Source organism: Carcharodon carcharias, chromosome 17 (genome assembly GCF_017639515.1).
Source record: "Carcharodon carcharias isolate sCarCar2 chromosome 17, sCarCar2.pri, whole genome shotgun sequence".
Classification (NCBI taxonomy): Eukaryota; Metazoa; Chordata; class Chondrichthyes; order Lamniformes; family Lamnidae; genus Carcharodon; species Carcharodon carcharias.
Genome location: NC_054483.1, coordinates 31731873 through 31803961, shown reverse-complemented (window position 1 = coordinate 31803961; position 72089 = coordinate 31731873). Strand labels below are relative to the sequence as shown.

At 46.0% G+C, this 72089-nt stretch overlaps 1 protein-coding gene across 5 annotated transcripts; it reads right to left on the bottom strand.

Annotated features, from left to right (window-relative positions):
• Positions 1 to 23700: 23700 nt before the first annotated feature.
• Positions 23701 to 48643, bottom strand: npy8br (neuropeptide Y receptor Y8b). Of its 5 annotated transcripts, none has more exons than XM_041209066.1 (4): positions 48372 to 48643; positions 46801 to 46858; positions 29117 to 29190; positions 23701 to 26692 (listed from the first exon to the last, which is right to left on the bottom strand). In XM_041209066.1, exon 4 carries the CDS (start codon positions 26511 to 26513, stop codon positions 25419 to 25421), a length of 1095 nt encoding a protein of 364 aa, XP_041065000.1. In that variant the 5' UTR covers positions 26514 to 26692; positions 29117 to 29190; positions 46801 to 46858; positions 48372 to 48643; the 3' UTR covers positions 23701 to 25418. The 5 variants fall into 5 exon arrangements, with proteins under 5 accessions (XP_041065000.1, XP_041065001.1, XP_041065002.1 ...); XM_041209067.1 differs by lacking the exon at positions 29117 to 29190 and adding an exon at positions 27297 to 27383; XM_041209068.1 differs by lacking the exon at positions 48372 to 48643 and adding an exon at positions 48030 to 48236.
• Positions 48644 to 72089: the final 23446 nt, after the last annotated feature.

The following is a 72089-nucleotide window of genomic DNA, read 5'->3' as shown; positions in this document are numbered from 1 at the left end:
TAACCCCGTAACCCTAACAATAACCCCCTCACACTAACCCTATCCCTAACACCTTGACCCAAACCCTGACACCCAACCCAAACAATAAACCCCCTCCACTAACACTAACCCTAACACCTAACTGTAAGCCTAACCCTAAACCCTTAAACTAACCCTAAGCCTAACCGCCTAACTCTAACCCCAACCCTAACACTGCCCTAACCCTAACCCGAACACCTAAGCTGAAACCTAACCCTAACCTAATCCCTAACACTAACCCTCAACCCTAACCCCCTAACCATAATCCTAAACCCCTAATCCTAATCCTAACCCTAACAGCATAACCCTAACCCCCTAACCCTAACCCTAAAGCCGTATCCCTAACCCCCTAACCCTAGCCCCTAACCCGAACCCTAACCCACTAACCCTGATCCTAACCATAACCCTCTAACCCTAAACCTATCCCTAACCGCATAATCCTAATGCTAATCCTAAACCCTAGCTCTATCCCTAACCCCCTAACTGTAACCCTAACGCCCTAACCCTAACTCTACCCGCCTAACCCTAACGCTAACCCCTAACCTTAACCTTAACTCTAACCCTAACCACCTGGCCATAACACTAACCCTACCACCCTAACCCTCATCCTAACCCTAACCCTAACCCCCTAACCCTAACCCTAACTGCATAACTGTAACCGCAACCCTAACCCCTTAACCATTACACCATAACACTAACCTTAACCCTAATACTAATGCGCTAACCCTAACCCAAACTCTAACCCTCTAACAATAACCCACTAACCCTAACCGTAACACTAACCCTAATCCAAACCCATGAACCCTAACCCTAGCCCTAACCCCCTAACACTAACCTTATCCCTAAACACAATGCTAACCCTGACCCCCTAACGCTAACCCTAAACCTAACATCATAACTGTAACCCTAACCCAACCCCCTTACCTAACCCAAAACTAACCGCCTATTACTAATCCTAACCCCCGAACCCTCACACTAACCCCGTGACCCTAACCCTAACGCCCTAACCCTAACCCCCGAACCCGGACCCGAACGCACTAACCCTGACCCTGACCCCCTAACCACCTAACGCTAAACTTATCCCTAACCGTCTAATACTAACGCTAACCCTAAACTCTGGGTCTATCCCTAACACCCTAACTGTAACCCTAACCCTACAACCCTAACCCTAACACTAACTGCCTAACCCTAAACCTAACCCTAACCCCTAACCTTAACCCTAACACTAACCCCCTAGCCATAACACTAATCCTAACACCCTAAGCCTAACACCCTAACCCTAACCCCTTCACCACAACCCCAACCCTAACCCCCTAACCCTAACACCATAACACTAAGCCTTACCCTAACACTAATGCCCTAACCCTAACACTAACCCCTTAACACTAACCCACTAACCCTAGCCATAACACTAACCCTAACCCTAGTCCAAACCCACTAACCATAACCCTAACCCCCTAACCCTAACCTTATCCCTAATCCCTAATCCCAATGATTACCCTGACCCCCTAACTCAAACCCTAACCCTAACATGATAACTGTAACCCTAACCCAACCCCATTACCTAACCCAAACCTAACCGCCTAATACTAACACTAACCCACTAACCCTAACCCCGTGACCCGAACCCTAACGCTAACCCCCTAACTCTAACCCCCTAAACCTCTTCCTAACCCTAACCCACTAACACGAACCCTAACCCCCTAACACTAACCCTCATCCTAAAACCCTATCCCTAACACTGAACCTTAAGCCTAAACCCCCACCACTAACACTAACACCGTAACCATAACAATAACTCCCTAACCCTAACCCTATCCCTAACCCCCTAACCCAAACCCTGGCCCTTAACCCAAACAATAACCCCCTTACACTAACCCTATCCCTAACCTCCTAACTGTAAGGCTAACCCTAAACCCTTACACTAACCCTAAGCCCAACGGCCTAACACTAACCCTAAACCAAACACCCTAACCCTAAACTTAACCCTAACCCCCTGACCCTAACCATAACTGCCTAACCGTAAACCGAACACTAACACTACCCTAACCCTAACCCTAACAACTAACCCGAAACCTAACGCTAACCCTAACCCCTAACCATAACCCTAACTCTAAACCCCTAACCCTAACACAAATCCACTAACCCTAACCCCATGAACCTAAACCAAACCCCCTAACACAAAACCTAACCCTAACCCCCTAACCCTAAACCCCTAACCCTAACCCCCTATACCCTAGCGCTAACCCTAACCCCCTAACACTAACCCTAACTCTAAGCACCTAACCCTAACCCTATTCTCCTAACCATAATCCTAACCCCCTAACCATAATCCTATCGCTAACCTCCTAACCCAAACACTGGCCCCTAACACAACAATAACCCCCTAACCCGAACCCAATACCTAACCCTGTAACACTGACTCTAACTCTAAACACTTAACCCTAACCCTAAAGCCCCTAACCCTAATCCTGACTCTAAACCCAAACCCTAACCCTAACCCACTAACCCTAACCACCTAACACTAAACCTAACTCTAACCCTAATGCTATCCCTAACCCTAGAGCCCTAACCCTAACCCCCTAACACTAACCCTAACCCTAAAACCCTAACCCTAACACTAAACCTTAATCTTAACCCCTCACCACTAACACTATCTCCATAACCCTAACAATAACCCCCTAAACCTAAGCCTGACCCTAACCCCCTAACCCAAACCCGGGCCCCTAACCCAAACAATAACTCCCTTACCCAAAACCTATCCCTAACCCCCTAACTGTAAGCCTAACCCTAAACCCTTACACTAACCCTAAACCCAACCGCCTAATCCTAACCCTAACCTTAACCCTAATGCCCTGACCCTAACCATAACTGCCTAACCCTAAACCGAACACTAACACTACCCTAAACCGAAAACCTAACCCGAAACCTAACCCTAACCCTAACCCTAACTCTAACCCCTAACCCTAACTCTAAACTCCTAACCCTAACACTAACCCCCTAACCCTAACCCCCTGAACCTAAACCAAACCCCCTAACCCTAACCTCCTAACCCTAGCGCTAACCCTAACCCCTCACCATACCCCTAGCCCCCTAACACTAACCCTAACCCTAACTCTAAACACCTAACCCTAACCCTATCCTCCTAACCATAATCCTAACCACATAACCATAACACTATCCCTAACCTCCTAACCCAAACCCTGGCCCCTAACACAAACAATAACCCCCTAACCCCAACCCCATACCTAACCCTGTAACACTGACTCTAACTCTAAACCCCTAAGCTTAACCCAAACCCCCTAACCCTAATCCTAACTCGAAACCCAAACCCTAAATCTAACCCACTAACACGAACCCTAACCCTAATCCCCTAACCCTAATCCTAACTCTAAACCCAAACCCTAAATCTAACTCACTAACACATACCCTAACTCTAACCCCCTAAGCCACTAACCCTAACCCCTAATCCTAGCGCTAACCCTAACCCCTAACCATAACCCTAACCGCCTAACACTAACCCCCTAACACTAACCCTACCTCCAAAACATAACCTTAACCCCCTAACCCGAACACTAATCCCCTAACCTAACCCTTAACGTAACCACCTAACCCTAACACCCTTACCCAAATGCAAACACTAACCCCTTAACCCTAAACCAAACCGCCTCACCCTAAACCTAACCCTAGCCCTAACCCCCTCACCCTAACCGCAACCCCCTAACCCTAACACTAACCCTATCCCTCAGCCAAATACTAACCATAACCCTAACCTTAGCCCTGTCCCTAACCCTAAACCTAACCTCCTAACCCTAACACCATAACCCTAACCCTAACACTAACGCGCTAACCCTAACACTAACCCCTTACAACTAGCCCACTAACCCTAACTGTAACACTAACCCTAACCCTAACCCGAAGCCACTAGCTTTAACCCCAGCCCTAACACCCTAACCCTAACCTTATCCGAATCACCTAAACCCAAAGCTAGCCCTGACCCCCTAACTCTAACCCTAACCCTAACACCACAACTGTAACCCTAACCCAACCCCCTAACCCTAACCCAAACCTAACTGCCTAATAATAACCCTAACCCTAACTCCCTAACCCTAACCCTAACGCTAACCTCCTAACCCTAAACCCCTAAAACTCTCCCTAACCCTAACCCACTAACACTAACTCTAACACTAACCCAACCACGTAACACTAAACATAACACTAACCCCCTAACACTGACCCTAACCCTAACACTAACCCTAATCCGAACCCTAATCCCTAACCCTCAAACCTAACCCAAACTCTAACCCCCTAACCGTGACCCTAACCCCCTAACCCTAACCCTAACACTGACCCCCTAACCCTAACCCAAACCCTAAACCCCTATCCCTAACCCCCTAACCCTAGCCTCTAACCCGAACCCTATCCCACTAACACTGACCCTAACCCTAACCCTCTAACCACCTAATCCTAATGCTAATCCTAAACCCTAGCTCTATCCCTAACCCCCTAACTGTAACCCTAATCCTAAACCCCTAACCCTAACTCTAACAGGCTAACCCTAACGCCTAACCTTAAACCTAACTCTAACCCTAACCCCCTAGACATAACACTAATCCCAACACCCTAACCCTAACACCCTAACACTCATCCTAACCCTAACCCCCTATCCCTAACCCTAACCCCTTAACCGTAGTCCCCAACCCTAACCCCCTAACCATAACACCATAACACTAACCCTAACCGTAACACTAATGACCTATCCCTTACCCAAACACTAACCCTCTAACACTAACCCACTAACCCTAACCATAACACTAACCCTAACCGTAATCAAAACCCCCTAACCCTAACCCTAACCTGTTAACCCTAACCCCCAACCACGAAACCTAACCCTAAGCCCCTAGCCGAAACACAAACACCTTAAACCTAACCCCCTAATACTAACCCAACCCTAAAACTATCCCTAACTCTAGCCCCCTAACACTAACCCCTTCACCATAACCCCAACCCTAACTCCCTAACCCTAACATCATAACACTGACCCTAACCCCAACACTAATGCCCTAACCCTAACCCAAACACTAACCCCTTAACACTAACCCACTAACACTAGCCATAACACTAACCCTAACCCTAATCCAAACCCACTAACCATAACCCTAACCCACTAACCCTAACCTTATTCCTAACCCCAATGCTTACCCTGACCCCCTAACTCAAACCCTTACCCTAACACGATAACTGTAACCCTAACCCAACCCCCTTACCTAACCCAAACCTAACCGCCTAATGCTAACCCTAACCCACTAACCATAACCCACTAACCCTAACCCCCTAAACCTCTCCCTAAACCTAACCCACTAACACTAAACCTAACCCCCTAAAACTAAACCTAACAGTAAACCTAACACTATCCCTAACCTAGTGCACTAACACTAACCCCCTAACACTAACCCTAATCTTGAACCCCTAACCCTAACACTGAACCTTAACCTAACACCCTCACCACTAACACTAACCCTGTAACCCTAACAGTAACCCCCTAACCCTCACCCTATCCCTAACCCCCTAACCCAAACCCTGGCCCCTAAACCAAACAATAACCCCCTTACCCTAACCCTATCCCTAACCCCCTAACTGTAAGCCTAACCCTAAACTCTTACACTAACCCTAAGGCCAACTGCATAACCCTAACCTTAAACTTAAGACCCTAATCCTAACCTTAACCCTAAGCCCCTGACCCTAACCATAACCGCCTAACCCTAACCTCCTAACCCTAGCGCTAACCCTAACCCCTCACCATAACCCTAACCCCCAACACTAACCCTAACCCTAACTCTAAACACCTAACCCTAACCTTATCCACCTAACCATAATCCTAACGCCCTAACCATAACCCTATCCCAAACCTCCTAACCCAAACCCTGACACCTAACACAAACAATAACCCCCTAACCCTAACCCGATACCTAACCCTGTAACACTGACTCTAACTCTACACCCCTAACCCTAACCCCCAACCCTAATCCTAACTCTAAACCCAAACCCTAAAGCTAAACCATTAACACAAAGCCTAACCCTCTAAGCCTAATACTAACTCTAAACCCAAACCCTAAATCTAACCCATTAACACGAACCCTAACCCTAACCCCTAACCCTAATCCTAACTCTAAACCCAAACCCTAAATCTAACCCACCAACACAAAACCTAACCCCCTAACCCTAACCCACTAACCCTAACCCCCTAGTCCTAGCGCTAACCCTAACCCCTAACCATAACCCTAACCACCAAAAACTAGCCACCTAACACTAATCCTACCTCCTAAACATAACCTTAACCCCCTAACCCTAACACTAACCCCCCTAACGTAACCCTGAACCTAACCACCTAACCCTAACCCCCTTATCCAAATGGAAACACTAACCCCCTAACCCTAAACCGAACCCCCTCACCCTAACCCTAGCCCTAACCCCATCACGCTAACCGCAACCCCCTAACCCTAGCCCTAGCACTAAGCCTAATACTAACACTAACCCTAACCCTAGCCCTGTCCCTAACCCTAACCCTAACCCCCTAACCCTAACACAATAACCATAACCCTAACCCTAACACTGACGTCCTAACACAAACACTAACCCCTTACAACTAGCCCAGTAACCCTAACTGTAACACAAACCCTAACCCTAATCCAAACCCACTAACATTAACGCTAGCCCTAACCCTAACCTTATCCCAATCCCCTAAACCCAACGCCAGCCCTGACCCCCTAACTCTAACCCTAACATCACAACTGTAACCCTAACCCAACCCCCTTATCCTAACCCAAATCTAACTGCCGAATACTAACCCTAACCCTAGTTCCCTAACCCTAACCCTAACTCCCTAACCGTAACCCTAATCTCCTAACCCTAAAGCCCTCCCTAACCCTAACCCACTAACACTAACCCTAACACTAACACCAACCCCGTAACACTAAACCTAACACTAACCCTAACCCCCTAATGCTAACCCTAATCCTAATCCTAAACCTAATCCCAAACCCTAACCCTCAACCCTAACCCAAACTCTAACCCCCTAACCGTAACCTTAATCCCCTAACCCTAATCCTAACCCTAACACCATAACCCTAACCCTGACCCCCTAACCCTAACCCTAAACCCCTATCCCTAACCCCCTAACCCTAGCCCCTAACCCGAACCCTAAGCCACTAACCCTGACCCTAACCCTCTAATCCTAAACATATCCCTAACCGCATAATCCTAGTGCTAATCCAAAACCCTAGCTCTATCCCTAACCTGCTAACTGTAATCCTAACCCTAACCCCCTATCCCTAACTCTAACCGCCTAACCCTAACTCTAACCCCTAACCTTAACCCTAACCCTAAACCCCTAGCCATAACACTAACCCTAACACCATAACCCTAATACCCTAACCCTCATCCTAACCCTAATCCTAATCCCTTAACCGTAACCCCAACCCTAACCCCCTAACCATAACACCATAACAATAACCCTAACACTAATGCCCTAACCCTAACCCAAACACTAGCCCTCTAACACTAACCCACTAACCCTAACCGTAACACTAACCCTAATCCAAACCCACTAACCCTAACCCTAGCCCTAACCCCCTAACCCTCACACTAACCCTGACTCTAACCCTAACCCTAACCCCCTAACCCGAACCCTAACCACCTAAAGCTAAACCTATCCCTAACCGCCTAATCCTAACGCTAACCTTAAACTCTGGGTCTATCCCTAACACCCTAACTCTAACCCTAACCCTAACTCTAACTGCCTAACCCTAAACCTAACCCTAACCCCTAACCTTACTCCTAACCCTAACCCCCTAGACATAACACTAATCCTAACGCCCTAACCCTAACACCCTAACCCCCAACCCCAACACTCACCGTAACCCTAAGCTCTTCACCATAACCCCAACCCTAACCCTAACACCATAACACTAACCCTAACACTAAACCGAACACTAACAGTACCCTAACTCTAACCCGAACACCCAACCGGAAACCTAAACCTAATCCCTAACCCTAACCCTCAACCGTAACCCAAACTCTAACCCCCTAATAGTAACCCTAACCCCAACCCTAACACCATAACCCTAACCCTAACACTAAACCCCTAACCCTAACCCAAACCTTAAACCACTATCCCTAACCCCTTAAACCTAGCCCCTAACCCTCAACCTAACCCAAAACTCTAAACCCCTATCCCTAACCCCCTAAACTTGGCGCCTAACCCGAACTCTAACCCATTAACCCTGACCCTAACCCTCTAAACCTAAACTTATCCCTAACTGCCTAATCCTAATGCTAATCCTAAACCCTAGCTCTATCCCTAACCCCCTAACCCTAACTCTAACCGCCTAAACCTAACCCCTAACGTTAACCCTAACCCCCTAGCCATAACACTAACCCTAACACCCTAACCCTCATCCTAACCCTGACCCCCTAACCCTAACCCTAACCGCTTAACCATAACCCCAACCCTAACCCCCTAACCATAACACCATTACACTAACCCTAACACTAATGCCCTAACCCTAACCCAAACACTAACCCTCTAACACTAACCCACTAACCCTAACCGTAACACTAACCCTAATCCAAACCCACTAACCCTAAACCTAGCCCTAACCCCTAACACTAACCTTATCCCTAATCCCAATGCTAAACCTGACCCCCTAACGCTAATCCTAAACCTAACACCATAACTGTAACCCTAACCCAACACCCTTACCTAACCCAAACCTAACCGCCTAATATTAACCCTAACCCCCTAACCCTCACACTAACCCCCTGACCCTAACCCTAACGCCCTAACCCTAACCCCCAACCCGAACCCTAACCCACTAACCCTGACCCTAACCGCCTAACCACCTAAAGCTAAACTTATCCCTAACCGTCTAATACTAACGCTAACCCTAAACTCTGGGTCTATCCCTAACACCCTAACTGTAACCCTAACCCTACACCCCTAATCCTAACACAAACCGCCTAACTCCAAACCTAACGCTAACCCAACCCCCTAGACATAACACTAATCCTAAAACCCTAACCCTAACACTAATGCCCTAACCCTAACCCAAACACTAACCCCTTAACATTAACCCACTAACCCTAGCCGTAACACTAACTCTAACCCTAATCCAAACCCACTAACCATAACCCTAAACGCCTGACCCTACCCTTATCCCTAATCACTCAAACCCTAACCCTAACACGATAACTGTAACCCTAACCCAACCCCCTTACCTAACCCAAACCTAACCATCTAATACTAACCCTAAACCTAACACTAACCCCCTAACCCTAATCCCCTAAACCTCTCCCTAACCCTAACCCACTAACATTAACCCTAACACTAACCCCAACCACCTAACACCAAACCTAACACTAACGCTAACCCCCAACACTAACACTACCCCTCAACCCTAACCAAAACCCTAACCCCCTAACCGTAACCCAATCTCCTAACCCTAATCCTAACCCTAACCCTAACCCTAACCCTAACCAAAACCCTAACCCCCTAACCGTAAACCCAATCTCCTAACCCTAATCCTAACCCTAACACTAACCCCCAAACCCTAGCCCAAGCCCTAAACCCCTATCCCTAACCCTAGCTCCTAACCCAAACCCACTAACCCTGACACTAACCCTAACCCTCTAACCCTAAACTTATCCCTAACCACGTAATCCTAAAGCTAATTCTAAACCCTAGCTCTATCTCTAACCCCCTAACTGTAATCCTAACCCGAACCACCTAACCCTAACCCCTAACCTTAACCCGAACCCTAACCCCCTAGCCATAAAACTAACCTTAGCACCCTAACCCACATCCTAACGCTAACCCCCTAACCCCTTAACCGTAATCCCAACCCTAACCCCCTAACCATAACACCATAACACTAACCCTAAACCTAACACTAATGCCCTAACCCTAACCCAAACACTAGCCCTCTAACACTAACCCACTAACCCTAACCGTAACACTAATCCAAATCCAAACGCACTAACCTTAACCCTAGCCCTAACCCCTAATACTAACCATATCCTTAACCCCAATCCCAATGCTAACCCAGACCCCCTAACGCTAACCCTAACGCTAACTGTAACCCTAACCCAACCCCCTTAACTAACCCAAACCTAACCGCCTAATACTAACCCTAACCCCCTAACCCTCACACTAACCCACTAACCCTGATCCTAACCCCCTAACCACCTAACGCTAAACTTATCCCTAACCGCCTAATCCTAACGCTAACCCTAAACTCTGGGTCTATCCCTAACTCCCTAACTCTAACCCTAACCCTAACCCCATAACAATAACTCTAAACCCCTAACCCTAACACTAACCCCCAACCTTAACCCTAACCCTAACCCCCAGCCTAACACAAATCATAACACCCTAACCCTAACACCCTAAGCCCTTCACCATAACCCCAGCTCTAACCCCCTAACCCTAACACCATAACACTAACCCTAACACTAACACTAATGCCCTAACCTTAACTCAAACACTAACCCCTTAACACTAACCCACCCGTCACACTAACCCTAACCCTAATCCAAACCCACTAACCATAACCCTAACCCCTTAACCCTAACTTTATCCCTAATCCCAATGCTTACCCTGACCCACTAACTCAAACCCTAACCCTAACACGATAACTGTAACCCTAACCCAACCCCCTTACCTAACCCAAACCTAACCACCTAACACCAACCCTAACCCCCTAACCTTAACGCCCTGACCCTAATCCTAACGTTAACCCCCAAACCCTAACCCACTAAAAATATCCTTAACCCACTAACACTCAACCTAACCCTAAAACCCTATCCCTAACCCAAACACTGAACCTTAACCCTAACCTCATAACCCTAAGAATAACGCCCTCACCCTAACCCTAACCCTAAAACCCTATCCCTAACCCGAACACTGAACCTTAACCCTAACCTCGTAAACCTAAGAATAACCCCCTCACCCTAACGCTATCCCTAACACCCTGACCCAAACCATGGCCCCTAACCCAAACAATAAACCCCTTACACTAACCCTAACCCTAACCCCCTAACTGTAAGCTTAGCCCTAAACCCTTACACTAACCCTAAGCCTAACTGCCTAACTCTAACCCTAACGCTAACACTACCGTAACCCTAACCCGAATACCTAAACCGAAACCTAAACCTATTCATAATCCCTAACCCTAACTCTCAACCCTAACCCCCTAACCGTAACCTTCAACCCCTAACCCTAATCCTAACCGTAACACCATAACCCTAACCCTAACACTAACCCCTTAACCCTAACCCTAAACCCCTATCCCTAACCCCCTAAACCTAGCCCCTAACCTGAACCCTAACGCACTAACCCTCTCCTAAACCCTAACCCTCTAACCCTAAACCTATCCCTAACCGCCAAATCCTAATGCTAATCCTAAACCCTAGCTCTATCCCTAACTGCCTAACTGTAACCCTAACCCCCTAACCCTAACTCTACCCGCCTAACCCTAACCCTAACCCCTAACCTTAACCCTAACTCTAACCCTAACCCCCTAGCCATAACACTAACCCTAACACCCTAACCCTCATAATAACCCTAAACGCCTAACCCTAACCCTAACCCTAACCGCTTAACCGTAACCCTAATCCTAACCCCCTAACCATAACACCATAACACTAACCCTAACACTAATGACCTAACCCTAACCCAAACACTAACCCTCTAACACTATCCCACTAACCCTAACCGTAACACTAATCCTAATCCAAACCCACTAAACCTAACCCTAGCCCTAACCCCTAACACTAACCTTATTCCTAATCCCAATCCCATACCTGACCCCCTAACGCTAACCCTAAACCTAACACCATAACTGTAACCCTAACCCAACACCCTTACCTAACCCAAACCTAACCGCCTAATACTAACCCTAACTCCCTAACACTCACACTAATCGCCTGACCCTAACCCTAATGCCCTAACCCTAATCCCCTAATCCGAACCCTAACCCACTAACCCTGACCCTAAGCCCCTAAAGCTAAACTTATCCCTAACCGCCTAATCCTAACGCTAACCCTAAACTCTGGGTCTATCCCTAACACCGTAACCGTAACCCTAACCCTACCCCCTAACCCTAACCCTAACCCTAACCCTAACGCTAACCCTAAACTCTGGGTCTATCCCTAACACCGTAACTGTAACCCTAACCCTACCCCCTAACCCTAACTCTAACCGCCTAACCCTAAACCTAACCCTAACCCCTAACCTTAAGCCTAACCCTAACCCCTAGCCATAACACTAATCCTAACACCCTAACCCTAACACCCTAACCCCCACTCCCAACACTCACCGTAACACTAACCCCCTAACCCAACCCCTTTACCTAACCCAAACCTAACTGCCTAATACTAAACCTAACGCTAACCCCCTAAAACTATCCCTAACCCTAACCCACTAACATTAACCCTAACACTAACCCCAACCACCTAACACTAAACCTAACACTAACCCAACCCCCAACACTAACACTAACACTACCCCTCAACCCTAACCCAAACCGTAAACCCCTAACCGTAACCCTAATCCGCTAACCCTAATCCTAACCCTAACACTAACCCCCTAACCATAGCCCAAACCCTAAACCCCTATCCCTAACCCCCTAACCCTAGCCCCTAACCCGAATCCACTAACCTTGACACTAATCCTAACCCTCTAACCCTAAATTTATCCCTAACCGTGTAATCCTAATGCTAATCCTAAATCCTAGCTCTATCCTTAACCCCCTAACTGTAATCCTAACCCTAACCCCCTAACCGTAACTCTAACCGCCTAACCCTAACCCCTAAACTTAACCCTAACCCCCTAGCCATAACACTAACCCTAACACCCTAACCTTAGCACCCTAACCCTCATCCTAACCCTAACCCCCTAATCCTAACCCCTTAACCATAAGCCCAACCCTAACCCCTAACGATAACACCATAACACTAACGCTAACCCTAATACAAATGTCCTAAACCTAACCCAAACACTAGCCCTGTAACAATAACCCACTAACCTTAACCGTAACACGAACCCTAATCCAAACGCACTAACCCTAACCCTAGCCCTAACCCCTAATACTAACCATATCCCTAACCCCAATGCTAACCCTGACCCCCTAACGCTAACCCTAAACCGAACACCATAACTGTAACCCCAACCCTACCCCCTTACCTAACCCAAACCTAACCTAATATTAACCCTAACACCCTAACCCTCACACTAACCCCCTGACCCTAACCCTAAAGCCCTAACCCTAACCCGAACCCTAACCCACTAACCCCGACCCAAACCTTCTAACCACCTAACGCTAAGCTTATCCCTAAGCACCTAATCTTAACGCTAACCCTAAACTCTGGGTCTATTCCTAATTACCTAACTCTAACCCTAATCCTAACCCCATAACACTAACTCTAACCGCCTAACCCTAAACCTAACCCCTAATCTTAACCCTAACCCTAACCCCCTAGCCATAACACTAATCCTAACACCCTAACCCTAACACCCTAAACCCTTCACCATAATCCCAACCCTAACCCCCTAAAACTAACACCATAACACTAACCCTAACACTAACACTAATGCCCAAACCCTAACCCAAACACTAACCCCTTAACACTAACCCACCCGTAACACTAACCCTAACCTTAATCCAAACCCACTAACCATAACCCTAACCTCCTAACCCTAACCTTATCCCTAATCCCTAATCCCAATGCTTACCCTGATCCACTAACTCAAACCCTAACCCTAACATGATATAACCCTAACCCAAACCCCTTACCTAACCCAAACCTAACCACCTAATACTAACCCTAACCCCCTAATAATAACGCCCTGACCCTAACCTTAACGCTAACGCTGTAACGCTAACCCACTAACACTAACCCTAACCCCAACACTAAACCTAACACTAACCCTAACGTTACCCCTAACCCTAGAGCCCTAACCCTAACCCCCTAACACTAACCCTAACCCTAAAAGCCTATCGCTAAACCTAACACTGAACCTTAACCCTAACCCTGTAACCCTAACGCTAACCCTGACACTAACCCCCTAGCCCTAACCCTAACTCCTAATCCTAACCCGAGCACTAGCCCAAACCCTAACCATAACCGCCTAACCCTAACCAGACCACTAACCCTAACCTAAACCTAGCCCTATAACTAACCCTAACCCTAACGCTAAACCCCCTAACCCTAATCCAACACTAAATCTAACTCTAAACCACTAACCCTAACGTTAACACCCTAACCCTAACCATTACCCTAAACCTCACCCTAACTCTAATCCTAACCTTAAGTCTAAACCTAACGCCTAACCCTAACCCTAACGCTCACCCTAACGCCCCAAATCCTAACCTAATCCCTCATCCCGTAACACTAACTCTGAGTCAAAACACCTAACCCTAACCCTAAACCTAACCCCCCACCACGAAACCTAACCCTAAGCCCCTAGCCGAAACACAAACACCCTAAACATAACACTAACCCTAATACTAACCCTAACCCTAACACCATCCATAACTCTAGCCCCATAAAACTAACCCTAAACCTAAACCCCTAACCGTAACCCTCACCTAAACCTTAACCCCTAACCTAACACTAACCCTAACCCTAACTCAAACAATAACCCCCAAACCTAACCCTAACCTCGTTACACTAACTCTAACTCTAAACCCCTAACCCTAACTCTAAACCCCTAACCCTAACACTAACACCCTAACCCTAACCCCGTAAACCTAAAACAAACCCCCTAACACAAAACCTAACCCCTTAACCCTAGCACTAATCCTAATCCCTCACCAAAACCCTAACCCCCCTAACACTAACCCTAACCCTAACTCTAAACACCTAACCCTAACCCTATCCTCCTAACCATAATCCTAACCCCCTAACCTATCCCTAACCTCCTAACCCAAACCCTGGTCCCTAACACAAACAATAACCCCCTAACCCTAACCCTATAAGACTGACTCTAACTCTAAACCCTTAACCCTAACGCTAACCCCCTAACCCTAATTCTAACTCTAAACCCAAACCCTAAATCTAACCCATTAACACAAACCCTAACCCTAATTCCATAACCCTAACCCACTAACCCTAACCCCCTAATCCTAGCACAAATCCTAACCCCTAACCATAATCTTAACCGCCAAACACCAACCACCTAACAGTAACCCTACCTCCTAAACATAACCTTAACCCGCTAACGCTAACACTAACCTAACCCTTAACCTAACCACCTAACCCTAACCCCCTTACCCAAATGCAAACACTAAGCCCCTAACCCTAAAGCGAAACCCCTCACCCTAACCCTAGCCCTAACCCCCTCACCCTAACCGTAACTCCCTAACCCTATCCCTAAGCCTAATACAAACCTTAACCTTAACCCTAGCCCTGTCCCTAACCCTAACCCCCTAACACTAAACTTATCCCAATCCCCTAAACCCAACGCTAGCCCTGACCCCTTAACTCTAACCCTAACACAACTGTAACCCTAACCCAAACCCGTTACCCTAACCCAAACCTAACTCCCTAATACTAACCCTATCCCTAACTCCCTAACCCTAACCCCAACTTCCTAAACCTAAACCCCTAAAACTCTCCCTAACCCACTAACACTAACCCCAACCCATTCACACTAAACCTAACAATAACCCTAACCCCCTAACCCTAACCCCTAACCCTAACACAAACTCTAAACCCCTAACCATAACCCTAACCCCCTAACCCTAACACCATAACCCTAACCCTAACACTAACCCCCTAACCCTAACCCCTATCCCTAACACCCTAACCCTAGCCCCTAAGCCGAACCCTAACCCACTAACCCTGACCCTAAACTTATCCCTAACCGCCTAATCATAATGCTAAACCTAAACCCTAGCTCTATCCCTAACCCCCTAACTGTAACCCTAACCGCATAACCCTAACCTTAACCCTAACTCTAAACCTAACCCCCTAGCCATAACCCTAACCCTAACACCCTAACCCTAACACTCATCCTAACCCTAACCCCCTAACTCTAACATCCTAACCCTAACCCCTACCCTAAACCCCTAACCAAAATACCATAACACTAACCCTAACCCTAACACTAATGCCCTAACCCTAACGCTAACCCTCTAACACTAACTAACTAACCCTAACCGTAACACTAACCCTAACCCTAATCCAAACCCAATAACCCTAACCCTAACCCCCTAACCCTAAACCTAACCCACTACCATGAAACCTAACCCTAAGACGCTAGCCGAAACACAAAAAAAACCTAAACCTAACCCCCAATACTAACCCTAACCATAACACTATCCCTAACTCTAGCCCCCTACACTAACCCTAAACCTAAACCTCTAACCGTAACCCTTACCTAAACCTTAACCCCTAACCCTAACCCCCTACACCTAAACCTAACACTAACCCTAACTCAAACAATAACCCCTAACCCTAACCTCATTACACTAACTCTAACTCTAAACCCCTAACCCTAACACTAAGCCCCTATCCCTAATCCCCTAACCCTAGCCCCAACCCTAATTCACTGACCCTGACCCTAACCCTCTAACCCTAAACTTATCCCTAACCGCGTAATCCTAAACCCTAGCTCTATCCCTAACCCCCTAACTGTAACCCTAACCCTAACCCCCTAACCCTAACTCTAACCGCCTAACCCTAACTCCTAACCTTAACTCTAACCCTAACCCCCTAGCCATAACACAGACCCTGACACCCTAACCCTAACACCCTAACCCTCATCCTAACCCTAACCCCCTAACCCTAACCCCTTAACCGTAAACCCAACCCTAACTCCCTAACCATAACACTAACCCTAACACTAATGCCCTAACCCTAACCCAAACACTAACCCTCTAACACTAACCCGAACACTAACCGACTAACACTGACCCTAACGCTAAACTAATCCCTAACCGCCTAATCCTAATGCTAACCCTAAACCCTAGTTGTCCCTAATCCCTTAATTGTAACCCTAACCCCCCTAACCCTAACTCTAACCGCCTAACCCTAAACCTAACCCCTAACCCCCTAGCCATAACACTAACCCTAACACCCTAACACTAAAACCCATATCCTCATCCTAACCCTAGCCCCCGACACTCACCGTAACCCTAACCCCCTAACCCTAACCCCTTAACCATAACCCTAACCCTAACCCCCTAACCCTATCACCATAACACTAACCCTAATGCCCTAACCCTAACACTAACCCCCTAACACTAACCCACTAACCCTAACCGTAACACTAACCCTAACCCTAACCCACTAACCCTAACACTAGCCCTAACCCCCTAACCCTAACCTTATCCCTAACGCCTAATCCCAATGCTTACACTGACCCCCTAAAGCTAACCCTAACTCTAATGCTTAGCCCCTAATCCTAACCCTAACTCCCTAAACCTCTCCCTAACCCTAACCCACTAACACTAACCCTTGGAGGTCCAGATGCACCACAGAGGCAATATAGGCAACGCCATCATCAAACCCTCTGTTACCTCTTCAAAAAATAAAATCCAGCCAGTTAAACATGATTTTCTCTGGAAAGCCCGCTAAGCCTTTAATTAAGCCACGTTCGTCCTTGTGACTAATAATTTGCTCCCTAATTATTGTTGCTAAAAAATTTCTCGACCAGAATTGTCAGGCCTGCTTTTGCTGGGCTTATCTCTAGAACCTTTCTGAACAAGGGTTTAACTATTGTGAAAGCCATTCATTTCTTCTTGGCGCTCAATCCCAACCTCCAAAACTCAGATGTGGAGAGTTTGTAAACTCATAATTAAGGTGATTGTAGCAGTTAGGTAGAAACTTAAAGATTTCAATCAGACAACCTTTACTTTGCTAATTGGAAAACATAAATATGGTGAGGCCCCGCCCCCCGCCCCTCCGGGCCCGCTGGCCCCTCCCCCAGGCCCCCGGCCCCTCCCCCCGGGCCCGGCTCCGCCACTAGTCCCAAGGCGGTGACTTTATCACACGTGGGTCTCGTCACCTCCCGGGTTTTAACGTTGCGCGGTCTGGCAATTAGCCCCACCCACCGGAAGTAATGGAACCCGCAGGTCCGGGCGACATTGCTCTGATTGGCGGGTCGACAGACGGGAAGGTTCGTACCCCGTCCCCTATTGGACGCTTATATTTGCCATCCACCAATGAAGGTGCTTGAAGCTTCCCGCCTCCCATCGCTGTAGCCGCTTCCCCCCCCCCCCCCCCCCCACGTGAGGAGCTGCTCAACGTATCAGATTCTCAGTGAATTTACTGTGAAATATCTTCACAGATTAAATGTGATGCAATATTTCGCAATGAATTAATGAGATATAATTTTAATCATTCATTTCTTATGATTTAATTTGCTTAATTAATTTAAAATGACATTTCATTTATTAATTTAATGAATTGTAACTTCTTTATTCTGATGTGAATTAATTTTGTTCCTTTCATGCGATGCAACTACTTATTGGTTTAAAGTGATGTGATTGTGTTTATTGTGGCAGCGCCGGTGAAGACACGATGGGCCGAATGGCCTCCTCCTGTGCCGTTGAAATTCCATGTTTCTGTGATTGAGATGGCTTATTACATGTAATAACTTCATGTGAAATTGTTTTTAAAAATCATGCAATGTTGCTTTAATTTAATGTGTAAAATCAATCAAATTGAATTAATGTTGAATAAATTTATTAAATTAATAAATAATACGTCACTTTAAATCAATCTAATCAAATATAGTTTTACTTTCATGTGATTTAATTCATAAAACGATGCAATTTTGTGAGTGATTTTACTTAATTTACTATGGGTTACTAATAATTTGATGAGTAATATTATTAATTTAATGCGATATATTATATTTGTTGGTTTTGGTCTTTTGCCAATTGCTCACTGGGAGGTTTGAACCCCCTCCCACCCCTCCTCCCCCCACAGCAAGAGAAGAAATTAGGGCTGTTTAAATTAATCACCCCTCCTGTCCGCAATAATGATAAAATGTTACTCAACTGTGAATTCACCTTTAGTTACTTTGGGGTCAGGGTAGAATAATAGATTTCATTTTGAATAGGGTTTAAGGATCATGCACGACAGAGGCTTTTTTGGAGTATTTTAACTTTAGGGTCGGGATAAAAGTTCTTCTGCCTTTTTTCTATTTGTTCACAGGATGTGGGCATTGCTGGCTGGGCCAGCATTTATTGTCCATCCTTAGTTGCCCTTGAGAAGGTGGTGATGAGCTACCTTCTTGAGCCGCTGCAGTCCACGTGGTGTAGGTACACCCACAGTGCTGTTAGGAGAGGGTTTCCAGGATTTTGCCCCAGGAACAGTGATGTATTTCCAAGTCAGGATGGAGTGACTTGGAGGGGAACTTCCAGGTGGTGGTGTTCCCATCTATCTGCTGCCCATGTCCTTCATGGATTTGGAAGGTGCTGTCGAAGGAGCCTTGGTAAATTCCTGCAGTGCATCTTGTAGATGGTATGCACTGCTGCTACAGCGCATCGGTGGTGCAGGGAGTCAGTGATTCTGGATGTGGTGACAATCAAGTGGGCTGCTTTGCCCTGGATGGTGTCAAGCTTCTTGAGTGTTGTGGGAGCTGCACTCATCCAGGCAAGTGGGGAGTATCCCATCACACTCCTGACTTGTGCCTTGTAGATGGTGGACAGGCCTTGGGGAGTCAGGAGGTGAGTTACTTGCTGCAGGATTCCTAGCCACTAACCTGCTCTTGCAGTCAAGTATTTATATGGCTAATCCAGTTCAGTTTCTGGTCAATGGTAACCTCCCAGAATATTGATAACAAGGGATTCAGTGATGGCAATGCCGTTGTATGTTAAGGGGCGATGGTTAGATTCTCTCTTGTTGGAGATGGTCATTGCCTGGAACTTGTGTGGCGTGAATGTTATATTTGATTCAGACAATTTGGTGACTGGCTTTCTGATTTTAAAACCCAGTCTCTCTCACTCCTTTTCATTTGTGGTCATGTCTGGTTCATACTGGCTTTAATCCTAATTTTAAGCATAATTTACAGGGATCAGACCCAACCTGCCATGAAATGTCTGGATGATGGTTTTTGTTTTCATTTCTTGTTCCAATGCTACAGAGATGTCCTTTAGGCTATTCCTTAGAGTGCTTCCTGTGTCACCTATATCTAAGGGGTTATAGAAGGTTAACGAGGGTAGATACAGGCTTCCAAAATGCATTCGACTAAATGCAATATAATTACGCACCAAACTTACAGCCGTGGAACAAAATGGACAATGGCAGCATCAATACAAAGCGGTTGAGTTAGAGGAAACAGCGTAATGGTGAAAGGGTGTTTCGCAGAGTGCTGTAACAGTGGGGTTCCCCAGGGGTCAGTCCCAGGGCCATTGCTTTTTGTGACATCCATTAATGACTTAAACTTGGGTGCACAGGACATCATGTCCAAATTTGCAGTTCACACAATATTTGGAAATATAATGAACTATGCAAAAGAGAGCAATAGACTAAAAGATATGCTGGTGGAATGGGAAGATATGCAGTTGATGAAATTTAACAGAGAAATGTGAGGTTAGATATGAAAAATGAGAAGTGATGTAAACCTAAGGGTACATTTTTAAAGAAGGTGATGAAGCAGAGATTGGGCAGGAGGGAAGCAGGGTTGGGGAGAATTTATGCACAAATTGTCAAAGATGGCAGGGCAGATTGAGAAATGTGTTTAAAAAAAGCATTCAGGGTCCTGCACTTCATCAACAGTGCCATAGAGCACAAAAGCAAGAAATTTGCAATGATCGTCTATAATACAGTTTTGTCCTCAACCGTAGTCGACTGTCCAATTCTGATACAGAACAGATTCATGAGAATGGTGCCATGGATGAGGGACCTGTGTGGAGCACATGGATAGATTGAACTGCTATAGTTTTTTTGTCTTTATAGCAGATAAGGTTAGGGTTGACTGAAACGTTCAAATTTATGACATGTCTACTCCACTCCCCTACACAGGCTGTTTCAGTACAGCTACAACACTGGCATCTATCTGGTTATGTGGAAAATCACCCAAGCAGGTCCTGCCCACAAAAGGCAGGAAAAATCCAACCCAGCCAATTATCACCTCATCAGTGTACTCTCGATCATCAGGAAAGTGATGAAAGGTGTGGTGGACAGTGCCATCAAACATCACTTACTCAGCAAAAACTTGCTCACTAACGCTCAGTTTGAGTTCTTCAGGGTCACTCAGCCACTCTCATTAAAGCCTTGGGACAAAAGAGCTGTACTCAAGAGGTGGGGTGAGAGTGACTGCCCTTGACATCAATGCAACATTTGACCGAGTGTAGCACCAAGGAGCCCTAGCAAAAGTGGAGTCTGTCCATTGGTTGCTGTCATATCAACCACAAAGGAAGATGTTATTGATTATTGAAGGTCAATAATTTCAGTCCCAGGACATCGCTTCAGGAGTTCCTCAGGGTTCTGTCCTAGGCCCAACCAACTTCAGCTGCTTTAGCAATAACCTTCCCCCCATCATAAGGTCTGAAGCGGGGATTTACACTGATGATTGCACCATTCATGACTCATCCGATACTCGAATGTTCCATGTTCAAACGTAACAAGACCTGGACAACATTGTGGCCTAGCTGCTAGGTGGCAAGTAAGATTCACGCCACATAAGTGCCAGGCAATGACCATGTCCAACATGAGAGAATCAAATCATCGTCCCTTAACATTCAGTGGCATTATCATCGCTGAGTCTCCCAATATCAACACACTGATGGTTACCATTGACCAGAAACTGAACTGGACTAGCCATATAAATACTGTGGCTACAAGAGCATGTCAGAGGCTAGGAATCCTGCAGCGAGTAACTCACCTCCTGACTCCCCAAAGCCTGTCCACCATCTACAAGGCACAAGTCAGGAATGTGATGGAATAAGACCATAAGACATAGGAGCAGAAATTAGGCCATTCGGCCCATCAAGTCTGCTCTGCCATTCAATCATGCTTGATAAGTTTCTCAACCCCATTCTCCCGCCTTCTCCCTGTAACCTTTGATCCCCTTACCAATCAAGAACCTATCTATCTCAGTCTTAAATACACTCAATTCCTGGCCTCCGCAGCCTTCTGTGGCAATGAATTCTATAGATTCACCACTCTCTGGCTAAAGAAGTTTTTCCTCATCTGTGTTCTAAAGGTCTTCCTTTTACTCTGAAGCTGTGCCCTTGGAATATGAAAATGGAATACTCTCCACTTGCCTGGTATATGGAAGCACAACATCAGAGTCTATATTAAACAATCTCCCACAACACTCAAGAAGCTTGACACCATCCAGGACAAAGCAGCCCACTTGGTGGGTACCCTGTACACTACATTCACTTCCTCCACCACCAACACACAGTGGCAGCAGGGTGTAACATTTACAAGATGCAATGCAGCAGCTCACCAATGCTCCTTCGTCAGCACCTTCCAAAACCCTTTTCCTCTACCACCCAGAATGACAAGGGCAGCAAGTTCCCTTCCAAACTACACGCCATCCTGATTTGGAAAAAAAATTGCCGTTCTTTCACTCACTGGGTCAAAAACATTGAATTTCCTCCCTGGCAGCACTGTGAATGGACCTGCACCACAGGGACTGCAGTGGTTCTAGCCCTCGGCCCAACTCCAAAGACAACCTTAATCCTAGTGACCCTTGATTCCAATTATCCAAACATCAACAACTTTAATGACCCCAACCCTAGTCCATCTTCCTAGACCCAACCCTGATCCTAAATCTAAACCTACTACTCCAGACCAAACCTACAATCCAAATCTGAATGCACCCAGATCCCATCCACATCTTTAATCCTGACTCACCAATCCCAACCTGAAGTTCAACCCCAATCTGAACCAAACGACAATGGAAAACAGGGAACATGGAGATAGATACACCTCTTTCTGCATTAACTTTTAATCTCAACCAGTCCCCTTTGCACCTTGTGTCTCCTTTCCTGAGTTTAAAGCCACCTTCAGAACTGTCCCCAATGTCCCAAGAAACTGAAGCTCTCTGTCCTGCATGATTGCTCCCGTAAGGTTTTGATTTATCTTGACTTACTGTTCTTACTACCTCTGAGATCCTGCTTTTTAAATTCCACCCTAATCATGTTACTGACTGCAGCATATTAACCCCAATCCTACCAATGTTGGTTGTTTGTTCCCACGTAGAGCACTCTCCTCCCTTTGGTGGGATAGTGTGGAGGAAGCAAAGAAAAAGAAGCAAATCCTCCACTCCAGGTCCTACTACCTCATAGGATGCCCTAAGATCTGCAGCTGTAGAATCATCCTGTTCAGTCATATTAGACCCATGGCAGGAACTCACAATCCTGAATAGACATCATCCTCAAATCAAGGGACAGCCCCTGATGATGTAGAGGGAACTTTACTTTGTATGTCACTCATGCTGTGCCTGTCCTCAGAGGTTTTTATGCTGACAGAGGACATGAAAAAGTGCAAAGAAAATAATGTTTCCTTACAATGATATCCTTCACCTGAACGAAAACAAAAGGCTCGAAAAATCTGATGCATAAATACTTGAAATATTTTCTCTGCTGAAGTGCAACAGTCCTTGAAGAAATGAGAGAAGTCTTAAAATGGTGAATAACAAAACAATTAAAATGACCCAATCTTATAAATTTTATTAGGGAAGTTGATGGTAATATCTCGCCCCCAACAATACATTCAATGAGATACATCAAAACATCATTTTTCTGGAGGTAAAACAGAAAGCAATTTGAAATATTTACAAAGCGACTGGAACAGAGAGTGAAGAAGTTCAGATGAGGCTGGCCCATGGGGATAAACCCACCCTTACAAATTGACACCCCCGCCCATTCTCTTTTACATTCAATTTAGCAGAAACAAAATCAGGGCAGTTTATATCATGGGCAGTATATCGACATGGGTAGATTTACAGCTGAGGAGTGTGTCCCCACAAAACATTATTCTCCCAGCCTTATTCACTGACCTGCAGAAGCAAAAGACCTCAGATTGCTGGTGCCAGATCCTGCCCCCTCCTCCCTAACCCCTGCTTCTCTGCTGAAGATTTATGGCCCCTAAAGTTTGGCAGAAGAATATGGAAGCACAACATCAGAGTCTATATTAAACAATCTCATGCATTTTTATGCAAATACATAATAAAAATACAGAATTCCTTTTTCAGTTTCCCCAGCCCTCAGTAGCTTTGTCTTGTCCTCAGGCTACTTTTAGAGCCAGCCTTTGGATGCTATTTGTTCTTTTACAGTTATCCAATTTTTTAATTTATATGTTCAGAGTTCCCCTTGTGGCTCAGTTACATAGGCAGTGAGTAATTGAGTCTTGCTGCCAGGCTTCTCTGACTGTGCAGCGCCTGCACACATTACCATGGAGCATGGATTTAAAACCCTCTTCCCTCAGTTCCCCTGGTCCACGTTTCAGCCCACATGACAGGAGAAGACTCCCTTGCATGGTCAGTGACAAAGAAATAGGCTTGGAAATCAACTGAACCCCAAGTGTGCTTATTTAAATGAAACTGGCAAGCCGAAGAGCAAGAAACTAGGCCAATCAAGCTCAATGAAATGTTCCATTTGCTGATAAAATGCTACTTGCAAGAAGCAACTCCAATGTTGCAAAGTGCATCCAATTCATTTACGTGGCAGTTTTGTGAAATAATCCAAAACAATTACTAACAATCGGAAAACGGTGCAAGGTTCTATTCATAAATACTACATCCATTGTCCAAATCCTGCATTCTCACCCTGAAACTGAGCATTACCCAACCTGAAGATCTGCTCTGCCTGCAAAGATGCTTCAGGCATTATTTTGGCATCGTCATGAGATGCCAGGAACATGACCCCTAAGGCCCCCACCCCTCCCACCCGCATCTTCAATCCGAGCAGAGGCATTGCTTTGGCTCAGTAGTGCAATCATTGTTGAGGACCATCAGATATCAGCAGACTGGATAGCCAGGACCCAAATAAGCCACACAGGCAACCCAAACCACAGAGCAACCTCAGCCCCAAGCCAGCCACGAGTCCACAACCGTGGTAACACAAATGGGAACCAAACTCATTGTCAATGTCACATTAGGCTCAGGTCAACTGCACTGTATCTCACTACCCTCCCTCACTTCTGCCTCACTATGAAGGTGCATTTCGGGAGACGCAGATTTTCAAGACATTGGCTATCGACCAAGGTAATCCATGACTGCATCAGGCAGCCATTAAGAGATATACCACATTAACACAGATCTACATAAATATCAATAGCAAAATCAGGCATGAGGGGAGAATTGGGGGGTAGAAACAGCAAGAGAGACAAGTGTCAGATGATCCTCAAAGGCACAACGCAGCTGAGGTTAGACATTATTAATGGCGCACAGAAGCTTTTGACAGCTCGGTGTTGACCGTGGAAAGAGGGAAACTCTCATAACTGTCTGAGGCCCCACCACAGCGACACCTGTACAGCATGGCCTTCACTTCCTTCTGGAAATTGCTGTTGAGGAAGCCATAGATGACGGGGTTGACGCAAGTGGACAGCATAGCTGTCAGGTGACAGAGGGAGAAAATCAGGTTGTGGTGACAGATGGAGATGGCCTCATGGTTCCAATCAAAGACTGTGTTGAAGACGGTGAGCGGCAGCCAGCAAAGGCCAAAGGCAGCGACGATGGATGCCAACATGACATTGATCTTCCGACTGTGGCTGACCCTGTGGTTGCCATCTCTTGCCCGGTCCACCATCTCCCGGCGCCTTCGGAGTCGCAGAAAGATACGGAAGTAGCAGGTCAGCATCAGGAGTAGTGGCAAACCATACTGGAAGATCAAGAGGCAGGTGGTGTAGGCCAGCTTCAGTCGCTCTGAAGACCAGCGCTCAATACAAGCTGCGTGGTCCTCGAACATGTCCAGGAGAAAGGAGACATTTGCGTAGGGCTCACTGGTCAAAATGTTGAAGGACACAAAGGGCAAGGAGATGAAGCATCCCACCAGCCAACTGACAGCTACTGCCAAGTATGCATGTCCCACCGTTGGCTTCCAGCCAGTTGGGTTGATGATTAGTTGGTGTCTCTCCAAAGCAATCAGGACCAAGGACAGAATGGACACTGTGACAGACATGCACTGAACAAATGGGGTCAACTTGCAAAGTGCAGCCCCAAGAATCCAACGGTCCATCATGGTGTAGATCACTGTCACCGGTAGGCATATGGTGGAGATGAGGATGTCAGAACACGACAGATTGGCAATCAGAATGTTGGTCACGTTGCGCATCTCCTTCTGCCTGATGATGACCAGAACCAGACACATGTTGCCGATCACACCTACTGCCATCACTGCACTGTACGCCACGATGAGGAAGGTGGTGCTACTCACTGACTCGGAGCAGAACTGGAACTGCTCTGCCAGCAGTGAAATGTTGGGCCAGGAGGCGGGATGAAATTTCATGGAACGGGTGAAGTTCGGATCCATTCTTTAGCGGACTGGCCAGTCTTTGCCTCACTATTACCCAAGATTCAAGTTCTGAGCGAGCTTTAGTCGGACAAAGATGGTATCTCCTTCAACCCATCTCATGATCTTTCTCCATCGTGATTTGAACTGGGTAGAAGCGCTCAGTATTCCCTTGGCTTTCTGCACACCATCTGGTTCCCCTGCATGGAAAATAAAGAATGCAAGTCAATTCAGAACTTACACATCTGCAACTGCATATTTCATGATTCACACACATTGTATTAGCTGCCACATTACATTCCAACAATGACTGCACTGCAAAAAAAACCACATCGCCAAGAACACATTTTATAATGTTACGCGATCGTGAAAGGCATTGTATGAATAAAAGTCTTCCTTTATATTAAAAGTCTAGCCTCTTTGTGCACCTACAATCAACTTTTCCTATTACAAATTCATCCGTTCTTGTTTTTAATGGACATTTCCTCCCTTAACCTGTCACACTATATTTTAACCACTACCACCGGTAGACAGGTCTAATTATTGTGAAGAACCTATTGTTTACTTTTCTTGGGCAGCGGCTTTAAAAAAAACATTTTACTGGAGCAGGATTAGGAATATCTACAATGTTGCTATCCTGAAACATAGGGTGCCATAAGAGAACAGGCGTTCTGGACTAAGGGGAACTGCCTGACAACAGCATTTTAATTGGCTCCTGACTAGGTGACCAGGGTTTTATGTGGTAACAGTGCAGGCAAAACAGCTCCTAGCCTGCAAAGAGGGAACATCTGAAACCTCTCTCACCTGTGTTTGTAAGATTTCCAGCAATTCCGCCTTAATGGCTAGCTGGCTATCTCTTGCATCTCTGTAACCTTCATTCTCTGAAAACCCCTGTCAAGAGGAAAAGGGGGAAAATCACCAGTAGAGACATTGAAAAGCAAGTTTTTCAACCAGTCAACCACAGACTGAAAGTGCTAGAACTGTCATCAACAACAAACTGCAAGGAATTTGGAAGACATCAATCAAAATCAATCCGTCTAATCCTGTATCCTGGATTGGTGTTATTGAACTGTTTTACCTCATCCTTAAAATCCATGTCTTGTGTGTCTTACGTATATGTGTGGAAGTGTTTGTGTATAGAGGTTTAAGAAGGGGTAGAGTTTAATTTATTGAGTTAGAAGTTGGCAGTTTATACTTATTTCTTTTGCCACTAGTTAAAGACAAAATCTGTTCAATAAACAGTTATTTACTTATTAAGTTTACAAACCTGGTGCTTATATTCTATTAGCCTAAATTAAACAATTGGGTAGATTTGGGGCAATCTGGTGGTTCACTCAAACTTCTCACATTTGTCACGGCTTGAGAAACAGTGAGGCTTGATATTACAGCGCACTATCCCTAGTGATATCGCAGCACACTATCCCCGGTGATATCGCAGCGCACTATCCCCGGTGATATCGCAGCGCACTATCCCCGGTGATATCGCAGCGCACTATCCCCGGTGATATCGCAGCGCACTATCCCCGGTGATATCACAGCGCACTATCCCCAGTGATATCGCAGCGCACTATCCCCAGTGATATCGCAGCGCACTATCCCCAGTGATATCGCAGCGCACTATCCCCGGTGATATCGCAGCGCACTATCCCCGGTGATATCGCAGCACACTATCCCCGGTGATATCGCAGCGCACTATCCCCAGTGATATCGCAGCGCACTATCCCCAGTGATTACTGAACACAGGAAATAACAACGCAGATATAAAAATAATGCAGGAAAGTGGCATTGAATTACACTGTAGAGTGTGTTTATAAAGCCCTTCTACAACTCGTGCAACTGGCCTGTCCCAATGCATTAATGCTAATGGGGTTGGGTTAAAACTGTTGGTTCCTCATCAAAACTATTAGGTTCATTATAGGAATCTAAGGTCAAGAACACAAATGCAGTCCACAAGTTGCTCAGCAGCAACTGCTGAATATTTTCAATGAGTTGGGAAAGCAGAAAAAACAATGCATTACAGTTATGTTGAAGCCTATAAATTGGAACTGTGATGTGTTAAAACTTTATAAATTATGCTTTCATATGGCATTAGCCGTTTGCTTCATGCATACATAAGAGCTAGGAGCAGGGGTAGGCAATTCAGCCCCTCAAGCCTGTCCCGCCATTCATTACAATCATGGCTGATCTCATTTCGGCCTCAACTCCAATTTCCTGCCCTCTCCTCATAACCTTTCAACCCATTACTAATTAAAAATCTGTCTATCTCTTCCTTAAACTTATTCAGCGTCCCGGCATCCACTGCACTCTGAGGTAGTGAATTCCACAGATTCACGTCCTTTTGAGAAAAGTATTCCTCCTCATCTCTGATTTAAATCTACCACTCTGATGGATTGCATTTTGACTTTCCAAATGCCCCATTACTGCTTCCTTAACAAAGGACACCTAAGTTGCTGAAGTTGAAAGTTGCGCAAGGACTTGATGAAAACCTTGTCCAACCATCCTTGTCAGCTCAAGTCTCCACTTGATCTGGACACCCTGTGGCAGATTTCACATATTGGAAATTTCAGCTTAACAGTAGGGGGTGGGGTAGGGGAGTGGTGAAGATTAACAATGGGATGGCTCACCTTAGGCGATTTCATGAGCCCCGAACATGAGCAGACTCACACTTTCCCAGAAGTCGATCTTCGGGCAGCCAGACCTAAGAACATAAGAAATAGGACACCATACAGCCACGTTGAGCCAGCTCTGCCATTCATTACAATAATGGCCAGCCTTGAGCTTCAACTCCACTTTCCCGCCCACTCCCAGCATCTCTTGATTCCCTGAGAGATCAAAAATCTGTCTTACTCAGCCTCAAGTATATTCAATGTTGGAGCATCCGCAACTCTCTGGGGTAGAGAATTCCAAAGACTCACAACACTTAAAGTATAGAAATTCCTCCTCATCTTAGAATAAATGATCAGACCCTATTCTGATACTGTGCTCTTGGATCCCCAGCCAGAGGAAAAAATCTCTCAGTGTCAAGCCTGCCAAGCCCCTTCATAATCTTTTATGCTTCCATGAGGTGACCTCTCATGGAGCTTCTTCAATGCAAGAATATCCTTCCTTAAATATGGAGACCAAAACTGAGCATAGTACTCCAGATGTGGTCTGACCAAAAAGCTCTGTACAACTGTAGCAGGGACAAATATATTGAAAATATATTCTGCTTTTCCATTTTGTTAGGAAACCCAAAAATACTTAGCTAAATCAGGAGCTCGGTGTTCAGGAACTACAGCTCCCTGTGGGCCTCGGGACTTGTGCGCCTGTGCCAGCAGGAGAATGGGCACATATGTGCAGTTCGCTGATTTCACCATCTTTAGGCTGGGAACCAGCTCGACACACATGCACAGAAGAAGAAGAAAAAAAGCAAAATAGCACAAAACTGGAAGTCAGGTGACCTGAACAGGAGGAGTGCCATTCAAGAGAAGGTGTCTCAGGGAGCAGGGGACAGGGTGAAGGTCCCAAACCAAAAAGAAGGGAGTGGGACAGAAGGAGGTCCCAGAGAAAGTCCCAGGCACGGATAAAGACAGGGAATGAGCCATAAATACCTTGGAGTCAAGATAAACAAGAGAAGCAGAGAAAAATGCTACAAGCTAAAGAAAGAGCTGCGGAGAGTAGACTTGAAGCAAAGTGGGCTTGACAGAAGGCCTGCAGATCTGAGAGGGCAGCTGAAGGTTGGTGACTCAGTGTTACCAAAAGGTACCTTTTGGAGCAATGTTGTTCTGCTTGCCACAGCGAGGATCTGAAAATGTGCTTGCAAGGTGAAACGTGAGTCTACTCGGAGATCCAAGGGAAAGGAATCTTGGAAGGCGAGATTGAAACCCTGAAGGTGGATCCTTGTTGAAGCTGTCTAAGTGGAGGCGACGTTTGAAGAGAATTCAAAGGTGAAATCTTCAAATGCGGAGATTAGAAACCCTTGCGAGAAAGACAGAATCTCTGTGAAATTGATTGGCTCAGCGTATGGGTGAGCTTTGGTCGCATCTGTCATTTACTTTGGAGTTGAACTGACCACAGTTCGCGAGTTGGTTCACATCTACCACATACTTACCCTTAATATGAGAGTATAAGATAGACATGGTAGATTGTTCTCTCTTTCCAAATTTGTATGTGTTTGTACAGATACAGCTGTGCTGGAGGAATAATTAATATTTGAATTATTTTATAGACTCATAGACGTTTACAGCACAGAAGGAGGCCATTCTGCCCATCATGTCCACGCCAGTCATCAAAGATCTGACTACACTAATCCCATTTGCCGGCGTTTGACCCATAGCCCTGGAGGCTATGGCAACGCAAGTGAATATCTAAATATTTCTTAAATGTTACGAGGGTTTCTGACTCAACCACCCTTTCAAGCAGTGAGTTCCAGACTCCCACCACCCTCTGGGTGGAAAACTTTCTCTTCAACTCCCCTCTTAGCCTTCTACCTCTTATCTTAAATCTATGCCCTCTGGTTATTCAGCCCTCTACTAATGGAAAAAGTGCTTTCCTATTCACCCTATCTATGTCCCTCATAATCTTATACATCTCTATCAGGACCGTTCTCAACCTTTGCTGCTCCAAGGAAAACAACCCCAGCCTATCCAATCTTTCCTCGTAGCTCAGACCCTCCAGCCCAGGCAGTATCTGGGTAAAACTCCTCTGCACCGTTTCCAGTGCAATCCTTCCTATAATGTGGTGACCACAACTGCACACAATACTCCAGTTGTGGCCTAACCAGCGTTTTATACAGTTCCAGTATAAACTCCCTGCTCTTGTACTCTATGCCTCAGCTAATAAATGCAAGTAACACATATGCCTTCTTAACCACTTTATCTACCTGCCCTGCTACCTTCAGGTTTCTGTGTATATGCACACCAAGGTCCCTTTGATCTTCAGTACGTTCCAGGGTTCTACCATTCATAGTGTAATCCCTTGCCTTGTTGGCCCTCCCCAAGCGTATTACCTCACACCTTTCCAGGTTGAATTCCATTTGCCACTACTCTGCCCGCCTGACCAGTCCATTGATATCCTCCTGCAGTTTATGGCTATCCTACTCACTATTTACCACCCTATCAATTTTCGTGTCATCCGCAAACTTCTTAATCATACCCCCTACATTTCAGTCCACCACAAACAGTAAGGGCCCCAGCACCGAGCCCTGCAGAACCCCATTGGAAACAGACTTCCAGTCACAGAAACATCCCTCTACCATCACACTCTGCTTCCTGCCTCTCAGCCAATTTTGGATCCAATGTGCCATTTTGCTTTGGATCTCCTGGCCCCTTACTTTCTTGACCAGTCTGCCATGAGGGACCTTATCAAAAGCCTTGCACCCTGTGGCCTCATTTGATGATCCTTCCAAGATACCATCCACATCAAATGTATTACCCTCATCAACACTCCTGATTACCTCATCAAAAAATTTGATCAAATTTGTTAAACACAACATTCACTTAACAAATCCATGCTGGTTAATCCATGTCTCTCCAAGTGCAGTTATATTCTGTCCCTCAGAATTCTTTCCATTAACTTCCCCACCGCCAAAGTTAGACTGACTGGCCTGTAATTTCCTGGTCTATCCCTTCCTCCCTTTTTTAATATTGGGACAACATTAGCAGTCCTCCAGTCCTCTGGTACCTCACCTGTGGCCAGAGAGGATTTGAAAATTACTGCCAGGGCCCTAACATCTCTTCCCTTGCCTCCCTCAGCAGCCTGGGATACATCTCATCCGGGCCTGCAGATTTATTCACTTTTAAGGCTGCTAAACCCGCTGGTACCTCCTCTCTCTCTGTGTTAATTTCCTCTAATATTTCACAGTCCTCCACCCTGATGTCTATACCTGTGTCGTCCTTTTCCAGTGTGAAGGCTGATGTGAAGTATTCATTGAGGACTGTGCCCATGTCTTCCGGACCACACACAGGTTACCTCTATGGTCCTTAATTGGCCCTACTCTTTTCCTAGTTATTCTCTTGCTCTTTATATATTTAATTAACCCCTTTGGGTTTTCCTTTATTGGCTTTCTCATGCATTCTCTTAGCTTTCCTAAGTTACCCCCTGCACATTTTATACTCCTCTAGGGAGTTTGCATAATTGAGCATTCTAACCTTTATGTCCCTTGACATCCAGGGTTCTCCTGACTTGGTCACCCCTCCACCCTTTGTCTTTCCAGGAACATATTTGCTCTCGCTATTTCCTCCTTGAATGCCTCCCACTGCTCTGACACAGTTTTATCTGCAAGTAGCTGCTCCCAGTCCACTTGGGTCAAATTGTATCTCATCCTAGTAAAATTAGCCTTTCCCCAGTTTAGAACTTTTATTCCCGGCCCAACCTTATCCTTTTCCAAAACTATCCTATTTCCAACTGAGTTATGGTCACTATCTCCATAATACTCCCCTACCGATAAGCCTCCCACCTGCCTGGGCTCATTTCCAAATATTAGATCCAGAACTGCCCCCTCCCTTGTTGGGCTTTCTATGTACTGGTTGAAGAGGTTCTCCTGGATGCAACTTAAGAATTTTGCTCCCTCCCTACCTTACACACTAAAGCTATCCAAGTTAATATTCGGGTAGTTAAAATCCCCTATCATTACTGCTTTATTATTCCTACACTTCTCTGAAATTTGATTACATATTTGATCCTCTATCTCTCCCTGACTGTTTGGGGATCTATATTCCACACCCAACAGTGTGTTTTCCCCTTTTGTTTTTTACTTCCACCCTATGGCTTCATTTGATGATCCTTCCAAGATACCATCCTTCCTCACTGCTATAATTGATTCCTTGATCAATATTGTGACCACCCCACTCCTCTTCTATCCCCCTCTCTATCTCGTCTGAATACCTTATAACCAGGAATTTGAGCTGCCAACCTTGCCCTTCTTTTAGCCAAGTCTCGGTCATAGCTATGATTTCATACTCCCACATGTCTATCTGCGCCCTCAGCTCATTTGTCTTACTCCTTAGGTTCCTTACATTAAAATATATTCCATTTAGCCTTGCTAAACTCACTTCTTTCTCATCGAGCCTATGTTTCCTCTGCCTTCCAGACTCACTTACTAGTGTTTTAACTTCTAATTCCATCTCAGCTTCTCTCCCCTCTGAACTACCTTTCAGGATCCCATGCCCCTGCCAATTTGATTTAAACCCGCCCCAACAGCATTAGCAAACCTCCCTGCAAGGATGTTAGTCCCTTTCCTGTTCAGATGTAACCTGTCCCACCTCCCCCAGAAATGGACCCAATGCCCCAGGAGTTTAAAGCCCTCCCTCCTGCACCATCTCTCCAGCCATGCATTCATCTGCTCTATCCTTCTGTTCCTATACTTACTATTGCGTGACACCAGGAGTAATTCGGAGATTATCTTTGAAGTCCTGCTTTTCAATTTCCTACTTAGCTCCCTAAAGTCTGCTTACAGGACCTCATTTCTCTTTCTTCCTATGTCATTGGTCCAACATGGACCACGACCTCTGGCTGTCCACCCTCCCCCTTCACAATGTCCTGCAGCTGTTCCGTAACATCCTTGACCCTGGCACCCGGGAGGCAACACACTATCCTGGAATCATATTTATGGCCACAGAAGCATCTGCCTACTCCCCTTATTAACAAATCCTCTACCACTGTTGCCCTTCCACACTTCTTCCTCCCTCCCCGAGCAGCTGGACCCCCCACAGTGCCATGGCCTTGGCTCTGGTTGGCCACCACAGAGGAACCGTCACTCTCACTGTTTTCCAAGGCCGAAAAGCGGTTTGCGTGTGAGATGCACTGGGGGGATTCCCTCACTACCTGCCTGGGCCCCTTCTTCTGTCTGGCGGTCACCCATTCCCTCTCTGCTTGCACTTCCTTAAGCTGTGGGGTGACCACGTGCTGAAATGTGCTATCCGCGAACCTCTGAGCCTCGTGAATGACCGTGGTGCCCCCAGCAGCTGCTCAAGCACCAAAACCCAGAGCTCGAGTTGCTCCAATCAAAAAAAAATGTTCTGGCCCTGGGGAGGGTCCAGAGGAGGTTCACGAGAACGATCCCAGGAATGAAAGGCTTAACATATGAGGAACGTTTGAGGACTCTGGGTCTATACTCGATGGAGTTTAGAAGGATGAGGGGGGATCTGATTGAAACTTACAGAATACTGAAAGGCCTGGATAGAGTGGACGTGGGGAAGGTGTTTCCATTAGTAGGAGAGACTAGGACCCGAGGGCACAGCCTCAGAGTAAAGGGAAGACCTTTTAGAACAGAGATGAGGAGAAACTTCTTTAGCCAGAGAATGGTGAATCTATGGAATTCATTGCCACAGAAGGCTGTGGAGGCCAGGTCATTGAGTGCATTTAAGACAGAGATAGTTAGGTTCTTGATTGGTAAGGGGATCAAAGTTTACGGGGAGAAGGCGGGAAAATGAGGTTGAGAAACTTATCAGCCATGATTGATGGCGGAGCAGACTCGATGGGCCGAACGGTCTAATTTCTGCTCCTATGTCTTATGGTCTTAATCATAGGCACCTCCTGCACACATGGTCATCCAGACTGCGAGGAGCGTCTAGGATCTCCCATACAGTGTAGGATGTTCAAATCACAGGCCTGAGCTCTCCAGACGTATCTCAACAAAATAGAATATCAGCCTTTGCTTTTATTTTACCCTTACTCCTACTTGAGTCACGCTTTTTTAACCTCTCTGCCCCAAAGTCTCACTGTTTAAACCTCTCTGTGCTGAAGTCTCGCTGTTTTAACTTCTCTGTCCTGAGGTCTCACTGTTTGAATTTCTCTGTCCCAAAGTCTCACTGTTTAAACCTCTCTGTGCTGAAGTCTCGCTGTTTTAACTTCTCTGTCCTGAGGTCTCACTGTTTGAATTTCTCTGTCCCAAAGTCTCACTGTTTTAACCTCTCTGTCCTGAAGTCTCGCTGTTTTAACCTCTCTGTCACGAATAATCTCTCTGTCCCGAAATCTCGCTGTTTAAATCTCTGTCCCGAAGTCTCATTGTTTTAACCTCTGTCCCGAAGTCTCGCTGTTTTAATCTCTCTGTCCCGAAGTCTTGCTGTTTTAATCTCTCTGTCCCAAAGTCTCACTGTTTTAATCTCTGTCCCGAAGTCTCGCTGTTTTAATCTCTGTCCCGAAGTCTCACTGTTTTAACCTCTGTCCCAAAGTTTCGCTGTTTTAATCTCTCTGTCCTGAAGTCTTGCTGTTTTCTTGTATTTGTATTGAGATCTTTGCTATCTTTTTGCCTGGTGTAATACAGTTCACTTTTCTTGTTTAATAAATGTTTTATTCTTCATGTTAAAAGTTCATCAGCAGACTCTTGTGAATTTGTTCAGTAACTTACCTCCACGGTTTCTAAAAGAAAAGTTACGATCTATCAAGCCAGGTTTCACTCCGGGATCTGACTTGTCCAATCGTAACATGAGCTGAGATTGTAATAATTCTTATGACAAAAGTGAAGAACCTCACATTTCCCCACATTATAATGAATCTGCCATCTTGCTACCTGCTCAGTTCACCAGTATATATCTCTTTGCAGCCTCTTCATGTCCTCCTCACAGATTGCATTCCCACCTAGCTTTGTAACATCAGCAAACTTAGGTACACTCTCTGTCTAAGTCATTAATATAGATTTTAAATAGCTGAGGTACCAGCGCTGATCCTTGCAGCACTCTACTAGTTACAGCTTGCCAACCTGAAAGTGCTCCGTTTATCACCACGCTATGCTTCCCGTCTGTTAATCAATACACTGCCCATGATAATGTATCACTCCCAAATCCATGAGCTCTTATCTTGCATTTTAGCCTTCTGTGTGGCACCTTTGCGAATGTCTTTTGGAAATCCAAGTATACTGCATCTACTGGTTCGCTTTTATCCAAACTAGAAGTTACATCCTCAAAACACTCTCATACTTTGTCAAAAATGATTTTTCTTTCATAAAAAAATAAGTTGACTCTGTCTGATCACACTATGATTTTCAATGTGTATTGGTAAGGCTTTGTTAACAAGACATTCCATTACTCTCCTGACTAACTGGTTGACTGGCCGTAGTTGCTTGCTTTCACTCTTCTTTCTCTAAGAAGAGCTGCTAGCTCGCCAGTGTAAACCCAGGACCCAAATGACCAATTTCCCATTGTTTCATGTGGCCGAGCTCAAGGCATAAGCACTTCACGGACATAGTCCTCCCCCGCCTCGGCACATCCACCATCTCCTCTGTCCACTACCACTGTCTCAGCCAGCTGCCATCCTCCAGGCTGCAGAGTGGCGAAAGCCAGAAGGGTGGCTCGTTCAGTCACCTGAGAGCAGGAGAGCATCAAAAGTGACACTAGCTCTCTCTCCCGTTAAGCGGCAAAAGTCAACATCAACCACTGACAGCTCCCAATTGGAACTGAGAGCTGGGACCAAAGATCGAAGACTGATGTTTAAGAAAGTGAATTGCCCAATAGAAAAAATCCAAAATTCATCTCAATCTCTGGTCAGGCCTCAGGTAGATTGCTGTGTTCAATTCTAGGCAGTGGACTTTAGTAAGTGTTATGACCGGGATTGGAGGAGTGCACAAATTATCAAACTCCAGTACTCTGCAGGCCTTAATATTAATTTAAATGTTTAATTTTCTCACCGAAATGGCCAATTGTGTATCCATACCTCTATAGCCCCGAAGAAAAGAGACCAGGCTTCTTTCAAATACTCAGAATGATTAATCTATCTTTTCCCCAGCACAAATGTAGACAGACACACAAACAGATAACAGATGGACTCTCTCTGCAGAGATGGGCTTTGGAGGATGGGCATTAAAAAGGATAAAGTCTACACGATCTTGACACTATCGACCTGGAGTTCTCTTGTGTGCAGATGGGCTGTTGGTCCCAGTGGATGCCTGGAAGGTCTCGCCAGCTTGGCTCAGCTTTGCAGGTCCAAGTGCAGGCTAGTTGCACTCAGCTGAGGGTTCTGTGGCTACAGGTTGATAGCCACAGACAATTTTAAAGCAAGGTAGAGAGAGGGAACCAGTCAAGGTAGCCTTCATTTCTCAGCTTGTTCTCTAACAAGACTGCCTTCAAAACAAGCAGGTTCACAACTTAAGTTTTTCTTCTCTCCCATGTGATTGCCTTTTTGTCTCCCAGCTTCAGTAATTGAAGTGCTTTGCACCAACAAACAACTCCCTCTCAAATACCATGTAGGTCAGGTGATTTCTTGGAAAAGGCTTGCTTGTTGACAGTTTCAAGGTGAGCATACGACCTTATAAAAATCCCAGGTTAGTATCCACATGTCCAGATCATGCCAAATTCTTCCATTTCGTAAAAGAAAACCTCACCCTAACCCTAATCTTAACCCTGAGATATATGATTCTAACATAAGGTATTAAAGAGGGTCCAGAACAGGTTCACTGGAAGGGTCAGAGGAATGAGAGACTTCAGAGACAAGGAAACACTGCAGAAACTGGCACTGTTCTCCTTACAGCAGAAAAAGATAAGAGGAAATTTGATTTTTTTATACATGAATTATACGATGTAAAAGCAGGATTAGGTGACCTGGCCCCCCCTCGAGCCTGCTCCACCATTTAATAAGATCATGGCTGATATGACTGGAACCTCAAATCCACATTCCCGCCTACCCTTGATAACCCTTTACCCCCTTGCTTATCCAGAATTTAACTACATCTGCCTTAAAAAAATTAAGACTCTACTGCCACCATCCTTCGGAGAAGAGAGTTCCAAAGACTCACGACCCTCAGAGAAAATATTCTCCTCATCTCTGTCTTCAATGGGTGACCCCTTATTTTAAACAGTGACCCCCTAGTTTCAGATTCTCCCACATGAGGAAACATTCTCTTCACATTCACCATGTCAATACTCTCAGGATCTTATATGTTTCAGTCAAGGTGCATTTTACTCTTCTAAACTAGATAAAGGTGTTCAAAATCATGAGGAGATTTAATAGACTAAATAAAGAGAACTGGTTCCACTGCCAGAAGAGCCATTAACCAGTGGACACAGATTTGAGAAAACCAGTGAAAGAACAAGAGGGAGAGGGGGGATTAGGAGAATCCTCTTTCGCATAGTGACCGAGAATGCTGGGATTCTATGATTCAATTCAACAAAGATAATGGGAGTTGTTGGCCAATGGCAGTGATCAATCTCTATCAATTAGATGTGTCAGCCCCATGACATGAGGTCAGTGGTGGTCAGCTTTGAGAATCTTAAGTCGAGAGTCAATTATTCCTCCCAAACACTGTACAGTCACCACACACCATGTCTCAAAATTCTCATATATTAGATCAAATTCAAAAAGGAATTATACAAAGGCTATTTACATTTCCTAAGTCAGGCCTGGCCAATAGAGACTACTAGCCTGCTAGGACAAAGGACCCTACAACCCCCTTTCAAATTCTTAATGGTTGAAATATTTACAATCTCAAGTATCCAGTCAAAGGAATATACATCCTTTGTCAAAGCCAAAGTGGACAGATGGAAGACTGTGACATGACTCCCTAGCTGGAGGAACCTGTAACACTGTACTGCTAATCAGTCTGACATCCTCCATCTGGCAAGCAGCAGCTCAGAACAAGGGCTCAGTCCAACTGAATGCCTGGCACCGATCAACACTGTTTCTACTACAACTCCTGAACTTCTGTACCAATGCCTACAAGACTAATTCATCTCTACATGCTTATTCCAACTTAAAGTCATCTCTACTGGAAAAGTGAATTATCCAGCATCCATCTTCAACCTGCCAACCTCTGTGAAAGAGTACACCATTGCTTTCTAGACTCAGGTGAAACAATAATTCTTTATTCTGTGATCTTTGCCCGTAAATCTTTCCTTCTCTATCCCTCCTTTTTTATTGTATGAGTGAAAAAGGAGGCTACATTGCACCCCTCCTCTCGTGTTTGACTGTGAGAATAAACTACCCCTCTCACTTTACACTAGCTTGACTTTGCTGTGGGGTTATTAATAGAAGTTGGATCACGGGTTGGGAAATACGCCACCATGTAAAATAGGGGGAAATCCAAACAATTCTGTTTACGGACGGGTGGAGACCGGAGAAATCAGGACTGTTTAAATTAAACCCCCTCCTATTGTCCGTAACACCTGAGTCAGAAAGTTAAGTGTTTCAGCCCAACTCCACAAAATCCAGGATTACCTGAGACAGTACTGCACTATCAAAGGATCCATCTTGTAATGAGACATTAAACCGATGCCTCGTCTGCCTGTTTACATGAATGCTGAAGAGCCCATAAGCACTATTTTGAATCAGTGCATGTAAGTTCTCCTCAATGTCCTGGTTAACATTTGTTGCTTAATCAACATCACAAAAAGAAAAAGTAACTCGCCATTTGCTGTGGAAAGCTGCAATGCACAAATTAACTGTCTTGTATTGTTAATAACAAAAGCAAGCAGAAATGAGCCTTCTAAAATAAATAACTTGCTGTAAGATCCTTCTGGATATCTTGAGAGCTCGAGAACCTGTTGTTTGTTCTCATTTTGCTTCTATTCTCAGTGACTTTTGTGTAGTTCTACATCAGTCTGATACACAGGACAGGTCGTGCCCCAGGATTCAAAGACAATTGACTCACTATTACCAATAATGCTGGATATCATTGGTCGAATGGGTTGGGAATTCCTAACCTGATGAACTGTGGTCACAACTTATCAAGCTCTTCCTGTGGACCCTTTCATTGCCAACATGACATGCACTTCAGATGGGCTTTGTAAAACTGTGCCTTAGCTATCTGGGTACGCGCAAGTCTGAGGCCAGAGTCCACATCCAAATCAGCCAAAAGGATGACCAAAGGTACATATATTTTTCAGCACCTTGCTTTGAACTTGCTATGGACTTAGCATCAGCAAAGTAATGGAAGGGATCCTTGACAATGCTATCGAGCAGCACTTACTCACAAATAACCTGCTCACTGACGCTCAGTTTGGGTTCCGCTAGGGCCGCTCAGCTCCTGACCTCATTACAGCCTTGGTCCAAACATGCACAAAAAAGCTAAACTCCAGAGGTGAGATGAGAGTAAGTAATTACAGCAAGTAATTAAGGCTAATGGAATGTTATCCTTTATTATGAGAGGGATTGAACATAAAAGTAGGGATGTTATGCTTCAGTTATACAGGCCATTGGTGAGGCTGTACCTCGAATTCTGTGGGCAGTTTTGGTCTCCCTATTTAAGGAAGAATGTAAATGCATTGGAGGCGGTTCAGAGGAGGTTTACTAAGTTGATACCTAGAATGAGTGGGTTGTCTTATCAGGGAAGGCTGGACAGACTGAGCTTGTTTTCACTGGAGTTTAGAAGAGTGAGGGTTGATTTAATTGAATTATACAAGATCCTGAATGGCCTTGACAAGGTGGGCATCGAAAGGATATTTTCTCTTGTGGGTGAATCCAGAACTAAGGAGCACTGTTTTAAAATTAGGGGTCGCCCCTTTAGGACAGAGATGAGGAGAATTTTATTCTCTCAGAGGGTTGTGCGACTTTGGAATTCTCTGCCTCAGAATATTTTTAAGGCAGAGGTAGATAGATTCTTGTTAGGCAAGGGAATCAAAGGTTATCAGAGTTAGATGGGAATGTGGAAATCGAAACACAAGAAGATCAGCCATGATCTTACTGAATGGTGAAGCAGGCTTGAGGGGCCAAATGGCCTACTCCTTTTCCTATTCTTATGTACTTATGTTCATATGAGAGTGACTGCCCTTGACATCAAAGCAGCATGTGGCAGAGTGGCATCAGGGAGGGTATCAATGGGAATCAGGGGGAAAACTCTCCACTGGTTGGAGTCATACCTAACACAAAGGAAGATGCTCATGGTTGTTGGAGGTCAGTCATTTCAGTTCCAGCGCATCACTGCAGAATTTCCTCAATTAGTTTCCTAGGCCTAACCATCTTCAGCTGCTTCATCAATGACCTTCATTAGATCAGAAGTGGGGGTGTTTGCTGATGATTGCACAATGTTCAGTACCATTCACAACTCCTCAGATACTGAAGCAGTCCATGTCCAAATGCAGCAAGATCTGGACAACGTTCAAGCTTTGGGTGATAAGTGGCAAGTAACATTCACACCACACAATTGCTAGGTAATGGTCATTGCCAATCAGAGAGCATCTAACCATGTTTCCTTGACTTTCAATTGCATTACCATTGCTGAATCATCCACTATCAAAAGTTACAATTGGCCAGAAACTGAAATGCACCCACCCCATGGCCATACTGTGGCTACAAAAGCAGGTCAGAGGCTGGGAATTCTGAGGCAACTAACTCACCTCTGGACTCCCTAAAACCTGTCCACCATCTGCAAGGCACAAGTCTGAAGTGTGATTAAATCCTCTCCACTTGCCTGGATGAGTGCTGCCCCAACTTCATTCAAGAAACTAGACACCATCCAGGACAAAGAAGCCCACTTGATCGGAAGCCATCCACCAACTTAAATATTCACTCACTCTACCACTGACGCACAGTGACAGTAATATGTCCCACCTTCAAGATGCACTGCAGGAACTGCAGGTCAAAATCCTGGAACTCATTTCCTAACAGCACTGTGGGTGTACCTACACTACATGGATTGCAGCGGTTCAAGAAGGCAGCTCACCACCACCTCAAGGGCAACTAGGGATGGGCAATAAATGCTGGCCCGGCCAGCAAAGCCTACATCCCATGAACAAATAAAAAAAACTCACCAAGCCTTCTTAGACAGCACCTTCCAAACCCATGACCATTACCATCTAGAAGGAGAAGGGCAGCAGACACATGGGAACACTACCACCTGCAAGTTCTCCTCCAAGACACTCACCATCCTGACTTGGAAATGTGTCGCAATTCCTTCACTGTTGCTGGTTTAAAATCTTAGAACTCCCTCCAGAACAACATTGAAGGAGCTCCCGCACCAGATGGACTGCAGTGGTTCAAGAATGCAGCTCACCGCCACCTTCTCAAGGGCAATTCAGGATGTGAAAAAAATGCTGGCCTTGTCAGTGATGCCCACATTTCATAAAAGTTTCTTTTTAAAATAACAAAACTCAAATAGGATAAAACCCCTTGACTGGATGCAGTGCATCAATGCATTTTAAAATAATCTGGGGAAGAGATAGTGGAAGGATTACAATACATGTTTAATAATTCATTAGAAAAAAGTGTTCTGTCAGAGGATTAGTGGATAGCTAACACAAATCCTATATTTAAGAAGGGGATAGAACATGCCCAGGAAATTATACGCTGATCAGTGGTGGGAAAAAGAATGAAAACTCTACTAAAGGAAAGAACACTAGAAAAGAAAAATATAACAATGAATAGACAGCATGAATGTCAAAAATAAAAACATTGCTTAACCAACCTTACTGAACCTTTTGAATAGGGAACAAAGAGAATAAACAATGGTATTGCAGCAGATATGACTTTCAAAAGGCCTTCGATAAGGTGCCCCATAATAGGGGAGACAGTGGCATCAAGGTCATGTCACTGAACTAGTAATCCTGGGGACATGAGGTCAGATCCCCATGACAGCTGATAGAATTTAAATTCAATTAATAAAATCTGAAATTGAAAACTAGTCTCAGTAATAGTGATTGTTAATTGTTATAAAAGCTCATCTGGTTCACTAATGTCCTTTAGGATCAGAAATCTGCCATCCCGGTCTGACCTACATGTGACACCATCAATTGGGGAGATGGTTAATATTGAGAAGGACTTCCACAATTACGGGAGGGCGTGAATACACATGAAGAGTGAGTAAATAATTGGCAAATTAAGTTTAACAAAGTTAAGTGTGAGGAAGTAGAATTTGGTAGGAAGAATAGGGAAGTGTCTGTACATGAAGATGTCAGTCTAGATGGGGGAGAGGAACAATGGGATTTCGGAGTGCAAATATAATAATCACTAAAGTTACATCACAGGTGAGTGAGGCCTTAAGAAAAATAAAACCAGACACTAGGCTTTATTTTTAAAGAGATAAAATTGAATAGTAAGCAAATAATGCTAAACCTATATCGAACCTTGATTAGATCACACTAAGAATACAGAGGTAAAATTCAAATAAAAACAGAGATTGCTTCAAATACTCAGAAGCTCAGGCAGCGTCGGTGGAGAGAGAAATAGAGTAAATGCTTCAGGTTGATGACCTTTCATCAGAACCTGATCATCGACCTGAAAGGTAAACTCTACTTTCCTCTCCACGGATGCAACCAGACCTGCTAAGTGTTCAGCATTTCCTGTTTGTGTTTCAGATTTCCAGCATCTGCAGTTTTTACTGTTCTTCTTAGAGCACTGCATGCAATTCTGCTTGCCATATTGTGAAATGGATATAGAGGCACAGGAGAGGGTACAGAAAATATTTACAAGGATAAGACCAGAAATGCAAGAAATTGCTGGGTCTATTTTCTCTTGAAAAAATATTAAGGGGTGACCTAACAGAGGTGTTCAAAATTACCAAAGGTTTTGACATAATGGATGCAAAGAGTAGGGAAGAGCAGAACTGGAAGCTATCAAGGTAAGGTAGCCACTGAGAAAACCAATCAGCAAGGAGAAACTTCTTTCTCCCAAGAATGGTGAGAATGTGGAGCTTGCAACTACAATGAGTGGTTGTAGCAAATAGTACAGTTGCATTTAAGGGAAAATTAGACAAGCATGTGAGGGAGAGGGGTATAAAGGATTAGAATGATAGATTTAGAAGATGAAATATGGGAGGAGGTTCAATGGGAGCATAAAAGCTGACATTGACTGGTTGGGCTTTAAGGCTTGTTTCTGAGCTGTATATCTTTTTTTATTCATTCATGGGATGAGGACTTCACTGGCTGGGCCAACATTTATTGCACATCCCTAGTTGCCCTTCATGTGAGCTGCCTTCTTGAACTCCTGCAGTCCATGTGATATATGTACACCAACGGTGCTGTTAGGAAGGGGGTTCCAGGATTTTGACCCAGCGACAGTGAAGGAACGACGATATATTTCCAAGTCAGGATGGTGAGTGACTTGGAGGGGAACTTCCAGGTGGTGGTGTTCCCCATGTGTCTGCTGCCCTTGTCCTTCTAGATGGTAGTGGTCATGGGATTGGAAGGTGTTGTTGAAGGAGCCTTGGTGAATTCCTGCAGTGCATCTTGTACTCATCGTATCCGATGTAATGGCTGTTTGAGGAATTCTCCTTAGCAGACTTATACAAAGAAAAAGTGGAAATGGCTACTATTTGAATCAACAGCCACCCACAAAGCAACCAATACTGAACTGATGCTGATTCACAGTCTCTCTCTCCATCTTATAAAATATGATTTAACCCCAACAATAAACACTTGCATTTATATAGCCTCTTCAGCTTACAAAAGAGGTCATAGCATTTGACATAGGCTTAAGACATTGTCACAGAAGCCAAGGAACTATTAGAGCAAAAGCAAAATTAAGCAGATACTGAAAATGTGACATATAGTCAGAAAATGCTGGAAATACTCAGGTCAGGCAGCATCTTAGGAGTGAAAAAAAGACAGAGCTGGCTATATTTTGCTATATCTAAAACTGCAGCTGCATGTCATAATTTCCTGACATGTCTTAATGGGCTCCATCCTGCACTCAAATTCACCTTTGAAATGGAGCAGTCAAATTAATTCACTTTCCTTGATGTGCTAGTTGAGAAATCTGCCAGGGGATTCTCTACCATGGTCTACCGCAAGTCAACCTTCGCTGGTCAATATACGCATTGGGATTCTTACAGTTCTATGCTGTATAAGATTGGCCATATCAGCAACCATGTAAACAGGGCCCGATCCATTTCACCATGCAAACTTGATGCTGAAAGAAGGCGTTATCAAAGGCATCCTGCAGGATAATCGCTACGCTGATCAGATCATTTTACGCTCTATACCACGGAAACTCATGAAAGGGCATAAGGCGTCACTTTCAGCCCTGAAAAGTGCCCAGTACACCTCAGCTTACCTTGGAAGGGCAAGATAGCTATCTCAAAAATTTGAGCCACAGGTGAAGCTAGCTGTATCATGCTGCTACAATGCAGTAGCAACACGAGTGGTGTTCATCACTAACGATGCTGCTGTCAAGCCAAAAATACATTCTGCCTTTCACACAAATGAGTAATGTGGTTTATGAATTTCAGAGCAGTGTGATGCTAGGTATGTAGGCTGTACGCCCCAAAGACTGCAGATAGTATCAACAGCACGTCCCTTTCGCTGTTCACAATGGGCAAGGTACGAGCCATACCTAACCAGCCCATGCTTGCAAAACTAAAAACACAGTGTCCCAACATTAGAGGTGATTCCACGATTGGACAACATTTGCTAAATAATCCTCAGTGTGCTAAGAATTACGCTGACAACCAACTTAAGTTTGTCAGTCGTGCTCACAGTGTGGCTCATTGTGTCTACTGGAAGATACACTTATTAATACACGGGACCTTGCTCTTTTCAGACAGAAAGAACATGTCCACACATTGCGCCTGTTTCAGCTAAACAAAATAAGTGACAGCCATTCACTGGTTCATTCCTCAGGGCAATGCTTTGACCAGTCAGAGTCAAGCTGCCTGGCTTAAATGTCATACAATGCTTGGCAGTTAACTATCAATCATTATCAACTGCTGCATTCTCCATGGCAATGCCTCTACCAATCAGAAGCACCCTCTTCTCATATGGTATAAATTGTTGTTCCCTTTACATCTGGTATTCTTGTAAATTGTCCTGATGAGTGCAAGATGAAAAGCTTCGACAAAAATGTCTACTTTTTCCAGCAATACTCAAGTTTTGTACCACCAAACGACTAAAAACATAACATAGCATAACATAGCAGGTCTGTGACCTTTCATCAGAATTCTTATAATAGACAACCAAAAATTTGATCGAACAGTTGGTTTTAAGGAGGATCTTAAAAGGAGGCAGAGAGGTAGGAAGGTGGACATGTTATGCGAAGAAAGTCCACTAGCTACCAACTAGATGGCTGAAGACTGAGGCTCAGCTGCTAATAGTGAGACAAAGTGACAGAATTAGAGCAATCCAGAGTTCTCAACTGGCAGTATGATCAAAGGGTGTCACAGAGGTGGGCACGGCCTTTCAGGCAGTTACACGGGGACAGAAGTTCAATACCTTGAGCCAGCTTTGTAGGAACAAGAAGGGACCAGCCAGTCCCTCGAACCTGTTCTCCCATTCAATCAGATGACATAGGATTGGTTGCTAAACTTTGTTTACCCACCGTTTCTCAACATCCCTTGATACAATTATCCAATAATAATCTATCAGTCTTAGTCTCGAAAATTTCAGTTGACCACCAGCATCCACGATTTGTTGGAGACAAGAGTCTCTTTAGATTTTAAAGTTCTTTGCAATTTCATTCCTGAATGACATACCTGTATTTTAAAGATGATGCCTCCTTCTTCTGCTCTTTTCCCACCAGGGAGCTATTTTCTAAAATCAGAGAAACATAGAGGACAGAAAAAGGTCATTCAGCCCACTGAACCTGTGACAGCTTCTTAATTATCCAATAATTCCCATTCCCCTGCTCTTTTCCCCATTGCCCTGCAATTTATTCCCCTTCAGGGAAGAAGCAGGGGAACTATACAGCATATTCTGCCTAATATTTATCCCTCAATCAACGTTGTGAAAACAGATTATCTCATTATATCAGGTTCATAAATTACATTACTGTTTGTGGAAGTTTGCTGTGCACAGTTTGACTGTCTTATTTCCTACCTTACAGTAGCGACTACACTTCAAAACGTACTTCATTGACTGTAAAGCATTTAAAAGTGATCTGTGCTCATGACAGGTGTATGTAAATGCAAGCTTTTTTTCTTCAAGTATTTATCCCATGCCCATTTGAAAGTGACGATTGTATCTACTACCGTAACCTTTTCAGGCAGTGAGTTCCATGCAACAATTTGCTGTGTGAAAAAAAATCTTTCTCACCAACCTTCACTAAATAGTTTTTTCTCTGTCGTTCCAACTGAAACCCCTGATCATTTTAAGCACTTCAATCAGCCATAGGCTGACTCGCTTGAACAGTTCTGTAGGTGCTCAGGGCTATTGGAAAACAGCAGGTGAAACTGAATTCACGGTATCACTCTTTCAAAGAGCCAGCAAAGCCATGGGCCCACAGTGACTACCTTCTGTGCTGTAAGATTCTGTGATGCTATTAAATCACTCAAATCATCATCTGCACAAAACACCTCCAAATTCTCAACTACCTTGTGCACAAAGCCGAGATTTGTTCCTGCTACACCTGAGTTTCACAATCTGTTCTTTCTGTGGTAAAGTTTACAGGGGAAAAAAAATCATCAGAATCACTGCAAGAAACCAAAACAAAATCACACACAGGCAAGCCCTGGGCTTTTTAAACTGCTCAAAAGATGAGAGTGCGCTGTTTAATTTCTCTCATTAGCATACACACTTTTCTTCCTTGTCCTCATCGCCAGGACCTGACAAATCAGAGGCATGCAGAGCGCTAAACAAGATCCACATGCAGTCACCGGCCAGAGAAGAAATCATTCAATGAATAGGAAACAGCCACTGGTCGACGACCACTACATTCAGAAGCTGCCAAGCGCAGAGTGTCCATGTACTGAAGCTTGGCCCTTACCTGAAGTCACTCAGAGCAACAGCTGCGATTCTCACCGTCTTGTTTGGACAGATCTGTTGATTTAATTGCCCGGCTGTCTCAGCCTCTGGCACTCATGGCGGGAGGGAAGATACTGCTGTGGCTTTTTTTCTTTGGATTTCCAGTTGTAGAACTGCCAAGAGCTGACGTCTATTCAGATGCAGGGAGGAGGCGACTGGTCCGAAAGGCCTCAGCCCATCTTCGCGAAGCAATCTCCAGTCTCTCTCTCTCACACATACACACACACACACAAAGCGACGGCAAGTGTCAGCAGAAAGCAGCAGCCTGGCTTATTTCTGTCGAGAGCTGTTTTTTATGACCTACCTCTCCTCCAGTTCATGCTGATCGCAGCCAGTGGAAAGTTCCTTCAGCTGCTGCCGAGATTTTTCTCCTGCATGGATTTCATTCTCATTGCAATATACTGCAGTCCCTAGCCTCCGTCTGAGTGCAACTCCGCAATGTGCTGTGATAGGTTAGAAAAGCAGCCCAGACTCTGGGCTCTAAAGGGATTTCGCTCGCAGGTAATTAAAGCAAAATCAATGTGCAGCAACAGTTTTTTTTCCAGCGCTGAGATGCAGGATGCCACTGGGCTGTGATGGACATCGTGTACTGCGTTTAAATAATGACACTGGGGTCCAAAACAAGCCCATCCCCTGCTCCCACCTCCCGGGAGCAGCAGTTCTCCAATCCCCTGTTCAGTGGCCTTTCTGGGCGCTGTGATGCAGACTCAAAGGAACAACTTGCATTTATGTAGCGCCTTGCACAACCTCAGGACGCCGCAAAGCATTTTACAACCAGGACATGATTTTAAATGTGGAATCACTGTAGCAATCAAAGCAGCCAATTTGCTCACGGGAAGATCTCACAAACAGCAATGTGATGATGCTACAGATACCAGCGAGCACTCCTCCGTTTTGAACAGTGCCACAGTTGCCACGAAAATTTTGACATCCACCCAAGGCAGCCTCTATTTAGTATCTCAAATCGGAGCATAGGAACAAGAGTAGGCCATTCAGATCCTTAAGCCTATTCTACTGTCCCAGAAGACATAGGTGATCGGTGACCTTCCTCTATATGTCTGCAGAAAGTGCTGGACAAACGCAGCAGGTCTGGCAGCATTTGTAGCAGGAGAAACAGAGTCAATGTTTCCACTCCAATCTGACTTCTTTGGAACGATTCATACAGGGTCATATTAAAAGTCTGTTGAAGAATTATAGTGCACTTGAAACGTTAACTCTTTTTTTCTCTCCACAGATGCTGCCAGAGCTGCTGAGTTTTGCCAGCACTTTGTTTTTATTTCAGATCTCCAGCATATTTTGCTTGTATTTACACCTATATCTGCCATTGTCTCATATCCTTTCACAACTTTTGCTAACAAAATATATATCTCAGACTGAAAAGTAACAATTGATCTAACCATTGGTGGAAGAGGGTTCCAAACTTCTAACACACTTTGTTTGTAGAAGTGTTTCTTCAGTTCCCTCCTGAAACCTCTGCCCTCAGTCCTGGATTCCCCAGCCAGTGAAACAGTTTCTCTCCGTTGACCCTATATGTTCTCCTCAATATCTTAAAACATTGGTCATATCGTCCCTCAACCTTCTAAATTCCAGGAAATACAAACCAACTTGTTGTAACCTTTCTCAAAGTTTAAACCTTGGAATCATTTGGTGGAATCTTTGTCGCAGTCCCTCCAAGGCTAACATATCCTTCCAAGGATGTTCACGGTGCTCCAAATGTGGTTTCACCAGGCTTTGTGTGATCAAGCATGACTTCTACTCACATGCATTCTATTCCTCTTGACATAAAGTCCAGAATTCCATTAGCCTTTCTGATTATTTTCAATACCAGTTCATGACATTTTAATAATCTATGTACCAAGACCCATCAATGTTATAACTTTTCATTATTAGAAAATATGAAATAGGAATAGACCAGGTGGCCCATCAAGCCTGAGCTGCTATTCAATACAATCATGGCTGATCTTCAGCTTCAACTTCACTTTCCTACCCACTCCCATGTCCCTTGATTCCCTGACAGACCAAAAATCTGACAATCTCAGCTTTATATATATTCAACAATGCAGCATCCACAAACCTCAGGCTAGGGAATTGCTAAGATTCACAACCTTTTGAGTGAATACATTTCTTCTCATCTCAGCCCGAAATGATCAGCCCCTTATCATAAGGCTGTGTCTCTGTGTTCTAGAACCCCAGCCAGTGGAAGCAACCTTTCAGTGTCTACCCTGGCAAACCCCTTCAGAAACTTCTATGTTTCAATCTCAGAGAATGTAGACACAATTTACTCAGCGATAAAAACAAAAAACTGCGGATGCTGGAAATCCAAAACAAAAACAGAATTACCTGGAAAAACTCAGCAGGTCTGGCAGCATCGGCGGAGAAGAAAAGAGTTGACGTTTTGAGTCCTCATGACCCTTCAACAGAACCTGTTCTGTTGAAGGGTCATGAGGACTCGAAACGTCAACTCTTTTCTTCTCCGCCGATGCTGCCAGACCTGCTGAGTTTTTCCAGGTAACTCTGTTTTTGTTTTACAATTTACTCAGCCTTTGATCAGAGGTCAATCCTCTCATTCCAGGAACCAATCTAGTGAATCTTCACTGTACTGCCTCCAAGGCAAGTAGATCCTTCTTTAAATATGTAGACCAAAACTATGCAGAGTGTTCCAGGTGAGGCCTCACCAAAGCCCTGTACAATTGTAGCAAGATTTCCTTGATCTTGCAATAAAGGCCACATGCCATTTCCTTCCCAATTGCTTTTTGCGCCTGCATGCTAACTTGCTGCGCTCCTTGTACATGTGCACTCAAGTCCTTCTGAAGATCAGTATATGTAAGTTTCACGCCTTTTTCAAAAAACTGGTCTATTCTTACTGCCAAAATGAATAACCTCACACTTCCTCACAGTATATTCCATTTGCCACCTTGTTGCCCACTCACTGACCTGTCTATATCTCTTTGCACCCTCTCTGTGGCCTCCTCACAACTAGCATTCCCACCTACTTTTGAATCATCAGAAAACTTAGATAAAATACTCTCTGTCTCATTGTTTAAGTCATTAATATAGATTGTAAACCTGATGGTAAAGCAATCCCTCAGCAAGAAACTGGAGCATCAGCCTGAATTATGCACTCCAGCCTCTGGAGTGCGATTTGAATTCTCAACCTGCTGACTTAAGACTCTACTCACTGAGCCAAGCTGAAACACAGCTTCAAGGCTGTGGCATTCCTCCTGCCTGTAGCAAGGACAGTGTGTGTGGTAAAAGAATGACAATGGTACTGACCTACCTCCTTGCTGTGTAGTGTACCACATAATTAAGAGGAAAAAAAATCATCATTTACCAGCTATTAGGACTGACAGGCTATTCCATGAGTTCTGGTGCTGAGCTGAGACAGATGTCTCTATTCAACTCTTCGTCAAATGAACATCTTATTATCTTAAAATTATGCTCATGATTTGATGGCAGCTGTCAAAATCTTGATCGTAAGCACTGATCCTTTCCTGCAGTTCCATCCTCTTCCATTTCCAAGAGCTATTCACACAGACGCATTTATCTCCATTTCTTCCAGTTATCTCCTCTCATAATTTTATTTACAAAGGCCAAATGTAGATTGTGTGGGATGTTCTAATTTTTGTGTTAGCTCTGTATCTGACTGTTGACAGTTTCTCGTTTCAGAAACAGTCTCCAGAGATAAACATCTAGATAAACATTCAATTTCTGTATAGCCAATAATGTTTGAAATACAAGTGACTGAAGGCAGACAACACTAATGAGATTCAGAGTCTTTACTCTGTGCTGGACTGAAATTTGCTCAATGGCCACTTGAGTGAGAGAAAAATTGAAACATGGCCCCGCATGTGAAAATGTTGGACAAGCCTGGTGTAGAGGGAGCTTTATTCTGTGTCCAAGTTAGATACAGAGTAAAGCTCCCTCTACACCTGGCTTGTCTAACTTTTTCCCATGGGAGGCAACATTTCAATTTTTTTCTCCCTCAAGAGGGCGATAAGCAACTTTTGCTAAGGTAAGATCAGGCACAACACTAAACATGAATTTTTTTTAAAAAGCTGCCCTATAAATAAAAACAACTTACTGAGCAAAAAAAAAAGTCAAAACAATAAATTGCTAATTTATAAAGAATGAGTGATAAATAAAGATGACCATTAGAGTGTGAAATGGGGTACGTGTGTGTGTGTGTGTGTGTGTGTGTGTGTGTGTCTGGTTCACTCTTCAGTCTTGGGTACTCACTCACTCATCCACTCTCACTGTGGGTGAGTGTGAGAGTGCCTTTCGGTGTATCGTGGTGAGGGTGAATGAGAACACTGAGACTGGAGCCAGGCACTCACACTCCTCTCTCCCACACTCACATACACACACTCACCCCTCCCTCACACACACACAGACACACACGTTCACCCCTCTCTCACACACAAATACACTCACCCCTCTCCCACCCACACACACTCACCCCTCTCTCTCTCTCTCACAAACACACACTCACCCCTCTCAAACACACACACACTCACCCCTCTCAGGCACACACACACTCACCCCTGTCAAACACACACACACACACACACCCCTCTCAAACACACACACACACACTCACCCCTCTCAAGCACACACAAACACTCGCCCCTCTCAAACACACACAACACACTCCTCTCAAACACACACACACTCAACCCCTCTCAAACACATGCACACACACTCATTCCTCTCAAACACATGCACACACATTCAGCCATTTCAAACACACTCACCCCTCTCAAACGCATATGTGGTGGCCTAGACAAATAGGGAACTCACTGAGTACTGAAAGGGTTAATGGAGAAATTGAATTAAATGCTTAGGCCTAAGAGAAAAATACTGCAACCTTGAAGAAAAATATCATCCTGTCTGACTACTGTAGGATGAGCCCTGAGACATTCCATGTGTCTCTCTCTCTCGGGCCAAATGTAATGTAAATGTTGTGATAACAAAGTGTGTCGGCACCGCACCTGTTGTGTAGGAATGGAAATTAACTAAAACATGGATTGGTCAGTTAAAGTATGTAAATAAGTGGATTGAGATGTGCAAAATTTACTGATTGGTTGTAAAATGCTTTTAAGCAAGTGTTTGTGGATTCTGCTTTGAGACAGTACAATAGCTCTCATTGTATTGTTCTCCCTTGTGCACAAGTAATAAATGTGGTTTCTTATGTATTAATGATGCCTCGGTGTGATTAATCTCCGACAGTTTCTGGAGGTTCCACTGAGATGACTAACCCCTGGGGTTGAGTCACGGAGAGTCAGCGTTAGGACCTCGCGGTTCAAGGACTCCTCAGTCAGTGGCAGCCTCACTTGGGCTTCTGGGGTTCGTTGATGTGCGATCTGCCTTCGCCTGCCTGTGGCTGACTCTCAGGGTAAGTCATCTATTTAAAAATTTGGGAGATTAATTTGGCCAGTAATTTAATGTAAGTTAGTAGTAGTCAACCCAGGGGTTTGAGTCCCCTGGAGGTGAAAAGTAGTAGTAGTATTCCCAGGTGTTCGGGTCCCCTGGAGGTGAAAAGTAGTAGTAGTATTCCCAGGTGTTCGGGTCCCCTGGAGGTGAAAAGTAGTAGTAGTATTCCCAGGTGTTCGGGTCCCCTGGAGGTGAAAAGTAAGTAATTTCTGTGTTTTTTGTGTATATTATTAAGTAAAAATGGGAAATATAGCATCAAAGAAACCCCAGGTTCTCCCTTTGAAGGGAACCCCAAATACTTATATGTATGTCCATTACAGTCCTGAAATTGTCCAATATGTTTCTGATTGAGTTAAATGGACTCAAAGTAAAGGAGAGAGCTTTCCACCAGCTGGAACTTTTAATCGGGACAGAATTGAGCGCTTATAACATGTTTTAAGGGAGGTAGATAGTCCGCTACTGAATTTTCTGTAACTTAAAAATAATGAATTGATCTAAGTTACAAGAGCTGTTTGTGCTGAAGAGAGAGAGAGGGTACCCCTAGGGGGTTAATGAGCAATTGACAAGCAGCAGCAGAGAAAATGTGAGCTTTCGTCAGTTTGAAGGTCCCCATAGGTGGAGCCTTCAAGATCCCTTTATTCCCCCCACTGCTACTCGAAACTTCATCTAGAGTTAAGTTCGATATTAAAGGAGTATCAATAACATACCTTTATCTATGTGTTTGTTTGTGTGCAATGAAGCATTTGGGTGTGAGCTTTAACGTGTTTTCTTCCCTGAATTGTCTTGTGTGTGTGTAGTTGTTCTTCCCTGAATTGTCTTGTGTGTGTGTAGTTGTTCTTCCCTGAATTGTCTTGTGTGTGTGTAGTTGTTCTTCCCTGAATTATCTTGTGTGTGTGTAGTTGAGCACTTTAGAGTCGAAAGCCCCATATTAGATTAAAGGAAAAGTTTATTCAAATATTCCAAAGTTTTGAATATAACGTTTGAGTTGAGATTTCTGGCAAAAATCGTAATTTGAAGGTAGTGTAAAGATAAAACTGGGCTTGCCTTTGTTTGAGATGAACCAACCCTTCTCCCACCCCCTTGCAGACTAGTAGGGAATAACCCTCATCATCAGCTTCCAAGCTGATAGTGATTAATACATACGAGTTCGTATTCTAAAATTCTGAGGAAAAAAATTACTTGAAATTCAGAAAGATTCTAGGAAAACCAAAAGACATAAACACAAGGTCTAGGTGGTTCCATTGGGTAAAAGGGGGTTTCTTAAGAAGAGATTAATTAAATATTAAAGGAAATCTGCTTTCCAAAAGCACTGGAATTTGAATTTGGGACAATCTTGAGATGTAAAGTGCAGTGTAATTTAACAGGTTGCTTTTGAATCACTACGATGCTATCTAAGATAAAGAATGTGTCAATAAACATACGGGAATTATAACTTGGATACAAATCATTACACATGAAAAAGAGGTTGTTTTAATATTGATAGTGTAAATTACAGTCCTTACAAGGTTTAAAAAAATTGAGGTTTGGTTCTTGATAATTTCTCAAAAGGGAATTTTCATTTTAAAAGGTTTGACAACAATTGGCACTAATTCAAATGCTGAAAGCTTTTGTATTTGTAAAGTCTGTTCCCAAAATATGAAGTTAAGCTCAAGACCTTGACAAAGTTTGGCAGAAATCCATTTTTTGGCCGAGTTAATGAATCTGGGATAATGCAAAAAAAAGTCAGACATAATTTAGTGGGACAATAAGATGTTGTTTGAGAAGATAAGGAAGCAAAACATGTCAATGCTTGATTTCTGTTTTAAAACTGTTATGAGAATACTTTATTGGACTGTAAAGTCTCTCCAGACAACCTGAACAAGATAAGATAGTAGCTGTTGCATGTGTAAACTGGTATGAGGAAAGTAGGAGAAAGAGTTAGGGAAAGAGAACATAATGTACAAAATGTTTTAAGGGAAATGAATTTGATAATCTGGCCATCATTGGAACTGCACAGGGGGAGATAAGCAAAGATCTAGAGACAGAGATCCCCGTTGAAATGGAATAGTTAATATGGCTAAAGAGTAAGGAAACATTTTAAACAATCAAGACAATAGAGAAACTGAACTCAAAAGAATCTTAGGATGATCATGGTCAGGGAAAAAATTTAGAGGTAAAACTATGTGCAATCTGTAGTTCAGGAATTAAATGTAAGGAGAAATAATACTTAACAACAATTTACCACAAGATGGATACAGGTAAAGGGAAAGCTGGAAAAAAGGCTAAATAGATGTATTACTGATTATATTAATGTGCCTGCGAGCTACAAAAAGTAGGACCACAGGATTAACACCTTGATGACAGGCAGAGTTAAGCGGTTCCCAGAGAGAACCATCACAGGAAGTGAAGATACTGAGCCATTGAAAGATAGGATAAGGTGGTGCACTGTAGAGTTGTTTAAGGAATTGAGGTCTGACATGAGACAGCAGCAGGAGAGAGTAAACTGGAAGGAGTGGGGGTGCCTACCCAGATGGATTCAGATCAGGGAACTCATTTCACTGGGAGAGTCATTAAAGAAGTGTGTAATCTTATGGAGATTAAACAGAAATTCCATATTCCTTACCACCCCCAGAGTCCCGGCATGGTGGAAAGGATGACCTGAACTTTAAAAAAAACATCAACCAAGAGACGGGGAACAGCCCAATATTCTAATGTGCTGTTGGCAACCCCAAGCAGGATCACCGGGTTCACCCCATTTGAAATGATAACAGGAAGGGCCATGCAATTACCTGAAGGCATTATAGTAGGAGGTGTAGGGCCACTGAAAGGAAAAATACAGGACAATGTAAGGGAATTAAGTAGGCAATTACATGAATTGAGAGAGGAAGTTAGAGACTGACAGATGATTAAGGATATGGAAACAGGCAAATCCAAAGAGCAACAACAGGCTCTCCCCCCCCCCCCCCCCCCCCCCCCGCCCCCCCCCCCAAGTGGGGAATAAGGTGATGGTCAAGTTGAGCTCGGAGCGAACAGGCATGGACCATACGAGGTAACTATGAAAGATGATACATGTGCACTTGTAGATATGAGAACGAGAGCTGATGTTAATGTCTCCACAGATCTATGATCCTAGTCGTGGGCGTATCAGTACTGGCAACAAGGTTGGGGATCATCACTGCTCATCCTGCACCGCAGGAGGAACTTTGGTACAGCACGGACAGTGCTGAATGCGACATGCAACTGGTAATGATAAATGTAACAGTAGGAGAACAAATGCTTTCAAATTGTAGTAAGGGTTTGCTTCAGATCGGGCATGGGATGTCTGCCACTATCCAGCCACCTCCCATCTCTACTTTCACAGTCCAAGTAGAAATAATTGAAAACAAAAACAGAACCACCTGGAAAAACTCAGCAGGTCTGGCAGCATCTCCGCCGATGCTGCCAGTCCTGCTGAGTTTTTCCAGGTGGTTCTGTTTTTGTTTTGGATTTCCAGCATCCGCAGTTTTTTTGTTTTTATCTCTTTTTTATATTTTTATAGAAATAATTGAAGACCCTCAAACCACACCGACTGACCCATCTTGTCCGACTATGCATCCAGGACCGACAAATGGTTTGGTACTGGTTAATCAGAAGTTTTGTATGATAATGTACACCAAGAGCTGGTACCCGTAGTCTTGAACATATCTGGAATTGTCCTACCCCAGTGCTCAACCCAAACCCAAGCACTCTATACAGCTCTGACGCGCCAATTGATGACTGAAGCAGTTCAGTTCAATGGCGAGATGCGATCAGGCTTGGGAGCGCAGCCTGATAAATGATGCCGCTACAATATTCAATATAGGGACATCATTGGTTATTTCAAAGCCTGGCTACCATGCTCAAAAGTCCTGCGGAGACTATCAATAAATTAATTGAAATAGGGAAAAATATTTCAGATGAAGTGAGCAGAAATGATGTATGCAGCACTTATGGATCTTGGGCACTGGAATAAGCCCGAGAAAATTTAAGACAGATTAAAGAAGGGGTAGTCCCTTTATGTGTAACTAATGAGCATTTATTGAATCTCTCACAAGAATCATGAATTGACCGGTTGCCAGCTCACATGTTTAACACGTGTATATAGAATGAATGTTGAATGTATAGTGAATAGTAATATGCTAACAGGCATTGTATTAGTAATACCTGTCATACCTATGTCAATGACATAACCCAGGCAAGACACCCACAGTGACTGCTGGTATGGGACCCCAGCCATGGGCCCGTTTGTACACCTACAAATGGACTTTATACAAATGCCTAAATGTATGGGATATAATTATGTTTTAGTTCTAGTATGTTTGTTCTCACAACGGGTGGAGGCATATCCCACCCGACGAAATGATGTTGTTATTGTTGTAAAATTGTTGTTGCGTGAATACATACCCAGATTTGGGATACCAGAGATTTTATCGAGTGATAATGGGCCTCATTTTACTGCTAAAGTGATAAAGGAACTGTTAAGGGCCTTACAATGCAACCATCACCTTTCCTGCCCATACCACCCCCAGTCTACTGGGTGGTGGAAAGACAAAATGGTATTCTGAAAAACAAACTAGCTAAATTATGTGAAGAAACCAGTTTGAAATGGCCTGAAGCTCTACCCTTGGCACTCATGACTATGCGCTCTCACCCTAACTGTACCACCTCCCTCTCTCCTTATGAAGTTGTAATGGGACGTCCTATGTGCCTCCCAGTGGCCCCACCTTTGTCTGCTAGGGAAATGGACATCCACGCTATGGATGAGGGAATGATTCCATACTGCATAGCACTCACTAATTCTCTCAGGAGCTTGCATATACAGATAGTAGAAGCTCAGAAAAAGCCCACCATTGAAGATTGCCATCAATACCAGCCCGGGGACCTAGTCCTGGTAAAGACCTTCAGGAGAAAGAACTGTTTGGAACCTCAATGGGAAGGGCCTTTCCAAGTCCTGCTCACCACCCAAATGGCCATGAAGGTTGAAGGACAACCCTTGTGGATCCACGCATCACATGTCAAGCGGACGTTGACCTCGGACGGAAGCTCTTGTGCAGGAACTTTAACTGAGCCGTCAGAATGTTGACTCTGATTTGGATCCTGTCCTGCATGGTCCTTGAGGGGGCATGGACTACCAATTCTGCGGTTCAATGAATGCAGGCCATAGCCTCGCAAGTTAATCAGACTAAATGTTGGATTTGTATTCATTTTCCTGTTAACCCCTCCTCCGCTGAGATGCATTTTCTGGCTTTCCCCTCAGATTCCACATGGTCCCTAGGTAATACAGGTGCCCTCATTTAGCAAACGCCCATTTGGAGATGGGAGCCCACTTTTGTGGTTGTTAAGGGGAGGCCTGGTTATGCGTCATGAGAAATTATACCAAGGGTAGTACTTGGGTGGGTGAGTTGCCATTGGGTTCCTGTGCCTACCTTGCTGATTCAAGCCAGCTATCTATTCCCTCCCTATCCTCTGGAATCAGGATTCCACTGAGGAAGAAGCCCAGCGACTAGGACAGATAGAACTTGGTTAAGGGTGGTGGATTGTCCTTTTAGAACAAAAGGGGGGAGTGTGGTGGCTTAGACAAATAGGGAACAAACTTAGTACTGAAAGGGTTAATGGAGAAATTGAATTAAATGCTTAGGCCTAAGAAAAAAATACTGCAACCTTGAAGAACAATATCACCTTGTCTGACGACTGTAGCATGAGACCTGAGATATTCCATGTGTCTCTCTCTCGGGCCGAATGTAATCAAAGTCGTGATAACCAAATGTGTCGGCACCACACCTGATGTGTAGGAATGGAAATTAACTAAAACATGGATTGGACAGTTAATGTACGCAAATAAGTGGATTGAGATGTGCAACATTTACTGATTGGTTATAAATGCTTTTAAGCTAGTGCTTGTGGATACTGCTTTGAGACGGTACAATAGCTCTCATTGTATTGTTCTCCCTTGTGCACAAGTAATAAATGGGGTTTCTATGTATTAATGATGCCTCGGTGTGATTGATCTCCGACACACACACACTCAGCCCTCCCAAACACACACACACACTCAGCCCTCCCAAACACACACACATATACTCAGCCTTCCCAAACACACACACACACTCAGCTCTCCCAAATACCCAGACACACACTCCCCCCTCAAACACACACACCCCTCTCAAACATACACACACACTCACTCCTCCCAAACACACGCAACTCAAACACACACTCACACCTCTCAAACACATGGACACACTAACCCCTCTCAAACACACACACACACACCTCAAACACACATACACAACTCTCAAACACACATACACACACTCACCCTTCCAAAACAGACATACAATCTTACCACTAACACACACACACACCCCTCTCAAACACACACACAGCCCAGTCAAAAACACACACACACAAACCGCTCTCAATCACACACACACACACCCCTCTCAAACACACACACACACACAAACGGCTCTCAATCACACATACACCCCTCTCAAACACACACACACGCACCCGTCTGAAACACACATACACAGACACACCTCTCAAACACACAACCCTCTCAAACACACACCCATCTCAAACACGCAACCTGCTCAAACACACACACACACACACCTGCTAAAGACACACAAATCAAACACACACACACCACTCTCAAACACACACGCGCACTAAACCCTCTCAAACACACACGCGCACTTACCCCTCTCAAACACACATGCGCACTCACCCCTCTCAAACACACATGTGCACTCACCCATCTCAAACACACACAAGCACTCACCCCTCTCAAACACACACACACACTCACCCTCTCAAACACACAACCCTCTCAAACACACACCCCTCTCAAACACACAACCCGCTCAAACACACACACACACACCCCTCCCAAAGACACACAAATCAAACACACACACACCCCTCTCAAACACACACGCACACTCACCACTCTCAAACACACACGTGCACTCAGCACTCTCAAACACACACACGCACTCACCGCTCTCAAACACACACACGCACTAACCCATCTCAAACACACACATGTACTCACCCCTCTCAAACAGACACACGCACTCACACCTCGCAAACACACACGCGCACTCACCCCTCTGAAACACACACCCGCACTCATCCCTTTCAAACACACAACTGCACTCACCCCTCTCAAACACACACGTGCACTCACCCCTCTCAAACACACACGTGCACTCACCCCTCTCAAACACACACGCGCACTCACCCATCTCAAACAAACAGACGCACTCAACCCCTCAAACACACACCCGCACTCAACCCTCTCAAACACACACACGCACTCACCCCTCTCAAACACACACGCGCAGTCACCCATCTCAAACAAACAGACGCACTCAACCCCTCAAACACACACCCGCACTCAACCCTCTCAAACACACACACGCACTCACCCCTCTCAAACACACACACGCACTCACCCCTCTCAAACACACACACACGTACTCACCCTTCTCAAACACACACACACACTCACCACTCTCAAACACTCACACACCCCTCTCAAACACACACACAGCCCTCTAAAGCACACACACGCACTCACCCCTCTCAAACACACACGCACTCACCCCTCTCAAACACACACGCACTCACACCTCTCAAACACATACACACACTCACCACTCTCAATCACACACACACTCACCCCTCTCAAACACACACCCACACTCACCCCTCTCAAACACACAAACCCGCACTCACCCCTATCAAACACACACACACGCACTCACACTTCTCAAACACACACACACACTCACCACTCTCAAACACACACACACACCTCTCAAACACACACACGCACTCACCCCTCTCAAACACACACGCACTCACCCCTCTCAAACACACACCCACTCACCCTTCTCAATCACACACACACTCACCCCTCTCAAACAAACACACGCAGTCACCCCTCTCAAACACACACACGCACTCACCACTCTCAAACACACACATGCATTCACCCCGCTCAAACACACACACGCACTTGCCCATCTCAAACACACACACAACCCTCTCAAACACACAGACGCACTCACCCCTCTCAAACACACACACGCACTGACCCTTCTCATACACACACACGCACTCACCCCTCTCAACCACTCAGACGCACTCACCACTCTCAATCACACACACACTCACCCCCCTCAAACACACACACACACTCACCCCTCTCAAACACAAACACACACACACCCCTCTCAAACACACACACGCACTCACCCCTCTCAAACACACACGCACTCACCCCTCTCAAACACACACCCACTCACCCTTCTCAATCACACACACACTCACCCCTCTCAAACAAACACACGCAGTCACCCCTCTCAAACACACACACGCACTCACCCCTCTCAAACACACACATGCATTCACCACTCTCAAACACACACACGCACTCACCCATCTCAAACACACACACAACCCTCTCAAACACACAGACGCACTCACCCCTCTCAAACACACATACGCACTGACCCTTCTCATACACACACACGCACTCACCCCTCTCAACCAATCAGACGCACTCACCACTCTCAATCACACACACACTCACCCCCCTCAAACACACACACACACACACACCCCTGACAAACACAAACACACACACAGTCCTCTCAAACACACACATGCACTCACCTCTCTCAAACACATACACGCACTCACCCCTCTCAAACACACACATGCAGTCACCCCTCTCAAACACACACTCACACACTCACCCCTCTCAATCACACACACACTCACCCCTCTCAAACACACACACCCAATCACCCCTCTAAAACATAAACACACCACTCTCAAACACGCACACACTCAACCCTCTCAAACACACACACACACACACACACACTCACCCCTCTCAAACACACACCCACACTCACCCCTCTCAAACACTCACACGCACTCACCCCTCTCAAACACATACCCGCACTCACTCCTCTCGTACACACACTCGCACTCACTGCTCTCAAACACAGACCCGCACTCACCCCTCTCAAACACACACACGCACACACCCCTCTCAAACACAAACACGCACACAACCCTCTCAAACACATACTCACCCTTCTCAAACACACACTCACCGCTCTCAAATACACACTCACCCTTCTCAAACACAGACACGCACTCACCCCTCTCAATCACACACACACTAACCCCTCTCAAACACACACACGCACTCACCCCTCCCAAACAAACACACGCACTCATCCCTCTCAAACACACACAGGCACACACAACTCTCAAACACACACGCGCACTCACCCCTCTCAAACACGCACGCGCACTGAACCTTCTCAAACACACACATGCACTCACGCCTCTCAAACACACACACGCACTCACCCCTCTCAAACACACACACTCTCACCCCTCTCAAACACACACACACCCCTCTCAAACACACACGCGCACTCACCCCGCTCAAACACACACCCGCACTCACCCCTCTCAAACACACACGCGCACTCACCCTTCTCAAACACACACATGTACTCACCCGCTCAAACACACATATGCACTCACCCGTCACAAACACACACACACCCCTCACAAACACACACGCGCACTCACACCTCTCAAACACACACCCGCAATCACGCCTTTCAAACACACACCCGCACTCACCCCTCTCAAACACACAGCCACACTCACCCATCTCAAACACACAGCCGCACTCACCCCTCGCAAACACACACGCACTCAGCCCTCTCAAACACACACCCGCGCTCACCCCTCTCAAAAACACAGCCGCACTCACCCCCTCAAACACACACACGCACTCACCACTCTCAAACACACACGCGCACTCACCCCTCTCAAACACACATACACACTCACCCCTCTCAAACACACACACACCCCTCTCAAACAAGCACCCGCACTCACCCCTCTCAAACACACACCCGCACTCATCCCTTACAAACACACAACCGCACTCACCCCTCTCAAACACACACCCACACTCACCCATCTCAAACACACAGCCGCACTCACCCATCTCAAACACACAGCCGCACTCACCATTCTAAAACACACACGTGCACTCACCCATCTCAAACACACAGCCGCACTCACCCCCTCAAACACACACACGCACTCACCCCTCTCAAACACACACATGTACTCACCCCTCTCAAAAACGCATACGCACTCACCCCTCTCAAACGCACACACACACACCCCTCTAAATCACACACACACTCACCCCTCTCAAACACTCACACACACTCACCCATCTCAAAGAAACACACGCACTCACCCCTCTCAAAAACACACATGCACTCACCTCTCTCAAACACACACACGCACTCACCCCTCTCAACCACACACACACTCACCCCTCTCAAACACACACATGCACTCACCCCTCTCAAATATACACACACACTCACCCCTCTCAAACACACACACACACTCAACCCTCTCAAACACATACACACACTCACCCCTCTCAAACGCACACCCGCACTCACCCCTCTCAAACACACAACCGCACTCACCCCTCTCAAAGACACAGGCGCACTCACCCCTCTCAAACACACAGGCGCACTCGCCCATCTCAAACACACACCCACAATCACCCCTCTCAAACACACACACGCACACACCACTCTCAAACAAACACACACACTCACCCCTCTCAAACACACAAGCGCACTCACCCCTCCCGAACAAGCACGCACACTCACCCCTCTCAAACACACACACACACTCACCCCTCTCAACCACACACACACTCACCCCTCTCAAACACACACACGCACTCACCCCTCTCAAACAAACACACACACTCACCACTCTCAAACACACACACACTCAACGCTCTCAAACACACACACGCACTCACCCCTCTCAAACGCACACCCACACTCACTGCTCTCAAACACACAACCGCACTCACCGCTCTCAAACACACAGGCGCACTCACCCCTCTCAAACACACAGGCGCACTCACCCATCTCAAACACACACCCACACTCACCCCTCTCAAACACACACACGCACACACCACTCTCAAACAAACACACACACTCACCACTCTCAAACACACACGCGCACTCACCCCTCCCGAACAAGCACGCGCACTCACCCCTCTCAAACACACACACGCACTCACCCCTCTCAAACACACACACGCACTCACACCTCCCACAAACACACGCCCGCACACACCCCTCTCAAACACACACACACACTCACCCCCTCAAACACACACACGCACTCACCCCTCTAAAACGCACACACGCACTCACCCTTCTCAAACACACACCCGCACTCACCCCCTCAAACACACACATGCACTCACCCCTCCCAAACATACACACGCACACACCACTCTCAAACAAACACACACACTCACCCCTCTGAAACACACATGCGCACTCACCCCTCCCGAACACGCACGCGCACTCACCCCTCTCAAACACACACACACACTCACCCCTCTCAAACACACACGCGCACTCACCCCTCTCAAACACACACATGCACACACCCCTCCCACACACACACCCGCACACCCGTCTCAAACAAACACACACACACACCCCTCTGAAACACATACTCACCCGTCTCAAACTCACACTCACCCTTCTCAAACACACACTCACCCCTCTCAAACACACACATGCACTCACCCCTCTCAAACACACACACGCACACAACACTCTCAAACACGCACGCGCACTCACCCCTCTCAAACCCGCACGTGAGCTGAACCTTCTCAAACACACACATGCCCTCGCCCCTCTCAAACACACACACGCACTCACCCCTCTCAAACACACACACGCACTGACCCTTCTCAAACACACACGCGCACTCACCCCTCCCAAACACAAACGCGCACTCACCCTTCCCAAACACACACGCGCACTCACCGCTCTCAAACACACACCCGCACTCACCCCTCTGAAACACACACACGCACTCACCCCTCTCAAAGACACACACACGCACTCATCCCTCTCAAACACACACACGCACTCACCCCACTCAAACACACACACGCACTCACCCCTCTCAAAAACACACACGCGTTCACCCGTCTCAAACTCATACACGGAACTCACCCTTCTCAAACACACACTCATCCCGGTCAAAGACACACTCACCCCTCTCAAACACATACACGCACTCATCCCTCTCAAAAACAAACACGCACTCACCCCTCTCAAAAACACACATGCACTCACCTCTCTCAAACACAAACACACACTCACCCCTCTCAACCACACACACACTCACCACTCTCAAACACACACATGCACTCACCCCTCTCAAACACACACACGGACTCACCCCTCTCAAACACACACGGACTCACCCCTCTCAAACACACACACGCACTCACCCAACTCAAACACACACGCACACTCACTCCTCCCAAACACACACGCGCACTCACCCCTCCCAAACACACACGCGCACTCACCCCTCTCAAGCACACACCCGCATTCACCCCTCTCAAACACACACACGCACTCACCCCTCTCAAAGACACACACACGCACTCACCCCTCTTAAACACACACACACACTCATCCCTCTCAAACACACACAAGCACACACCCCTCTCAAACACGCACACGCACTCACCCCTCTCAATCAAACACACTCACCACTCTCAAACACACACACGCACTCACTCCTCTCAAATACACACTCAACCTTCTCAAACACGCACTCACCCCTCTCAAACACACACACGCACTCACCGCTCACAATCACACACACACTCACCCCTCTCAAGCACACACATGCACTCACCCCTCTCAAACACACACACACACTCACCACTCTCAAACACACACACGCACTCACCCCTCTCAAACACATACGCACTCACCCCTCTCAAATACAAACATGTACTCACCCCTCTAAAACACACACACACACTCAACCCTCTCAACCACACACACACGCACCCCTCTCAAACACACACATGCACTCACCCCTCTCAAACACACACCCACACTCACCCCTCTCAAACACACACACGCACACACCCCTCTCAAACAAACACACACACTCACCCCTCTCAAACACACACGCGCACTCACCCCTCCCGAACAAGCACGCGCACTCACCCCTCTCAAACACACACACGCACTCACCCCTCTCAAACACACACACGCACTCACACCTCCCACAAACACACACCCGCACACACCCCTCTCAAACACACACACACACTCACCCCCTCAAACACACACACGCACTCACCCCTCTCAAAAACACAACCGCACTGACCCCACTCAAACACACACCCGCACTTACCCCTCTCAAACACACAGGCACACTCACCCATCTCAAACACACACCCACACTCACCCCTCTCAAACACACACCCGCAAACACCCCTCTCAAATACACACACGCACTCACCCTTCTCAAACACACACCCGCACTCACCCCCTCAAACACACACATGCACTCACCCCTCCCAAACATACACGCACACACCACTCTCAAACAAACACACACACTCACCCCTCTGAAACACACATGCGCACTCACCCCTCCCGAACACGCACGCGCACTCACCCCTCTCAAACACACACACACACACTCACCCCTCTCAAACACACACGCACTCACCCCTCTCAAACACACACCCACTCACCCTTCTCAATCACACACACACTCACCCCTCTCAAACAAACACACGCAGTCACCCCTCTCAAACACACACACGCACTCACCCCTCTCAAACACACACACGCACTCACCCCTCTCAAACACACACGCACTCACCCATCTCAAACACACAAACACCCCTCTCAAACAAACACGCGCACTCACCCCTCTCAAACACACATACGCACTGACCCTTCTCATACACACACACGCACTCACCCCTCTCAACCAATCAGACGCACTCACCACTCTCAATCACACACACACTCACCCCCCTCAAACACACACACACACACACACCCCTGACAAACACAAACACACACACAGTCCTCTCAAACACACACATGCACTCACCTCTCTCAAACACATACACGCACTCACCCCTCTCAAACACACACATGCAGTCACCCCTCTCAAACACACACTCACACACTCACCCCTCTCAATCACACACACACTCACCCCTCTCAAACACACACACCCAATCACCCCTCTAAAACATAAACACACCACTCTCAAACACGCACACACTCAACCCTCTCAAACACACACACACACACACACACACTCACCCCTCTCAAACACACACCCACACTCACCCCTCTCAAACACTCACACGCACTCACCCCTCTCAAACACATACCCGCACTCACTCCTCTCGTACACACACTCGCACTCACTGCTCTCAAACACAGACCCGCACTCACCCCTCTCAAACACACACACGCACACACCCCTCTCAAACACAAACACGCACACAACCCTCTCAAACACATACTCACCCTTCTCAAACACACACTCACCGCTCTCAAATACACACTCACCCTTCTCAAACACAGACACGCACTCACCCCTCTCAATCACACACACACTAACCCCTCTCAAACACACACACGCACTCACCCCTCCCAAACAAACACACGCACTCATCCCTCTCAAACACACACAGGCACACACAACTCTCAAACACACACGCGCACTCACCCCTCTCAAACACGCACGCGCACTGAACCTTCTCAAACACACACATGCACTCACGCCTCTCAAACACACACACGCACTCACCCCTCTCAAACACACACGCACTCACCCCTCTCAAACACACACACACCCCTCTCAAACACACACGCGCACTCACCCCGCTCAAACACACACGCGCACACACCCCTCTCAAACACACACGCGCATTCACCCCTCTCAAACACACACATGTACTCACCCGCTCAAACACACATATGCACTCACCCGTCACAAACACACACACACCCCTCACAAACACACACGCGCACTCACACCTCTCAAACACACACCCGCAATCACGCCTTTCAAACACACACCCGCACTCACCCCTCTCAAACACACAGCCACACTCACCCATCTCAAACACACAGCCGCACTCACCCCTCGCAAACACACACGCACTCAGCCCTCTCAAACACACACCCGCGCTCACCCCTCTCAAAAACACAGCCGCACTCACCCCCTCAAACACACACACGCACTCACCACTCTCAAACACACACGCGCACTCACCCATCTCAACACACACGCACTCACCCCTCTCAAACACACACACAACCCTCTCAAACACACACGCGCACTCACCCCTCTCAAACACACACCCGCACTCATGCCTTTCAAACACACACCCGCACTCACCCCTCTCAAACACATACGCGCACTCACCCATCACAAACACACAGCCGCACTCACCCCTCTCAAACACACAGCCGCACTCACCCATCTAAAACACACACGTGCACTCACCCATCTCAAACACACAGCCGCACTCACCCCCTCAAACACACACACGCACTCACCCCTCTCAAACACACACATGTACTCACCCCTCTCAAACACACACATGCACTCAACCCTCTCAAACACACACACACTCACCCCTCTCAATCACACACACACTCACCCCTCTCAAACACACACACGCACTCACCCCTCTCAAAAACAAACACGCACTCACCCCTCTCAAAAACACACATGCACTCACCTCTCTCAAACACAAACACACACTCACCCCTCTCAACCACACACACACTCACCCCTCTCAAACACACACATGCACTCACCCCTCTCAAACAAACACACACACTCACCACTCTCAAACACACACACACACTCAACCCTCTCAACCACACACACACACTCACCCCTCTCAAACGCACACCCGCACTCACCCCTCTCAAACACACAACCGCACTCACCCCTCTCAAAGACACAGGCGCACTCACCCCTCTCAAACACACAGGCGCACTCGCCCATCTCAAACACACACCCACAATCACCCCTCTCAAACACACACACGCACACACCACTCTCAAACAAACACACACACTCACCCCTCTCAAACACACATGCGCACTCACCCCTCCCGAACAAGCACGCACACTCACCCCTCTCAAACACACACACACACTCACCCCTCTCAACCACACACACACTCACCCCTCTCAAACACACACACGCACTCACCCCTCTCAAACAAACACACACACTCACCACTCTCAAACACACACACACTCAACCCTCTCAAACACACACACGCACTCACCCCTCTCAAACGCACACCCACACTCACTGCTCTCAAACACACAACCGCACTCACCGCTCTCAAACACACAGGCGCACTCACCCCTCTCAAACACACAGGCGCACTCACCCATCTCAAACACACACCCACACTCACCCCTCTCAAACACACACACGCACACACCACTCTCAAACAAACACACACACTCACCACTCTCAAACACACACGCGCACTCACCCCTCCCGAACAAGCACGCGCACTCACCCCTCTCAAACACACACACGCACTCACCCCTCTCAAACACACACACGCACTCACACCTCCCACAAACACACGCCCGCACACACCCCTCTCAAACACACACACACACTCACCCCCTCAAACACACACACGCACTCACCCCTCTAAAACGCACACACGCACTCACCCTTCTCAAACACACACCCGCACTCACCCCCTCAAACACACACATGCACTCACCCCTCCCAAACATACACACGCACACACCACTCTCAAACAAACACACACACTCACCCCTCTGAAACACACATGCGCACTCACCCCTCCCGAACACGCACGCGCACTCACCCCTCTCAAACACACACACACACTCACCCCTCTCAAACACACACGCGCACTCACCCCTCTCAAACACACACATGCACACACCCCTCCCACACACACACCCGCACACCCGTCTCAAACAAACACACACACACACCCCTCTGAAACACATACTCACCCGTCTCAAACTCACACTCACCCTTCTCAAACACACACTCACCCCTCTCAAACACACACATGCACTCACCCCTCTCAAACACACACACGCACACAACACTCTCAAACACGCACGCGCACTCACCCCTCTCAAACCCGCACGTGAGCTGAACCTTCTCAAACACACACATGCCCTCGCCCCTCTCAAACACACACACGCACTCACCCCTCTCAAACACACACACGCACTGACCCTTCTCAAACACACACGCGCACTCACTCCTCTCGTACACACACTCGCACTCACTGCTCTCAAACACAGACCCGCACTCACCCCTCTCAAACACACACACGCACACACCCCTCTCAAACACAAACACGCACACAACCCTCTCAAACACATACTCACCCTTCTCAAACACACACTCACCGCTCTCAAATACACACTCACCCTTCTCAAACACAGACACGCACTCACCCCTCTCAATCACACACACACTAACCCCTCTCAAACACACACACGCACTCACCCCTCCCAAACAAACACACGCACTCATCCCTCTCAAACACACACAGGCACACACAACTCTCAAACACACACGCGCACTCACCCCTCTCAAACACGCACGCGCACTGAACCTTCTCAAACACACACATGCACTCACGCCTCTCAAACACACACACGCACTCACCCCTCTCAAACACACACACTCTCACCCCTCTCAAACACACACACACCCCTCTCAAACACACACACGCACTCACCCCGCTCAAACACACACCCGCACACACCCCTCTCAAACACACACGCGCACTCACCCTTCTCAAACACACACGTGTACTCACCCGCTCAAACACACATATGCACTCACCCGTCACAAACACACACACACCCCTCACAAACACACACGCGCACTCACACCTCTCAAACACACACCCGCAATCACGCCTTTCAAACACACACCCGCACTCACCCCTCTCAAACACACAGCCACACTCACCCATCTCAAACACACAGCCGCACTCACCCCTCGCAAACACACACGCACTCAGCCCTCTCAAACACACACCCGCGCTCACCCCTCTCAAAAACACAGCCGCACTCACCCCCTCAAACACACACACGCACTCACCACTCTCAAACACACACGCGCACTCACCCATCTCAACACACACGCACTCACCCCTCTCAAACACACACACACCCCTCTCAAACACACACGCGCACTCACCCCTCTCAAACACACACCCGCACTCATGCCTTTCAAACACACACCCGCACTCAGCCCTCTCAAACACACACGCGCACTCACCCATCACAAACACACAGCCGCACTCATCCATCTCAAACACACAGCCGCACTCACCCATCTAAAACACACACGTGCACTCACCCATCTCAAACACACAGCCGCACTCACCCCCTCAAACACACACACGCACTCACCCCTCTCAAACACACACATGTACTCACCCCTCTCAAACACACACATGCACTCAACCCTCTCAAACACACACACACTCACCCCTCTCAATCACACACACACTCACCCCTCTCAAACACACACACGCACTCACCCCTCTCAAAAACAAACACGCACTCACCCCTCTCAAAAACACACATGCACTCACCTC

What these genes read in the sequence shown, in the direction of transcription:
- npy8br (XM_041209066.1), bottom strand. Translation starts at nt 26,513, where the DNA reads ATGGATCCGAACTTCACCCGTTCCATGAAATTTCATCCCGCCTCCTGG.